The sequence below is a fragment of the Choloepus didactylus genome, chromosome 8 (assembly GCF_015220235.1).
Source record: "Choloepus didactylus isolate mChoDid1 chromosome 8, mChoDid1.pri, whole genome shotgun sequence".
Taxonomy (NCBI): domain Eukaryota; kingdom Metazoa; phylum Chordata; class Mammalia; order Pilosa; family Megalonychidae; genus Choloepus; species Choloepus didactylus.
Window position 1 is genome coordinate 60,048,006 of NC_051314.1, and position 72,089 is coordinate 60,120,094.

Sequence of the window (72,089 nt, forward strand, 5' to 3'; positions counted from 1 at the left end):
GCTTAGTCACATGCATACACCTAACTGGAACAGGGAGCTGGGAAATGCAGTTCTTAGCTGTGCTGCCATAATGCCACAGTAGAAGGAAAGAATAGATTTTGATGAACAGCTATCATTCCCCAACACAAGGGGGAATTTACTTAATCAGGGAGGCCTCAGAAGGCTTTGCAGAGGAAGTGATGATTGAGGTGAAGTCTGAAGAAAGAGTAGGCCAACCAGAAGAAGAAAGGTAGTGATTTGTGTGTATGTGTCAGCTTTGAGCTGAAGAGGCAGTGATCCAAAGAGAAGGATGGCATGTTTAAAGTTCCTACTGCAGGATGAAACATGGCAATTTCTAGTAACTGCAAGACCAGAGAGATTCTGCCTCTGTCTTTATCATGCCCTTTCATCTAAAGGAAAGCCTTGCAAAGACTGGAATCTGTTATGGGCTTACATCTTTTTGTTTCTTTAAGAACAAAGATAAAGGATACCCAATGTTTGTTTGTTATTTGATTAATTCATAACCTTCTTCTCCAAGTGAGTTTTATGAGAATGCTGATGAGAGTGTAAGGAGACTGGCACTCTCATAGATTGCTCTTGGGCATTTGAATTGCTTCAAAATGTTGGAAATAAATCTTGCAGTGCCCATTAAAATTTTCTCTTTGACTCAGAAATCTGCATTTTGTCATTCCAGTCTAAATAATAAAAGTAATAATCCACATATTTGGATATACATACACATGTGTTTATTGCTTCATTGTTTATTAGGCTTCCCATCATTTAGGGAATGGTTGAATACTTGATGGTATTTTCATACAATTCAATTTTATGCCCTTATTCAAAGAATAGGAGAGAGCTATGTATATTGATCACCCTGAGAGAATATCCTTGAGATAGTTAGTGAAAAGTGAAAATTTATCATAATAAAAGTATTGTATGACTTCATTCTTTACTAAAAGTAGGAAAAAAATCCTTTAGATGTATACACAAAAGCACAATTGTCTACATGTGCTTGTTTATGTCATCTGGACATGCAGGCAGGTATGGAAGGATTTACACTGAAGTGGTAACACTGTCACCTCAGGGGTTAGGACATGAAGGAGGGGAGGGAGATGACTAATTTTTCTTCATGTATCATTTAACTTGTCACAATGAACTTGCATTGCTTTTATGATATTTTAATCCCATCAAATAAGTTGAGAGACTTGCAGAAAGTGGTATTGGATACAATAGAGTTTTAGTTTTGGAAGAGAACTTAGACATCATGCTTAGAACCTGAAAGGGATAAAGTAACTTTCTTAAATCTCATGGCTAAATAAATAAATGTGTTGAGATTTGAATCCCGGTTACTTGGTGAAAAAAGTATGAGACTTTCTATTTGCCACCAACAATCACTTATATTTTTGCCGGCTTTTCTTTGTGTGAATAATGACTATTTGTTGAGCATGTACTGAATGCCTGGCACTGTGTTAGACCCTGGAGATACAGTGGTGAATATGGCAGCTGTGGGCTCTGAGCTGGTGGAGCTTCAGTCTAGCATTTATGTTCATCAATATCTGTGAACTATTAAAGGGAATGTGAACAATCCATAAACCATCTATGTCTTCAGGCACATGATTAATAGAAAATGTTTAATTTGAAACCATGCAACAATTTCCCCAATATTCAGTTTCTGGGTAATAACTGTTGTTGTTTCATTCACTTTGATGTAATGTGATATGTAAATATTATTTCTACTTGAGCTAGTTGCACCATCTCATTTGGCAAAAACTACCTTGCCGGATGTTATCCATTTTACAGTCACTTTATATGTATGACTTACTGGATCTGGAATGGTATTAGCCCTAAATTAGAAAGAAAAAAAAAAAAAAAGGAAGAAGTAGTTTGAGATTCTCAAATTAAGTCCCTGTGGAGATGTCCTCTCCGAAAGACAGATGTCCATAGTAATCTTTCATTGGGGTGTTTAACTATTTATTACTATGAAACAAACACTGCAGGAGAGATATAACCTCCAATTTTATAATGACTTTATGTGATATGTTCACTTTATACAATATTTTCAAGTTTCCCCAGAACTTTATTTGAAATTCCAAGAAATAAAAGCCTTATTCAGCTAAAAGATGAGAGAAGTGAAGCAGAATTATGGGAGAATTTATTCAAACATTCCTACCTGAAATAGGTTAATAATTGAGTTGGATGGAGAAAGTTAGTTTTTCCTGGAGCCATTCCTAATCTGACGTCAAGTAAAAGATAGATTTGAGAACAGATTTTTAAAGAGCCAATTCAACTTTAAAATGCCTTAATTCTCCAGCTGAACACTTCTCTCTCCCAGTGTGAGCTAAGACAAAGTAGTAAATTACACGTTACTTGATAGGCTTTTGAACTTTCTAGCTATAATTTACTGTGATGGAGTAGAAAAACAAATCTATCGTTCAGTGGTCAGAAGGCTTTTGTATCACTACTTGCCCAATTTCATAATTTACTTTTATGTTGCAAAAGACACACCATGATAATCTGACTCTGATTATTTCTTGGCACCAAAGGAAACTTCTTTTCTCAAACACAATCCTACTAGTCATTTAAAAGAATTTGGACCAACTTGTAATTCTGGGCCTAAAAGCAATCCTGCACATCTGGTTTCTTTTCTCTATTCCCAGTGAGTTACATCTTTGTAAGTATTATGTATATTGGAGAGCAACTTTCAGGTGGGTTGGCAGTAAGCACATGTGTCTTCATATGTTAGAGAAATAAGGAAGGGCAATGAAGAAGTAGGTCTGTCTGGAACCTATTCGTTCATTCAAAAAACATTTATTGCATTATTGTTATATAACAGACACTGCAGTAGGTTCTGGTAATTGAAAAGTAAATAAGATAGATATTCCTGCTGTAATGGAGTCGATAGCCTGGACAAACAAATATTAATCTTACAAGTACTTACTTACCTGCAATTGTGATCCATAGTATGACAAAAAATTACAATGTGCTACGAAATCATAATAACAAAGAGGCCTAACCTGGACTGGGGAATCCAGGAAAACTTTGAGGGAAAAGTGACAGAGCATTTAAGCAAAAATACTGAAAAATTAATGGAAGCAAGTGAAAAGAAAGACAAGGGAGAAGTCCAGACAGAAGGAATAGCGTGTGCGAAGTAGTGGAGCTTGTTGCATTTAAGAGGTTAAAAGATAGCAGCTAACTCCCAGATTTAAGATTCTGGTTCCCCGTCTTCCCCTGAAATCCAGTCTCATCTCTCCCATTGTGAATTTGACAGTCGTCTTCTAGATGTCTATCAGATAGCTCAAACTCACCAAGTACAAAACAGAGTGCTTGGTTTTTCTCCTCAGACCTGCTCCTCCCCCGGTGTTTGCCATCTCAGCATCATCTTTTACTTACTCAGAGCAAAAAACCTTGGAGTGTTGACTTTTCTTTTGTTCTCACATCCACATTCAGTCCCTTAGCAAATCCTGTTGGATCTGCATTTAAAATATCCCTGCATATACTGTTTCTAAAACATCTCTGCCATAGCTGCCTTAATCTAATAGCTTTCTGACCTGTCTCTCCATCTCCACTTTTGTGCCTCCCCAGTCTATTCTGCAAAGAGGAGCCAGAGTAGAATTTTTAAGCCTTAATTATATCCTGTGACCACTCCCAGCCCCTTGCTCAAAACCTTCCAAGAGCTTCCTATGACACTTGCAATTAATTCTAACCTCTCAATCTGTCCTACCTTATCTGGCCCTGCATTTCCTTTGGTTACCATCTTGTGCCACTTTCGCTTCTTCCATCTGCTCCAGAATAGTCATCTTGTTCCTCAAAAGGTATAGTTCAGAACAACTGGCTTGGGGTCATCGCCCCCAACTCTGTTTCTTTAGTGCTCTTCCCCTGGGGATTTTCACACCTTGCTTCTTTACTTCACTTAGGTCGCTGCTCAAAACTACTTTGCAGAGAGGCTTGGGGCAGAGAGGCTGCGCCGAGGAACCTAACTAACACAGCCTTGCCTGTTTTATTTTTCTTTGTAGTTCAGTCTCCATCTGACATTATGCTCTTTATATTTTATATTCCGAATTCATTTGTTTTGTTGAAGGCATAGTCTTTATCTCCTTTCTTTATTTTCTAATATCTCGAAAACCTTGTGACCCATTACAGGTGCTCAATAAATATTTGTTGAATGAGTGAATGAAAGTCAGTATGGCTGAGATATAGTAAATGAAGGGAGACGTGCTACAAAGGGAGCTTGGGAAGGTAGCTGGTTTTAAAATACGCAGTGTTAAGGATTTGAGAGATTCTCTAAGGAAAAATGAGAAGCCATTGAAGATTTTAAGCACAGGCTATGGTACAATCTGATTTGTATTTGTAAAAGTCCTCAATGAAATTATCTGCAAGCTTGAATGTCTTGACCTCAGGAATCGGTTCAATGGGCTTGCTAATTGCAAAAGTATTTTTATTGTTTTAAATTATTTTTATGACTGTGAGTAAAGAATTCATACTATAGAAAAGAGTATCATTTTTAGTCTAGAGAGGCAATAGCTGCATTATGACTTTTAGGATGTTTAAGATAAAACACATTTATTTCAAATAATTAAAATTTTATTGCCAACAAAATATCTTTTCTTATGTCCTTATGTATTATGTTAAAGCCTTGATATACTTAGTTTATTTATATCTTAATGAAGACCGTAATTAAATTGAATGCCTATTCTGAGTTAGTTAAAAAAACAAGGCTTGGGAGTTTTTTTAATTGAGCCCAGACAATAGCCTGGCACAACGTTTTAAAAATTTTATTCTATGGACTACTAATGTTCTTCAAGATATTCAGAGGTGTTTTATGTAGATAGGTGTGCCAGTTTGAATGTATTATGTCCCCCAAACACCATTATCTTTGATGTGATCTTTGTGGGCAGACCTATCAGTGTTAATTAGATTGTAATTCTTCGAGTGCTTCCATGGAGATGCACCCCACCCAACTGTGGGTGATGACTCTGATTGGATAATTTCCACGGAGGTGTTGGCCCGCCCATTCAGGGTGGGTCTGAATTAAATTACTGGAGCACTATGTAAGATCAGACAGAAGGAGCAAGCAGTTACAGCCAAGAGGGACACTCTGAAGAATGCCCAGAAGCTGAGAGAGGAACTGCAGTTTGAAGACAGCTGTTGAAAGCAGACCCTTGCTCTGGAGAAGCTGACAGAGGACAAATATCCTAGGTGCAACTAAGAGTGACATTTTTGAGGAACTGCAACCTAGAGAGGAGCGTTCTGGGAGAAAGCCATTTCGAAACCAGAACTTTGGAGCAGACGCCAGCCACGTGCCTTCCCAGCCAACAGAGGTTTTCCGGACACCATTGGCCATCCTCCAGTGAAGGTACCTGATTGCTGATGTGTTACCTTGGACACTTTATGGCCTTAAGACTGTAACTGTGCAACCAAATAAACCCCCTTTATAAAAGCCTATCCATCTCTGGTGTTTTGCATTCCAGCAGCATTAGCAAACTGGAACAACAGGATTCAGGTGTCAGACAAGTTTCAGAAAGAATGGATTAAACGAAATTAGCTGTCTGTAATTCAAGATCTCCCCCAGCCTCAATTTGCCAGTGTAATTAAAATACTACTGCATTTAATAGTATTTTATTTTACATTAAAATACTATTGTTTAAATTTAAATTTACAATTAAATTCAAACTTACACAAAACTGATTTGTATGAAGAATTAAATCTTTCTGGAAAATTATTCTACAAGAATTATTAATTCTAATGTACTAATATTTATATTTTGAAATAATTTATTAGAATATTTTCCCAATGTTTCCACAACCTGTAAAGTAGCCATATTTGCTCCAGAAGCAATTGCATCAGCAGAAAGATGTTTCTCAAAATTACAAATTACAAATTATTTGAAATATTGCATTTGTCAAGAGTGAATGGCACCACTTTCAATGATATCAACTGAAAATGAATTTTCAGAAAACCATCCCAGAAAAAGCTTGCCATCAATCAAGATATTAGATTAATGAAATATCATTTACTGTATTATATACAATTATGATGCCTAAATAATATATTTTTTGCAGTTTGTAAGTTTATGTTTTTGCTCATCTAATGTTATTAACCTCATTATGTTTATAAGTATTAGCATGCTTTAAAAGAGAAAAGCTACATACTTTTGTATCTTTAACTGTACTTTTATCCTGCTTTTTGAACAGAGGGACTCACATTTTCATTTTACACTGGGGCCTACAAATTATGTAGCCAACACTGGATACTAGACATGAAATGATAAAAATGATTCAAGCTACTGTTGCCCATGGGGTGTTTTGGAATGTTTCCAGGGTCGGGACGTGTCAGGGTGATGGACAAAGGCATGATTTGGATTATTCCTGAAAAGATACACTTTCCACCAAACAAGCCTTAAACTCCTTCCTATTTTCACAGCAGTATAAGATCCTAGGAGCTAATGTAGACCATGAACAAAGTAGAAGAGACAAAGAAAAGTTTGCCGATCCAGCATTGTGGATGGATTTATCAGCAATTGCCTCTCTTTAAGGATTGGAAAAGTTAAAGTCAGTTGCTGATAGTGGGGTTCCTCTAACACTTCAGAAGAATTTCCCTACATGAGCAGAGATATCTTTATTATTGAGGGTACATCCAAAATGTTAAAAGGATAATTTTTAATGATGCTGGAGAACAAGTGAAATAGGTTTTTCTGGTGTGTTTTTGTGAAAGGTGCTCATTGTTGTGCATGTGATCATGGCTGTGTGGCGGTGCCGAGGAGGAGGGGGGCATTTTTGGAGAGGGAGACTTACATGGGGAGACAAGCAAGCACCACAATATAAAGAACCTAATAGGCCATGTTAGGGATTTTTGACTTTATTTCAGAGAATTGGATAGTCTTATAAATCTGGAAGCTAAACTTCTCCACTATTTCTTCAATAACCTTTATACCAATAGCATGGGAAAGAATGGTTTCCCACAGCCTATTTCAACCACAGTTCACTAAAGAGAAGTTTTGATCAATGATGTCTTTTTGTGAATTGGGATGTTTGATGAAAATTATAGCTTCCTTACTTTGTGAAGAATTTTCACAGGTCATTTCCCATAGGAAGAATTGGGCCATGACTTTGTTCTAAGAAGGCTCCCTGGCTGCACAGAATGCTTTGTGACTTATTTCACTCCCTTTGATGAATTGATAAGGTGCTTTGACCAGGCAACCAAAGCAAGATCACAGTGTAACAATAGGCCTGGGCAGGTAAGAGCCATAATTTTAATATCATGATCACACATTGATGAATGTTTTTTCTCAACAATGACATAATATAATAGGTCATACAACCTCAATGCCTACTGAAAAACTTTGTTTTTAATGTGCCCAAACATTGAATTTTTCAAAATCCATGTATAAGGAAAAGGACCTGTAAACCCTAGGTGTTTAAACATTTAGGGGTAGGTTCTAAGAACTTAAAGAATCCTCAAATTTTCAAAACTATTAGATTTTTTAATTTCTCAGTAAAGTATAACTTAAAACTGTAAAATGACATCTTCAGAGCTTAATTAAACATTCTGTTCAAAAACTTCTATATAATTTTTGGCCAAGAATCTTCCCTTCCTTATTCTTCTTCTCCTTATTACTCCTTATTATCACTACCAGCTCTAGCAATTGGCTTTCTTTTCAGGGCTATATCCCACCAAGAAACAAAACATTTATTACTTCTCAAAAGTTGCTGAATAAGATGCAATGAAAAAAAAAAGCTGGTTCATATGATTATTTTTTTACTATGGGAAACATAATGATTCAAGTATGGTAATAAATGGCAACTAATCCTAGACCTCATTTGGGAAACAATAGGGAGTGATAAGGACTATGGCAATCTGTAGAGAACATGACCAGCTAATTCTTGCTACATAAGATTTTTTTTTAAAGAGAAGCTATATGTTATTTTTTCTTTTTCAGTATATAAGTTTTCTCAGTTTTTAAACCTTGACTTCATTTTTAAATGCCATCTGTCAACTCTTGAGTACAAAATAATCAAGCTGCATTGAGTGCTGGAAATTTGGCTGGATCAGTGCTTTCCAAAGAGAATTTGTTTCAGTTTGCTAAAGCTGCCGAAATGCAATATACCAGAAATGGATTGACTTTATAAAGGGGATGTATTAGGTTAAAAATTTACAGTTCTAAGGCCATAAAAGTGTCCAAACTAAGGCATCAACAAGAGGATACCTTCACGGAAGAAAGGCAGATGGCATCCAGAACACATCTGTCAGCTGGGAAGGAGCATAACTGGCATCTGCTGGTCCTTTGCTCCTGGGTTGCAGTGCTTTCAGCTTCTGATTCCAGTGGCTTTCTCTTTAAGCATCAGTGGGTTCTCACTTAGCTTCTCTGGGGCAAACTCTGGGCTTCATCTCTTAGCTTAGTTAGTATCTCTAAACGTCTGTCTGCATCTCCAAGCATCTGGGTCTGTGTCGGCTCTGAGCTGTCTCTCTCCCTGAGCTCTCTTGAATGGGCAGGGTCACAACTCCATGGAAACAACCTAATCAAAAGATCTCACCCACAATAAATGTATGGTATGTGAATATAACTCTATAAAATTATAGGAAAAAATATATATAGGAGTAAAAGTGTTGGAGAAAACATGGAGAGAGGGATGTACCTACCTACTGTTGATGAGCAGGCAGAATGGTGTAGCCTTTCTGAAGGGCAGTGTGGTGGTTCCACAAAAAGCTATGTATGTGGGTGCCATAAGGTCCTGCAACCTCATTATGGGGTATGTCATTGGAAGATCTGAGACCAGAGACATGAATGGACATTTGCACACTGGTGTTCTTGGAGGCAGTATTCATGATTTGCAATGGGTGGAGGTGGCCTAAGGGTACATAGACTGAGGAACAGAATGGTGAACTGTGGCGTATGCATACAATGGAATATTGAGCAACTACAAGAAGGAGTGAAGCTGTGAGACACACAAAGAGGTGAATGGATCCTGCACACAGCATTCTGAGTGAAGTACACCAGAAATAAAGGCAAACACTATAATGCCTCACCAATATGTACTAACTACAATATGTAAACTCAGAATTGAATCTTAGAACACAGTCTAAGAGGGGATCGATTATTGTAATGGTCCCTAGATTGTAAGTTCTTACAGCAGTCAAATCTATTCCTGAATTGTAGTGGCTATCTCCAAACTTTGAGATGCTGATCCCTTAGTGTATAACTTGATTGGTCTCTGGAACAATGGGTATCTCTGTGACACCTGAAACTCAGAGCTAGAGCTCAGCAGATATGAATGGCAGTATTAGAGCATACAGCAACTGTTAAAAAAAAAAAAAAAAAAAAAAAAGCTGAAAAAGAGCCCAGACTTCAATTAGTGATATAAACGAAGCAGATCTGGTTAAGACTAGGGCAAACCAGGCCAAAGGGTAAAGGTCGAAACTGACTATGTTTTAAAACTTCAACTTCCATGTGAGACCAAGGGAAGAGATGTCTATTTGGTGCAGGATCTATATTTTCTAAACAGTATAACTCTATAGTCGGTTTGTTCAAACACCACAATTACATGGTACTTTGAATAGGAAGTGAGATATGGTAGGTTAGTATAGGTTAGATTAAAATAGTGACACATCCCAAAGTAATTTAGGCAGAAAACAAAAATATATTTACAGGGCCCCACTGAGGAGCTGAGGGAAAGTGCGGAAGTACTGGACTTCCTCACCAGGGCTGATGCTGATGTTGTCACAAACATTAGTACTGGTGGTTTGATGTGCTGAGCCCTCTATCGTGGGACTTGCCCTTATGAAGCTCTTTACTGCGAAGGAGAGGCTAAACTTGCATATAATTGTGCCTAAGATTCTCCCCCTGAGCACCTTTTTGTTGCTCAGATGTGGCCCCCTCTCTCTCTCTAACTGACCCACCTCGGCAGGTAAACTCACTGCCCTCCCCCCTACATGGGACCTGACTCCCAGGGGTGTAAATCCCCCGGCAATGCAGGATATAACTTCCAGGGACAAATCCGGACCTGGCATTGTGGGATTGAGAATATCTTCTTGACCAAAAGGGGGATGAAAATGAAACAAAATAAAGTTTCAGTGGCTGAGAGATTTCAGATGGAGTCGAGAGGTCATTCTGGTGGACATTCTTATGCACTATATGGATAACACTTTTTAGGTTTTAATGTGTTGGAATAGCTAGAAGTAAATAACTGAAACTATCAAACTCCAACCCAGTAGTCTGGACTCCTGAAGATGATTGTATAACAATGTAAATTATAAGAGGTAACAGTGTGATTGTGAAAACCTTGTGGATCACGCTTCCTTTATCTAGTGTATGGATGGATGAGTTAAAAAATGGGGACAAAAACTAAATGAAAAATAGGGTGGGACGGGGGGATGATTTGGGTGTTCTTTTTTACTTTTATTTTTTATTCTTATTCTGATTCTTTCTGTTGTAAGGAAAATGTTCAGAAATAGATTGTGGTGATGAATGCATAACTATATGATGGTACTGTGAACAGTTGATTGTACACCATGGATGATTGTGTGGTATGTGAATATATTTCAATAAAACTGAATTTAATTAAAAAAAAAAAAGGTCCCACCCACAATAGGTCTGCTTAAAAGAACATAGTATTTTATGGTGTACGTAACTGATTCAAAACAGCACAAGAGTCAAGCAGGAGAATATGAGAGGGAGTGGGGTGAGGCTGAACTCAAAATGTTTTCTTCATAGGGATGAAAAATCAAAACTTAGCTACAGCACTCCAGCCTCACAGCTCCTGGTACTCATATTGTTTCCCAGTAAAATTCAAATCACCCAGACCTTCAGAATAGTTAAAGAATAGCGGCAACTTGGATCTAGAAAATACTACACGTCTAATATACTTAATGTTAATTAACAATTCCCTTAAAAAGAATGAGGACAAAATCTAAGGTTGTTTCTGAGTTTAAGGTTAGGGAGATTTAGCCCTTACTATGCTCCTACTACTGTTCCTAGAAACATGTGTATGTGTACGTGTGTGTGTGTGTGTGTGTGTGTGTTTGTGTGTGTGTGTGTCTTGTTGAATCAGCATAAAAGCACCAAAAGATTGATGTTATAGTCCCCATTTTCTACTTGAGGAAAATAAATTTCAGAGTGGAAATTTACACAAGTGACAGAGCTCGTTAGTGGCTGAGTCATGATTAGAACCCAGGCTTTCCTGACATCAAAATCTGGTTATTTCTATTATACAGCATGGCTCTATGTTTGCTGAATACTTTTACAGAGCAAGTGGTCTGGAGGATTTCCAGTAGACACAAATTTAATCACAGTCTGCTTTTTTGTTTGTTTGTTTTTAAGTTTGGTGGAACCTTAGAACATTGATCTCTTTTCTTTTCTCTTTTTTTCACTAAGAAAGAATCTGAGGCCCAGAAGTATTTTGTAAATTGGCTATCATCACTGGAAAAAGTATACTGTGAAACTTCCCAAGGAGATTCTGCTCATCTATTTGTATGAGTTTTCTGAAAAAGTCCCATGGCTTAAGTAACATCTACATCTATATGTTGATTACTTCTGATTTTATCTCCAGCTCTCAAAGTCTCCATTGAGCTGCAGAGTCTAAAAGCCAAATGCTTATTTGACATATTCACTTGGATGCCTAATAAGGCATTTCAAACCTTTCAAATCCTGAGCAGAACTCTTCATTTTCTTTCCCAAATTTGCTCCTCTCTTACTTTCCTGCCGCAGGGAACAGTACAACAAACCAGCAAAAGCTAATTACTCATCTTTGAGTCAGTCTCCTTTTCCTCTCACCTTTTCCTTCTTTTTACTTTGACTCCAAACTACACCCTTGAATCTGTTCACCTCTTTCCATCTCCATCATATCACCGTAGTCAAAGCCATTGTGCTCTCTTGCCTAGACTCTCATCTTAACCTACTAACTAGCCTCTCTACTTTCACTTTCATTTCCCTATCACCCATTCTCCATAAAGGAGCCAGGGTTATTTTCTTAGAATGTAAATCAGATCTTTTGATATCCATATTTAAATCCTCCCAGTGACTCCCTATCACACACTGGCCTGTGAGGCACAGCTTGATCTGCCTTGTAGGAATCTTCTTGCCTCTCTGATTTCATCTCTTTCTCCTGTTCCCCTAGTTCATTTTGGTCCAGCCAAAATGCCAGGCATGTTCGTGCTTTATTGTTCTAGCATTAGCTTAGCTGTTATCTAGCTATTCAGTTAGAATAAAGGCTCACACATTCTTCTCTTGATTTGACTCATTTTGGTATGACTGTAAAGTTATGACAATGATTATCAAAATAATCATATCATGCATTCCATTACACAAAAAATATTTTTTGGAAGACACAGAGATGTGCCACTCAGAACCCCCTTTAAGAAAGGACTAGCTACCTAGCTTCAAGGAGTGAGGTTAGCTGACCTTCAGATGTCAGCTTTATCAGTGATTGCTTCAGCTTCCTAATCGAAGTTGTGCCATTCTTTGGGTGCCTCAGCCAATGAATGGTCAAGGTGATGGCCCATGAGGTCATGCTCTTCTGGGGATGACCCCCAACCCATGACTGAGTAAGGCAGTGGGACTAGGACCTGGCAACGAATGTCCAATGTGATCTGATGGTTCCTCCTACCCAATCCTGCTTTTTCCCTTTTCTTTCCACACATTACTCCTTAATTGTGATGCCTTTTGTACTCCTAATTCCGTCTCAACATCTGCTGCCCAGAGAATTTATCCTGCACCCCTACTCTGTACTAGGCACATTCTGGACACTGAGGATTAATCAGGGAGCAAAGGAACAAAGCATAAATGCAACAATCCTACATTCTGTTTGGGGAGACAGACAGTATATAAGCAAATATGTAGCAAAAAATATCACAGAGAAAGAATTTTTATGAAAAAAAAATGAAAGGCAATAAGACAGGGAAAGACTGAGGGATTAATTTAGGTTAGTAAATTAAGTGATTAGCATAGCATTCTCTGTGCAATGACATTTGAGCTGGGCTCTAAATAATAAGATACTGCCAACTTTATAAAGATCTGAGATAAGAAAAGTGAAGAAGGAGTGAACAGCAAGTGCAAAGGCCCTAAGAGGGCCATGAGCTTAACATGTTTGAGAAACAGAGAGAAAACTGGAGTGGCTTGAGCGATTCTGACATGCCAGGCACTGGCTGAGGTCACCGCATTCATTATTTTATTTAATGCTAACAGCAACCAGTGAAGTTGGTGCTTATGTCAGTCAGGGTTCCAGCAGGAAACAGATAACACTGATAATAAAAGTCTACTTGTAAACGTATGGAGAAGGTTAAGGTAAACAATAAGAGAGTGAAATGCCCTGACGACACCAGAAGTCATTACACTCCCCTTCCCACCCTCTCCATGTCTGAACCTGGGGAGAGCCCAAGACATGGGAGAGAAGCCACCAGATGGACGTACGGCCTTGGCAAGAGGACCACAACTACAGCATCACAATGTCATGGCAGGTGATCTAGTATGCTAAAGCTGCCGGAATGCAAAACACCAGAGATGGAGAGGCTTTTATAAAAGGGGGTTTATTTGGTTACACAGTTACAGTCTTAAGGCCATAAAGTGTCCAAGGTAATGCATCAGCAATTGGGTACCTTCACTAGAGGATGGCCAATGGTGTCTGGAAAACCTCTGCTACCTGAGAAGGCATGTGGCTGGCGTCTGCTCCAAAGTTCTGGTTTCAAAATGGTTTTCTCCCAGGACATTCCTCTCTAGTCTGCAGTTCTTCAAAAATATCATTCTTAGTTGCACTTGGGGTATTTGTCCTCTCTTAGCTTCTCCGGAGCAAGAGTCTGCTTTCAACGGCTGTCTTCAAACTGTCTCTCATCTGCAGCTCCTGTGCTTTTTTCAAAGTGTCCCTCTTGGCTGTAGTAGCTTCCTCCTTCTGTCTGTTCTTATATAGTGCTCCCGTAATTTAATTCAGACCCGCCCTGAATGGGTGGGCCAGCACCTCCATGGAAATTATCCAATCAGAGTCATCACCCACAGTTGGGTGGGGCTCATCTCCATGGAAACACTCAAAGAATTACAATCTAATTAACACTGACAGGTCTGCCCACACAAGATTACATCAAAGATAATGGCATTTGGGGGGACATAACACATTCAAACTGGCACAGCAGTGATGGAGAGAAACAAATATCCCAAACTCTGTTCCCTCCTGTCCATCAATTTTTTTGCCACTGCCCCATTCACTAAATACAACCAGAAATTCAGCTGAAATATTGCATAGAGGCCAACTTCCCAGGGCACCTATCTTGGTGGACAGGGTAGGAAAATGCACATGGAGTGGAAAGAAAATAATTTGGTAAAGCACCATTGTCCCCTCCATTTTACAGGAGAGAAAACTAAGGTTGTATGTGGATTCTAAGGTGCCTATATTTTCACATTTTAACATCTCTGAAATAGGGATATGTTTTACAAGCAATGTGGTATTGTAGTTGAATTGGAAGCATTTTCTATTCTTTCATGGTGTCATATAAAATAATAGTGTGTTTTACAATTAATGGAGCCTTTTATTTTATGAAATATGGTAACCAGCCCAAGGTCAGGCAGCTAGAAAATGGTGGAACATGATTCAAGCCTGGAGAGGTGCTGGAGACAAGTTTGGGAAGAAAGAGAAGCCCTCTAATACCTAACTTTCCTTCTTTCCTCCCTCCCCTCCTTCCCTCCTTCCTTCCTCTCTCATTCTCTCTCTCTTTCTCCCTTCTTCTCCCCTTCTCCTCCAGCTCCACCTTTCCTTTTTTTAAAGGAGGACCTTGTTTCTCTACAATCTTGCTTATCCAACTTGGATGGTTGACCCTGGCTTCTTAAAGCTGTTACACAGATCTCTATCTTCATTTTCATCTATAGGCATTGGTGCTGTGAGTAGAAAGGCTGAGGTGGGTTGTTTAACAGGACATGGTCTTCTTTACACCTGCTTCTCATTTGAAGCCTAATTTAAGTCACTTTTACTGTGTTAACGATTGGAAAACTGGATTTGAGAGACATTGTGGCTCTATTCTCAATTTTCTTTCATCAGATTTAAGTCTCTGGCTCCCTCTGGCCTAGGTGCATGATGAGTTCTTAGCTTACCTACAAAACAAAATAGGAAGAGTAAGTATATATTCAATCCTTAGTACAGTTTCATAGGAAGAGTAAATATATATTCAATCCTTAGTACAGTTTCCATTTTAACACTTTATCTTCTGGGATGATAAAAGAGATATTCTCTATGCCAGTGGTTGTAATAATTTAGCAAACATAATTTAAAAATTGCTCTAAAACCTCAGATGACTCTCAATTCCACATAGAATGAAAGTACAACTCCTTGGCCTTTCATCCAAAATAATCCTCAATTTGGCTCTTCCCTGCCTCATTATCTATATGCCACTGCCCTGTACCTTCCGTGCCACCCTGCCTCTCCCAAGTACACAGGAGCTGTCATGCAGTCACATTGATGTATTTGCTCTCCTATCCCCTGAACCACACTTCACACTGTACCATCTTTCTGTCTTTGCTCAAACCAGTGGTAAAAGTTTTATTTTTATTTGCTTTCAGTTGCTTGTGACCAGAAGGTAGATTGCCCTGGAAAAGAATGACAGGACATTCCTTTTCTAATCACATAAAGTAGTGCATTCCCAGGTGACTCTTTCCTTTGAAGGGATAGAAAATGGAATTGTAATCTAAGAAGCTCTCTTTAATCTCATTATTTATAAATTTGTGATTCTCTGAATTTCAGTTCCTTTGTGCATCTTTCAGTCAAAATGAAATCATTGGCAGGTGTATTTGAGTTTTCCATGTGTCCACAGAAATCAGAAATCTTTATTCTATACTCAAACACTTGTCCAGTGATTCTTCCTACCTCATGACAACAGCATTTACCGATCAGGATTCCAAGCTTCGATGGATTTTAACCACATGTTGCTCTTCTCAGCTTTCCATAGTCACACTTCCCAGGCTTTCATTTAAAGATCTGTCCATATTGCTTAGCAGCACATATTTAATGGGTCAAGTGTTTAATATAACTGCCAAGGAAACTTCTTTATTACATGAGTAGGGGAGGGAGAGGGGGGACAAGGGACAAGAGCACATTCATCCATAAATGTAAAACTGAGGGCTTTTTTGTATGTGAGTTTGTTTCCTCTTACCCTTTGGCAAACAAAGCAAAAAAGCTGAATTACAGAAAGCAATGTTGAATCTGGAAATTGAATAATCCTTTACTGAATGATTAAGCTGTGGTTTAGAAGCATATTCATAGAATCTGGATACTGAAAAACTTTAAATGATGAACATTTGAAATTAAGAATTCATGTTATACACACAGCTAATTTTTCATATGGCCAACAGTTCTCATCAGTGATAGGGCATCAAGAGCTATTAAAATCATTGTTCTGAAAATCAGTCTGCTGATTCACCAGCACTTTGGTATTTTAGGAAACTATTCACTTCATAAATGATAGAACTGTCACTGATATTACATATAAATGGAAAGAGGGATGATATTTTGAAAATTGGTTCTAAAGCACTGTATTAGCTATCTATTGCCATGTAACTAATAACCCCAAAATTCAGTGACTTAAAACAATAATGAACAGTATCTCACATAATTTTTGTGCTTCAGAACTTTGAGAGCAGCTTATCTGGGTAGTTCTGTCTCAGGGTGCCTCCTGAGATTGTAGTCAAGATGTTGACCTGGGCTATGGCCAAATGAAGGCTTGACTGGGATGAAGAATCCACTTCCAAGATGGTTCACTCACATGGCTGGCAAGTTGATGCTAACTGTAGGCAGGTGGCTTCAGGTCCTTACTACATGGACCTTTCCCTAGGGCTGCTTGAGTGTCCTTAATATAGAGCAACTGGTCTCCCCCAGAAGCCAGAGCAAATAATCCAAGAAAACAAGGCTGAAGCTGCAGTGTCTTTTACGACCTAGCTTCAGAAGTCACCACACTCCCACAGTTTTCCATTGGTTGCTCATGTTAGCCTTATTTAACATGGGAGGAGTCCACATAAGGGTGTACATTAGGAGTCCTCTGGGAGACTGACAAACACAATCACTCATCAATTAATTCATCAATTCATTAACGAAATTTAACTAAGGGTCTATAGCTAGAAGTTTCTGGGCTAGGCTTTGGCAGAAGTTGCAACATTTTATTTATTTATTTAACAAGTATTTATTGAGTGCCTACTATATCCTGGACACTCATCTATGTATTGAGAATATTGCAAAGAGCAAAACAGATCAAGTTCTGTATTTTCAACTTACATTTTAGTTGGGGTTGGGAAAAACAGAAAATAAACAAATATATACTATGGCAGGAGGTGACAAATCTGAAAACTAAAAGAAAAGTATGAGGGATAAAGATTGACAGGAGAGGTCCTACTTTATATGGGTGGTCTGGGGAGGTTTCTGTGAATTGATGACACTTGTGCAACAACTTAGATTAAAAAGTGTTGGGGGAGGGGAGCAGGTGGTCCTAGGGAGTAGTAGAATATTTCAGGCAGAGGAAACTGTCAGTGCAGATGCTTGGCAGAAAGATGCACAGAAAAGCAAAACAGACTACATGGAGTAGTATATAACTATTTCTTTAACTATAAGTAAGGATCACTATTAGACTTGGAGTCAACTTTGATTCTTTTCTACTTTAATATTTTTTAATCTAAGTTCAAAATTTGGAGTCTGCCTAATACACAAGACTTTTCTCACTATAAAACTCAAACACATTTTGTCAATATTATTTTTTATTCATTTCATATTGGCTCTTGTGGCTCCTCAGAGCATTTTGCCCAGTGGCTGTTTCAAACTTCTCCACAGTTTTCAAGCTCCAGAATCCAACCCCACCATTATTTTTCAGGGTATGTTGGAACATCATTTACTTTCCTCAGAAGATCAAGACCATCTACTAATTCCTTTTTTCTTTACCTCAAATGTGATGGGATCTTTACTCATCAATTTACTCATCAAATTGATGAATTTACTCACCAATTCCGGATTTTATGTCTTCAAAGGAATAAATATCCACCATCCTTTCCATATGTAAACTCTCCAAACTGTACTTTAGATGTCATCCTTCACATATTCTCTAGGACTTTTGCTTTAGATCACTATCTGATACCTATTACTTCCAGTTTTATGTTCTTCCTCATTATTTACTACTGGAAACATTCTGCTGACTTTACTACCCTTAGCAAATAACTCTTCCTTCACCCCTGTCACTCCTAGGGCATAGCTTTTTTTGGAGAGGTGTTTGTGTACATCCTGAACAGAATCATCTGGAGTGTTGAGTAAAAATTCAGATTCCTGTTTTCTTCCCAAGATGTACTTAATTACATTTTCAAGGGGTTGGGGCCCAGGGATTACATTTGAAAAAAGTTCTCCAGGTCATTTTAAAGAATCAGTTTGCTAGAACTGCAGGTTTATATCATTTTTTTTCTCCTTACTTGATGTTAATTCTTTTCCCTACTTTTTCTGATTCTTAATATCTCTCTTCCATTAAAACTAACTTCTCAAACTGGCAACATAAACAGCTACTAAAAGCTTGTTTCCAGAGACTCAATGAAAAAAAAAGGGGGGGCAATTCTGAATTGTTTGAAACTCTGGAGGAGGATATAGACTCGTGAAGGACCTGCAAATGCCAAATTGAAGAAATAGAAGAAATATCATGTAGGAATCTTCTGTCCTGGACCAGCTTGTCCTCTCCCCTCCCCCTCACTTGGTCTCAGTGTGGGAAAGGCAGAGAAGCAGCAGATGGGACCCCTCCCACCAGGGACATAGAATATAAACTCTCTCACATCAGTGAGACATACCCCCACCATTTGAAGACCTGGGGGACAGGGAACTCATTTCAAGGCCCAGGTGAGTGAGGGACAAAGAGACTGAGAAAACATAGAAGCTGTGTTTCCACCCCTGGATCTTTAAGCCCTTCCCCCACCCTTGAGAGAAGCAGCAGCCAGTGGCTATTTCCTTGTCTTGGGGACAGTTGGATGGCTGGAGTACTGGATCAGCTGAGGGAGTACTTTACCACAGGTGGAGCCTCACATCAAGTCAGATTTTGGCTGGCAAACTGAGAGCACAGGAATCCCACAGTTTCAGCTCACCTGTGTAGATACAGCCTATGCTTGGAGGTGAAGCAATTTCTGAAGATGAGTAAGTTACCAAACAGTGCCATCTGTGGGACAGTCTGGAAGGTGCAGAGAATTAAAATACTTTTTAAAAGATGCTCCAGACCCTTTCCTTAGGAGCACAGGAGCTGGTCTACATGCCCTATGTGGAAACTCGGCCCTGTTTTGGTTGAGATATATGGAAGACCCAACTGCTACAGCAGAACTCTAAAACAAACCCAAGTCTTTCTACCCAGCAGAAAGCAGAGTGCCACTGAAGTCAGAAGATCTATATTACCACACACAGTGAACTTGCTGGGGTTCCCAGTGCCTACCTCCCATCCCTGTGGCAGGTCACAGTGGGTGCTTGATTGGGGGGGTGGAATTGGGGGGGAGACAAGGCAGAGCCAATCTGACAACTGGCCAGGGAGAGAAACAAAGAAAACATAGAAATCAAAGACAGTCAACAAGAAAACCTTAGGCAAAAGAGAGAAAAAAAACCTCCAGAATAACCCTATCAAGAAAATCAGATGCCTAGACAGCAAAAAACCATGAGCTACATCAAGAATCAGGAAAATATGGTCCAGTCAAAGGAAGAAACTAGCTGAGATTCAGGAGTTGAAACAACTAATTAAAGATGTTCAAACAAATCTTCTGAATCAAATCAACAAGTTGACAGATAATGTGACAAAAGAGATGAAGGATATAAAGAAGACACTGGGTGACCATAAGAAAGAATTTGTAAGCTTGAAAAAACAAATGGAAGAATTTGTGGGAATCAAAGGCACAAGAAAAGAGATGAAAAACACAGTGGAGACATGTAACAGCAGTTGGAGAGGCAGAAGAAGGGGTCACTGAACTAGAGGACAGGACATCTGAAATCCTACACAAAAAAGAACAGATAGGGAAAATATTGGAAAAAATATAAGCAGGGTCTGAGGGAACTGAATGACAACATGAAGCACAGGAATATTGGTGTTATAACTGTTCCAGAAGGAGAAGAGAAGGGTAAAGGGGCAGAAAGAATAATAGAGGAAATAATCAATGAAAATTTCCCAACTCTTATGAAATACATAAAATTACAGGTCCAAGAAGCACAGTGTACCCCAAAGAGAATTGATCCAAAAAGACTTACTCCAAGACACTTACTAATCAGATTTTCAAATGTCAAAGACAAAGAGAGAATTCTGATGGCAGCAAAAGAAAAGCAATCCATTACATATAAGGGAAGTTCGATAAGACTAAGGGCAGATATCTCAGCAGAAACTATGCATGCGAGAAGGCAGTGGTATGATATATTCAAGATACTGAAAGAGAAAAACTGCCAATCAAGAATCTTATATCTGGCAAAACTGTCCTTCAAAGATGAGGGAGAGTTTAAAATATTTACAGATAAACAAACACTGAGAAAGTTTATGAACAGGAGACCTCTACAAGAAATACTAAAGGGAGTGTTACCTTTAGTGACAGATAGGAAAAGACAGGAGAGAGAGGTTTGGAGAAGAGTGTAGAAATGAGGATATTAGGAGATAGAAACACAGTAGATATCAGGTGTTTGATGTAGAAGTAATATAGAATGTTCAAGAGGATTGATTGTATAGATCCAGAAATGGATCTAAACAGCACAATACTGTGTGATGGTAGCACAATATTTTAAGTACACTGAAAAAAGATGACTGTGAATAGTGTTGAAAGAGGAAGGTTAGGAGTATGTATGACACCAGAAGCAAAGATATAAGATAAAGACTGGGACGGTATGATGTGGTGAAGCCTAGAGTGGTCAACAATGGTTCTTAAATGTACAAATAGAAGAATGTTTTTACATGAGGGAGTGGCAAGAAGGAATGAAGTTGTGAGGTATGCAACTAGGTGAATGGACCTTGAGGACAGTATGCTGAGTAAAATAATCCAGAAATGAAAAGGTGAACATTATAACACCTCATTAATATGGACTAACAATAATGTGCAAACTCTAGGAATTGAATCTGGGTAATCAGGATAAGGCTTATTTGTAAAGGTTCCTAGATTATAAGCTCTTACAGCAGTCACATCTATTCATGAGTTGCAACAGCTGTCTCTAAATTCTGAGATACTGAGATGTTTGTGTGTGACCTGGTCGGTCCCTGGAGCATTGGGTGTCTGTGTGGCACCTGAAACTTGAAGCCAGAGTTCGGCAGCTATGAGTGTCAGCATTGCCCCATGCAGCAACTGTTAAAGAAGCTGAAAAGGAGATCAGACTTTGATTGGAGATATGAATGAAATGGACTTGGTTGAGATTGGGGTAGATCAGACTAAAGGGTAAAGGATGATATTAACTGTGTTTTAAACCTTTAGCTTATGTTTAGAATGAAGGAAGAGATATTTATTTGGTGCAAAATCTATATTTTCTGTAGCATGCTATATAATTTAACTTCCACAGTCAGTTTATTCAAACACCATAATTACATGGAACCTTGAATAGGGAGTGAGATCTGGTTGGTTTGTACAGGTTAGCGTGAAATAGTGACACATCCCAGAGTAATTTGGGCAGAGAATAAAAAGTATTTGAAAAGCCCCCTTGAGGGACTGGGGAAAAAGTTGGAAATATTAAACTTCCCCAGCTGGGGAATTCCTGGTATTCTTGCAAGCGTCAGTTTAGTAGGCCAAGTCCTCCATCTTGGGGCTTGTCTTTATGAAGCTTATGACTGCAAAGAAAAGGCTAAGCCTTCTTATAATTGTGCCTGAGAGTCATCCCCAGAGAAACTCTTTTGTTGCCCAGATGTGGCCTCTCTCTCCAAGCCAACTCAGCAGGTAAACTCACTGCTCTCCCACCTAAGTGAGACATGACTCCCAGGTCTATAAATCTCCATGGCAATGTGAGATGTGACTCCTGGGGATGGGCCTGGACATGGTGTTGTGGGATTGGGAAAGCCTTCTGAATCAAAAGAGGGAAGAAAATTGAAACAAAATAAAGATTCAGTGGCTGAGTGGTTTCAAATGGAGTCAAGAGGTCATTCTGGAGGTAAGTCTTATGCATTATATAGATATCCCTTTTTATAGTTATTAGTTTATTAGAATAGCTAGAGGGAAATATCTCAAACTGTTGAACTGCAATCCAGTATCCTTGATTCTTGAAGATGATCTTATAATTATATAGTTTATATGGTGTGACAGTGTGATTGGGAAAACCTTTAGGCTCACACTTCCTTTACCCAGTGTATGGACAAATAAGTAGAAAAATGGGGACAAAAAATTAAATGAAAATAGGGGTTAGAGGGGTATGGGATGTTTTTGGTAAAAATTTCAAAAATTGATTGTGGTGATGAATGCACAACTATATGATGATACTGTGAACAATTGTACACTTTGGATGATTATATGGTATGTGAATATATTTCAATAAAATTGCATTTAAAAAAATAATTTCTCAGAGGATTCCAGTGACAACTCAATAGTCAAAGCCAATGCCTTTTCTCAATCCATATCATACTTGACTGTATCATTTGATTTTATTGACCATAATCATCTTCTTGAAGATTTCTCTTCTCTTTCAGGTTCTGTAGCACTGACATCACAAGTTTAAGACATTACAAAGGTCTGCTGTAAGTGGTGATTACTATTACCATTTCACATCTATATAACTCAGGGATGAGAAATTTTAAAAAATCACTGGGAGAACCAAAACTAAATGTTCTTGATCCCTATTGTTCTAAATGTCCTCAAAAACATTTAGGATACTACAATTACCTTCATTTTATTTCATTGTTCTTGAGTCCATTTGCTTTCTATAACCTACCTGAAAACTTAATATATGCAGCTCAACTCTTAACAAGAGTAGTATTCCCTTTAGCTTCTGTATTAGGAGACTACTGGAGCAAAGGCAGGGATACATCTTCTACAAGCCAGGCCTTAAAATAATTAATCGGTTCTTTGTATGATTCTGTAAATGAAAGGTTTAGAACTCTAAGGGATAGTCACTAATTAGAAGGTTTTCTTAAGTCCCTTTACTTTCTACTTGCTACTCAAGTTGATGCTTAGTAATTGTGGCAGAGGTGGCTAGTTATCTACCAAGCATACATTCTCCCCATTCCTTTGTGTGGAGTCACTGCTGGGAGGGGCTGCCCTGTCATTGACAACATCTCCCAGCCTCCCTTGCATCCAGGTGTGGCCTTGTGACTAGTTCTCACTAATGGAATGTGAGCAAAAGTGATGAGCATATGGGATGGAGATTTTAGAAAGTAGGTGGTTTTTTCCTACACCCTCCCTCTTTCCATCTTCCTGTTGAATGCAGAGGGCTCAACGTTTATGGCGATGACTGACCAAAAGATGGAAGGAAGCTGGGTTCCAAAACACTGTCCAAAACCAGGGACATTATCACTGGACTGTCACATGAGCAAGAAACAAACTATTTTGTGGTAAGCCAATAATTATGAAGGTTTGTTTACTTCAGCAACTAGCAATCTCACTCAGCCATAAAGCATTATGGCCTGCACTAGTTTCTCAGCCATTTGCTGGTGATTCTGAAATGTTTTTTTATTTTAATATTTTATTTGGTTGAAAGTAAATTTTACCGATAATCATCTTCTGTCCCTATATGCAGAAATCACTTGTAAAGTGACATATTTTCTTTGGGGTGTCCTTTCTCATATTCACATGATAAAACATTGATTACCAAATGTCTTTTCACAGTTCCCTTAAACAGTAGCCAGTTTGCAACTTGAAACACACATGCTTTCCCTCTCTTAATTTTGATATATTTTTAAAGGTTTTCAAATGTCTCAGCAGAACTAGTGATGCCCTCCCTCACTTCCATTTTAGAAGGCACAGACAAAAAGGAAAAATGATAAGATGTCCAAAGATTTAGGTCACCTGTAGTCAAATTCCCCAATACCTCTTTATTCCTTTTTTTTAAAATGATATAATGAGGGTTGATATTGACTGGTTCTAGGGAAGCACACAAGACTCTGGAATTGACTCAGTTGTACCACTAATTGTGCTGTGCTAACTTATACAGATTTCCTAAACTCTCTGGTCCCCAGTTTCTACCATGTGAGGTAAGGAGGTTACATTGAAAACCTCCAAATTCCTCCACAGTTGAAAATTAAAATGAAGGCAATTGCAATGCTTTTAATAGACTAAAGATATGTAATATACTTTTTTCCATTCTGGAAGGGTAACAGCTAACTCTAATAACATACTTTATTAAAGCACTGCATTTGAGAATGTGAGAAGAAAATAACAGACATTATTTTGCTCTGGAAAACCATACATGAAAAATGGAGAACTGAAACAATACATAAAGTAGCATGACTATTTTATAAATGGGAAAATGTCATGGCAAGAAGAGTAGCTTATACCCTGAGAGGTCAGTTTGTTCTGAAGCAGAACTTGAAACATCTGAATCAGGTGTTAATTCCAAATGGTGTAAGGGTGGAAAGTCTGGGCTGAGGCAATTAGTTGCAGAGAAAATACTTTTTCATCACATCTCTTGGAGTGTTGCTTAGCCCAGGACCATCCATGGAAGATAGATTCCATGCAAAGTGGTTCAGGTTTTGGAACAAATCAAATTCTCGGAGTGGCTTAAAACCACACTGGTTTATGTGAATTCTCCAGAACAAATCAAAATTATGGTGTTATCCAGTGCCTATCATTCCCAACATGGGATGCTGTGGATGAAAATGTGAATCAAGTCTTGCAACTTTGTTTTCAAGTAGACCTAGGCAGAAGAGACAGGGTGCTGTTCTGTTCCTCCTTGAAGTAGTCAAAGGGATATCTCCACCCAGAGTTAATGCCACCCAAACTTTCTAGACTGTACTCTAAATATGCAAACTCCAGAATTCCCTGTGCAAATTGGCCTGAGCCAGCTTCTAGGCCTGTGGGCTTTTTGCCTGGTCCGCTCAGCCCAAGGTGCTTCCCTGGGCTGAAATTTGATCGAGGGGTGGGCATTTGTGGAACTGTGGATGGAGCTCACACATACCTGCTGGGTGTCCACACACATGCAGGTGTGGCTGCTCATGGTGCAAGACAGACGTGGGGTAAGTTACCTCCAGCTGGAGGCTGTGAGCCAACTGTCCCTTCACAGCCAGGTTCTAGCATGGAACTCTGAGGAATCTGAGAAGTCTAAATTTGAACCTCACCTTCCAGGGCTGTTTTAGTTTGCTAAAACTGCTGAAATGCAATTATACCACAAAATGGGTTGGCTTTTAACAATGGGGATTAGTTTACCAGCTTACAGCTGTGAGGCTGTGAAAATGCCCAAGTCAAGGCATCATCACGGTGATACCTTCTTCCTGAAGAAAAGCTGCCAGAGATCCAGGACTCCTTTGTCACATGGTAAAGCACATGGTGGTGTCTGCAGGTCTCTCCCTTCTCTTCCAGGTTTCATTGCTTTCAGCTCCTGGCTTCTGTGGCTTTTGTTTTCAGCTTCTGTGGCATGCCTCAACCAAAATAACCTAATCAAAAGGTCCCTCCTACAATAGGTCTAAACCCACAGAAATGGATTAGTTTTAAGAATGTGATCTTCTGGAGTATAAACAGCTTCAAAACCTCACACAGGTCATGATGAAGGTTGATTTGTCAGAGTAGGAAAAGGAACATATTTTATGTTATAGATTGATAGCTTTATTTCTGTTAAATATTTGATGTACAATACCTGGGCCTCCATTTGTACCCTTGCTCTGGGCTCCACAGATGTTATAGGTAGGCCTGAGTGACCAACTTTGCCATGAAAATACAAGAGAAAATTGGATGATACATTTGCCCCAAAATATTTACCTTGCTCTCTTCACTTGCCCTAAAGCCCCTTAACTTCCCTTGGATAAACTCAGATGAACATAAGCTATGTGGTGTACATATCCCACTTTCACTAAATAACAGACCTCATTGGAGTCTGATGCTTTGCAGAGTCAAACACTTTGCCAATGTGCTCAATAAATAACAGTGGTTGCATATATGACAGCTGATACCCTGCAGAGTTAATTTCCTCTGTTGGTTACTTTGACCTGTTGTCTCTCAAAACAGTAATTCCATCTAGTGTCAGAGATTCACTTGGCTTGGGAAATGTTCACATCTTTGTCTTACTCCTCAAATGCCTGCCTATTAATTCAATCTTACCTTAGTTAATTCTGAGATAGCCATTCAAGCAAATACTGTGGAATCCATTCAAGGAATTATTTTTACACAGCTGTTTGTAGCCAGGGTAGGTTTTAATGGAGATGAAAATCATTTGGGTTATCTCATAAGCATAAATCTGCTACTATAGTTTTCACTGTCTGTGAGTCTCTAAATATTGTTACCTTATAAATCAAATCAGTGCTATGTAACACGTCTAAGTATTTGAGAAAGTTTTTGGGTGGGCTGTAACTCATGGCTAAGGTCCAAAAGAGTTTTTTCCCCCTTGGCAGTAAATTCTCAGTCTTTCTATTGTAAGTACAGAATTGAATGAAGGAAACATCAGATGGCAGTCAATACTTTTGGCTCATCTGAGCAACTGAAACTTCTCCCAAAGTTCTAGAAAGCTTATCTGTGGGGGTGGTAAACTCATATACCTATTATAGAGGCCAAGCTGGAGGGATTGAGTTTATAAAAGAACATTTGAGCCCTTAATTTACCTCTGGTTATTTATATTTTTCTTCTTCTTCTTCTTCTTCTTCTTCTTCTTCTTTTTTTAAAGTATTGTGTGGCAAACAATACTGGCTGGGCCGTTTTGCACCCTCTGTGTGGGGGTGACCTACATGGCATGATTTGTGATTTCAGGGACACTCAGCAAGTTCCTTTGGCCTTAAATTGCCCACTTAAGTGTATAAAACAGTGGCTGAAATTCCACTGTTACAGAGGCATTCTTTTAGATTAACCAGTCTTTCTCTTCAAACACTTCAGAGAGGAGTAATTCAATATATCAGTAAAAGCATAGTATATTTCTATCAAGAATGTCTTCCTTCATGAGTACTTTGGGGCCCTGGTTTGGAAGGAGATGGAGTGCAGTTTCTATAGAGAAGAGCAAAAGGAGACGAGGAACCAGAAAGAATTTTCTCCTAAAAAAATAAAATCCTCTATTTATTCAGCTTATGACTTACCAGGCATTTTCTAAGAGGGTATATCATTTGTTTTTCAAAAACATTGTGATAAGTATTCTTGTTTTGCCTGTGAGGAAACAATTTAGGAGCCAATAAATGGTGTGCCAAATATCACACAGTAAGATACAAACTAGAATTCAAATCCAAATTCTATAGTTCTGAGTTTTATGCTCCTTCTATACTCTCAGCATTGCCTTACTTAAATTATGTTGTCAGTCAGTAAATTCATGATATTCTCTGTGGGTGATCATAGCTTCAAACCAATGAGCCCCTGATATATGTGGAGCCAGGTGGCCTGGGTTTCAGTCTCAGTTCCAGAAATCACTGGTTGTATAATGTTGGGAAATTACTTATACTCTCTGGACTTTTTCTATAAATGGGGATAAAAATCCTAGTTACCTTATAGGGTTATTGTGAGGATTAACTGACTAAATACATATAAAGTGCTTAGAACAATTCCTGGCACACAATAACTGCTCAATAATTCTTACCTATTTACTTTTTATCTCATTAAATCCTTCCAACCAGACTCTTCAGAAATTTATTATCCTGATTTATCGATTTGTAAACTGGATTCAGGAAGGTTCTTTTTATTGCCTAAGATCACCCAGATTGTAAATTCAAAGCAAAGATTTGGATCTAGCTCATTTTATACCAAGGTCCATGTTATACCCTGCTGCAAGGTTAAGATGGTAACCACAATGTTGATAGAACAAATGTTTATTATCCAGGGTTGGCCTGCACGTGGGTGAAGAGAATGGCAGCTGGTTTAAGTCCCTACTCCTGCAAAATTATTTCAAGGCTTTGAAAGATGCCACGAGTCCAAAAGAGATTCTGTGGAAAATGGTCATGGCTGTAAGCACCCACCTTGGAAGTGTTTCCAAAAGAAAGCATAGCTTGGCGCAAAGCCTCAAATCAGCAGATTGAGTGAAGCAGAAAGGAGGAACAGATGGGTGAGGGCTGGGCAAGCACTGGCATTAGGAGACGGTTGGCCAAAGAAACCAGGGAAAGGGACCATATTTCACCCACATTTTAATTTTTGTCTTTGGCTCATTATAAATTGCTGAGTCAATTGCTAAAACCACCTAGACTTCTGGTTGTAAAAGATACTTTTACAAAGTGTTTCCACACAGATTATCATAATTAATCTTCACAGCCTTATGCAGTAGACATACTTATTGCTATTTTCCAGATGATGAAACAGAAATTTATTAAATTAGCAATGCAAGGCCACACGAGTAAGTTGCAGAGACAGTGTTTGAACCTGAAATCTTCTGATGGAAAAGCCCTTGCCTCCTTTCATTAAACCAGTCTGTCTTTGAAAGACCAATTGCTGAGTATTATGTACTGGGAGGAAATGGACATGTAGGATTGGATATTCATATGATTAATGGATTCAACCCTTTCTCTTGGTTTTGCTAGTTTATAAATCCATTATAGAGGTGGCCTCTCCAACACTACAGTATAAGCTTTGTTTGTGAGTAAATACTAAACCTCAAAAATATGCTCCTAGATAACACCTCTTAGGCTTTAATGTATTGGAATAGCTAGAAGTAAATACCTGAAACTACCAAACTCCAACCCAGCAGTCTGGACTCCTGAAGACAATTATATAATAATGCAGATTACAAGGGGTGACAGTGTGATTGTGAAGACCTTGTGGATCACACCCCCTTTATCTAGTGTATGGATGAGTGGAGGAATGGGGATAAAAACTAAAGGACAAATGGGGTGGGATGGGGGATGATTTGGGTGTTCTTTTTTCACTTTTATTTTTTATTCTTGTTCTGGTTCTTTCTGATGTAAGGAAAATGTTCAGAGATAGATTGTGGTGATGAACGCATAACTATGTTATCATACTGTGGACAGTGGATTGTATATCATGGATGATTGTATGGTGTGTGAATGTATTTCAATAAAACTGAATTTAATAAAAAAATATGCTCCTAATAATCAGTTCATACCGATTTTAATATGATAAGTTACTTGTGGAAGTTACATAGATCTCGGGAGCCTGAAATTTGACTAGGGTTTCCCAGTATTTTTTTATTGCATGTTCATAAAATTTTACGAGCCTGCAATTTGTGACTTCTGACAAAGTCTCTCTGCAAAGGATAATGAATTAATTAGAGACATTGAGAAGCCTATTGCTCACAAATCTTTGCAATCTTTACTGTCTTTCAAAGGACTTGCAATCCCAGAAAAGTCCAAAATTCAAATGAGTCATGTGTAACTACATATTTGACTGCAGCACTAGTCAAAGTAATGGCAAGTCCAAAGTGAGGATGAAGTATTTTGGTCTGTATGGAAACAATCAGATTCCTTTCTTCTCTTGAGAGTGAATGTTTAATTAAAAATAGTACATAATTACTGTTCTTTTGTATTTGAAAGAAAATTCAGCAAGCAAATGGCAGCTGGAAGAACTAAACTGCAGGTGAAGGCAACTTGCAACTTAGGAGGTAACTGCCATATGATTTATACTGCACAATGAATTAGGCGCCAAATGAGAAGCATATTGGTACACATAACATGTAGCAGCTCATTCATATAACAAGCAGCAGTAGGATATTTTAATCCTTCAAACTGTCATTGAGTTAGTGAGAGGCAAGGATGAATTTAGCAAAAACATTAACTGAATTGTCAACCCCAAACTGAAATGAAGCGTATTAATTTGCTGATCTCCCACAATGGAAAACCATTTTATTTGAGCATATGAATATTGTTTTAAAATAAATTACAGTCTGCATTGTTCCAAAAAGGATTTGACGCAACTTAACTCTACTCTAAAGAGATATAGAACTAGAATACAAGGCAGACTAAAGTTTGGTGTGTGTGTGTGTGTTTGAATAACCTACCTAATAAAGCCATCCAGAAGAATTCCAAATCTTTGCATATTCTTAAGTGAAAGAATAAGAGAGCTAAATAAAACACCAAAATATTCTCTGACTTTAACTCAACAAGACTAATATTTTTCTCAATCTGTTCATAGTTAAGTGATCAAGTCACTTTTTTGCTCATAGCTTTTTGCTCAATTATGCTCTGTGACATTAATCGTTAATGTTCACAAAAATTGTGTTCCTCTGTTTTCTCTGGCATGTTGCTACACCACATTTCCCAGTCTTCCCATATTTAGGGTGGGTGACTAGCTTTTGACAATAGAATATGAGCAGAAATGATGTTGTTACCTCTGAGCTAAGGTAGTTAAGAGAAGGAGTGCCCTCTAAATTCTGTCTTCTTCCCCATCCACTACTGAACGCAGAAGGCAGTCCCTGGAGGCCCTAGAGGAGTAGTTCTCAAAATGTGGTCCCCAGACCAGTAGTACCAGCATCACCTGTGAACTTGTTTGAAATTCATATTCTTGGGACCCATCACAAACCTACCAAACCCCCTCTGGAGGTGGGGCCCAGCAATCTATGTATTAGCAAGCCTCCCAGGTAATTCTGATGCATGTTAGAGCTTGAAAGACACTTTTCTAGACAATGGAAAGGCCATAGCCTAGAAAAATACTGGTTCCCTGGATGATTGCATGGAGCAGAGACCTCTCTCCTGTCCCTCATTCACCTCATTGAATTGTAATGCAAGACAAGTTTTGTTACTCATTGAGCCACTATCTTCAGGTTGCTTTATGCAGCAGTTAGTCTATCCTAATACTGCTTCCTGATTCCTTCTGTGATTATTGTTCTTGATGAATGTAAAAACTTTCTGCTTTTGCTCTAGCCACTACCAATCTCTTTGGAATGATGAGGAAGGAATACATCAACCAACGGATAAATACTGCTTTTCCTCAGGCTCTGCCATTTTATGCCTCCTTGAATTTTCATTTCTATTTACTCTGCTAGATTGTTACCTACTGCTCTCTGCCCTCACCTAGCAAATTGTGAATGATCCTTTGAGCATCCCCTTGTCTATAAAAATCTCCAAAGATCATCTTATATGATATGGGAACCACCTCTCTGCATAGTCTTACAGAATTCCTTATCTTCTAGGGTTCCCTAATATGAATCAAGCGTCTCAAATATGCAGAATTTGGCATAAAATTATATGACACTCTTTATTCTATATAGTTGATATTTCTTAACTTTAATTCATGTTTTTCTAGCATGTTTGCCTTCTTGGTAGAAAATGCTTTTTGCTCATTCCAAACATGCATTTCTACTGAATGTATTACCTAGTTTTCCCTAATCAGGGTTTTAAATTTTTCTAAGTGGATTTATTGAAAAGATTTATTTGGTCTCAATATCATAAAGTTGTGCTCCTAGGGCTGTCTGCTGCCTTACTGACTGCCATGTGAGAATAGTCTGTCTGTGGAGAGAAAGAATAAGGCCAACCTTCAGAGACAGCAAAGGGTCAGTTCTGACAATATCCCAGCTCCTGGATCCAGACATACCTGAAGTTGGATCCATTTCTTTGTGGTTTGGGATTCTTAAGCCCATAAATTCTGTTCTTTTGCTTCCGATAGGTTGAGTTGGGTTTCCATTACTGGCTCTCGAAAGCTGCCAGCTTTCATGAACTTAGCAATGAATCAGTTCATTCCTGAAAAGAGGGATTATAATAGACCTTGGATGGAGATGAGGGGAAAGAAACTGTGCTTGTTTGAATCTATTATGTCCCTAAAAAAGCCATGTTCTTTGATGTAGTCTTCTGGGGGCAGACTTATTAGTCTTTTGATTAGGGTGGGACATTTGATTGGCTTGTTTCCTTGGGAATGTGACCCGCCCAAAAATGCGTGATATTTTTTGGTTGGATCATTTCCATGGAGGTGTGACTCTGCCCATCCAATGATTTTGGGTGGTTTGCTGGAGTAATTTAAGAGAGTTCACAGAGAGGAAAATCTCAAAGAAGCTGAGAGAGACATTTGGAGAGAGAAGCTAAAATATGTAATCCAGAGTTTGCCCCCGAAGAAGCCATGAGCCGACACAGACAGAAGGATGTTTGGAGATGCTAAATTAAGAGATGAAGCCCAGAGTTTGTCCCAGAGAAGCTAAGAGAGGACTCCCAGATGCTTAGAGAGAAATGCCCCAGGAGAACCAAGCTGAGAGCTGAGAGTAGCTAAGAGACACAAGAGCTCAGAGACATTTTGGAGAAAGCCAGTTTGAAATGAAACCCAAGATCAAAGGCCAGCCACATGCCTTCCCAGGTAACAGAGGTGTTTTGGATGCCATCGGCCTTTCTTCTGTGAAGATATCCTCTTGTTGATGCCTGATGCATTAGTTTGGACATTTTTATGGCCTTGGAACTGTGGATTTGTGGCCTAGTAAATCCCCTTTATGCGGGCCAATTTATCTAGGTGTTTTGCATGGCAGCAGCTCTAGCAAACTGGAACAGAAACCTAGACAAGTAGAAAGAGATAAAAAAAAAAGTCTCTTAAGAGAAGTAGGGGAGAGATAGTAATAGACAAATGTAAGATGAATGAAGAAAGGCATCTCAGGTAAGATAGGGCAATGGTCCCCAAATCTAGTCCTTCATTGAATAGCTTCATGATATTTATCTTTTTACTTAGCGTATTGTTTATCTGAACTTAAAAAAACCCCAATCATGGAGTTTATATGCTAGTTTTATACACATAGCTATTAACATGTTAAAAAGTTCATTGTGGACCTCCTAACATCATTTTGTGTACTACATGTGGTATGGTTATCACACTTTGGGAAATACCAAGATAGAGTAACACATCTGCTGCTGGCTGGAGGTGAGGATCAGGGGAGAAGAATCATGGGGGGAAATAAACTTCCTGATTCCATCTCTTGAATTGAGCTGGCTTGAGAGCAGCTTTGCTGCCTTCAGTTGACAACCCAGCTGGTGGATAGGCTACAATGAATGCAATAGACAGAAACCCCAGTCATATATCCAGACTTGGTATGACTGCTGCATGGCCATATCAGTAGTTACAACACTTAATACTTCTATGCCACTGCTCTGAGCCCCCAGAGTGCCCCAACACCCTGGTAACCTTAGTACCACCCCAGGACCCTCTGGTCCCACCACGCAATCCAGCAACTAAAGGGGCAATATCAATCCAGCATGGAACCCTGGGGACCTTGCTCCAGCCCTTTGGCCAGCTTCCATTCTGATTGGTTGATACTCTTGCCAACCAGTTGTGAAACCATTTAGAATTATCTCTCCTGGATATGTCTCTATTACTATATGAATCACATTGGGTTGCATTTGGTCGTTTACTTGTCTGTTTTCATTTCTTGATTATCACTAGCGTAAGGGCAAGAACTATGTTATATTTGTCATCTTCTTCAATGTCTAATGTGAGTGAAATCTTCAAGTTAGAAAGAGATTGGGAGATGGCCAAGACCTAGGACCTACATTTCTGATTGTTTGACTGCCTACTAACTGAATATCATAACTAAGTGGGAGGCAGTAGAGTGCTGTGATTAGAGGCCAGATCTAGAGTTAGTCTGCTTTAGTTTAAATCCTAGTTCTGTCCCTTACATACTGGGTGATCTTGGATAGGTTATTTAATCTTTCTGTGCCTTAGTTTATTCATCTGTTAAATAGGGACAATATTCAGACTTAACACATTGTGATGATAGGAGGATTGAATGATTTAATACATGTAAAGCATTTAGAAAAGTATTTGGCATATAAAAAGTTATCATACGTTACTCTATTATGCTAAGGCAATGTTATATAAACAATTTTACTATTTCTTGCATGTTAATAGGCATTCAGCTTAAAGCAGTTCTGTGGTCAGTTTCAGTTTGGCAATGGTGCTGAACACATTAGTATGCTAGTATAGTCTATAAACCTCCAAAAAGGGTATGAAATGCTCTCAAACTGATTTTTACTACCTTTTTTTTTTTTTTTTTGAGAATGCCTTTTTGGAAATGCCACACAAGATTTTGACTTCAATCCTTATGTAACAATCCTGGTCCTCTTAACTGGACTGTACCATGAGAAACCATAATATATGCATGTATAAAGTAAACATACAGTCCTAAGTGGCCTAGATGCAATACAGGCAAGTGGCTCTGTAATCTTATCCCTCTGGTGATGAGAGAAGGCAAGGGAAAAAACAATTCCAGTTTGAGCAAATAATCTTTCTCTCTCAAGCTTAGATGAGCTCACCAAAGCCTTCTATCTCATGCCCTCTAACTCTACCCTTGTCTTGCTGTCTTCCCTATGTCAGGGGGTCCCTTCAACATTGTAGACAATCCCAGTCCCATCTTACCTATCAATAAATATGAATAGTCTCCCATTTTTCTTGAAATTTAAGAATTTTACTGGATTTTGTTTACTTTACTATTATTGATTTTGCTTAGGACACAGTAAATCTTTTTAATATCTAATTCTGGTGTTTAAAAAAAAATTATGGAATGTTTTCATCAATTATACCTTTGGTTATTGTTCTAGTTTGCTAATGCTGCAGAATACAAAACACCAGAGATGGACTGGCTTTTATAAAAAGGGGGTTTATTTGGTTACACAGTTACAGTCTTAAGGCCATAAAGTGTCCAAGGTAACACATCAGCAATCAGGTACCTTCACTGGAGGATGGCCAATGGTGTCCAGAAAACCTCTGTTAGCTGGGAAGGCACGTGGCTGGCGTCTGCTCCAAAGTTCTGGTTTCAAAATGGCTTTCTCCCAGGACGTTCCTCTCTAGCAAGCTTGCTCCTCTTCAAAACGTCACTCACAGCAGCACTGAGTTCCTTCTCTTTGAGTCAGCTCATTTATATGGCTCCACTGATCAAGACCCACCCTGAATGGGTGGGGCCATGCCTCCATGGGAATATCTCATCAGAGTCATCACCCACAGCTGGGTGGGGCACATTCCAAGCAAATCTAATCAGCACCAAAACATCTGCCCCACAAGACTACATCAAAGATAACGGCGTTTGGGGGACACAATACATTCAAACTGGCACAGTTATCCATCCTGCTAGATTTGTTCTAACTTCTCCTTTAGAACTGGATATTACATTTTTAGTTAGATTGCATGTTCTGTCATCTTCTTTTACATTTACTGTCTCTTGTTATACATTTTGCATTTGCTCCTGGGATGTCTCTATTGTCTCACTAACATGATTCTCTGCAGCAATGCCTACACTTTTTACTATTATCGGTATCAACTGAATAGTTCTCGAATTCAACCTAGTCTATATAAGTCATTTCTCCTCTTCTCTTGTTGAGAAATTCCTCAAGAATTTCCCTTAAGAGTTCATTTTCTGCACTTTTCTTTATATTTTGTCATGAGGTATCTTCTCAGTGTGGTTGCATTACTCATCATTTCATGTATCCAGGATGTTTTGCTTGGGCTGAGGTCCCAGGAACATCACAGAGTTGAGTCAAGGTTGACCTATAGGTTAAAGATTGGGAAGAAAAGTAAGATCTGAAGGGCAGTATTGAGTGGTAAAGCCAGAGTCAAGAAACAAGGACAAAGTCCAAATGAAGCATTGTCTAAAGATAAAGAGGCAGAGTCCTGGTTATAAACAAAACAAAGTTAAACACTGGGACAGGAAGCAAGGTACATAAATGGGTTTGGAATGGAGACAAGAAGATTGAGTATTGAATCTCTGTGACACTACAGGGAGCTGCTAAATGTGCTAGGCAATTTAGACAAAAGGAGATACAATGGCATCCTGTCTCATGCCTGTTGTTGAAGCTTATGCTGCAGAAGATTGGGGTGGGGCTCTATGGCTTCTGGAAAAGTCCTTCCTGACACAATGTTTGTAGCACAGATTGGCTCCTATTATTGCATCAGTTCCATTGGTCATAAATAGGAATGTGCTCACATCCATTTGTTTTGGCAACTGCTGAGGGTATTTTTATGAAAAGTGGAAGAGTTTTCAGCCTCTTTGATTTTCTGGCAATTCCCAAAATTTACTGAAAGTCACAGAAGAAATATGAATAGAAAACAGAAGTTCCAATTTTTGCTTATAATATTCTACAATTGTACTCCTTCCATACCTGCTCCCAGGAAGACTAGAATTAACTTTGGACATCTAGCATACATAGATCTAGAATGGCTAACAGAAGTATCAGTTGCTCAAGCTTATGTGACATGGAAGTGTGCCCAGAAGGAAGTAGAATTAAATTATTAGATCACTTTGGGCTTTCCAAAGCCTTAAGATGATAATCTCTTTGAGAGATTACTCAAAGGTTTTGGTATTAAATTTCTAGCATGTGTGCCAAAGACTGGCCATTTAAATGAAGCATATATTTTCAGGGAACTTTTGAAAAGCTGATGTTGAGGTAGAAGAGTTAAGACAGGGATCAAGGAAGACTTAAACAGAATGCTTTACTGGTTCAAAAGTTGCTGTTTAGTCCTGCTATGAATCAGTGAAAGAAACGACGACAGAAACCTATAACAAGCATAAACAGAACACTAAATAACAGCATCCCTTGGACTTCTGAAACAAGCCTTTCAAAGTCAGTGCATAATTTCCTCCCAGAGTATAAAAATACATGACCAGGGTTGGGATGCAACATAAAATTGGTAATGTATTGACTAATGAAAGGTTAGATTAGGATTTTTATAGTTGGAATACATCAACTGGTCTTTCAAACAAGAAGTGCTTCTCTTATGTTATTTAAAAATCTTGCCATCATAACTTGCTCCAGCTTGCAGGTTATTTTCTGCAACATTCATTTAATGTTTTATTTACTGATCCATTCACTCATCCACTCATCCACTCATTCATCCATCCATCCATCCATCCACCCATCCATCCAGCCATTCACCCATCCATCCATCCATCCATTATCTTTTGAGCCCTTAATATGTAGCAGGCCTCATGCGAGTGACTGAAAATACATGAAGAATAAGGATAAGACAAATTCTTTACTTGACTTTGTCTTGTGGACTCTAGTTGCCTTGTCTCCCTGTGCACTCAACTCCTTATCTCAGGGGGTTTGCCAGGCTTTGCCTGGATTCCATTCCTTGCACTACAACCAGGAAACTCTCTCAAGGCAGTGATCTGGGAAATCATAGGGGTCACTTAATTTGTTTCCCTTCATTCAAGGATTACTGTCCTGAAACCCCGAGGTGACCAAAGCCACATAATGTCAATGACTCGATCATCCGTCCATGCCAATTGGATTGTGGGGAAGGTGATTGGGACAGCAATGCAAAAAACTGCTAAAGTGAGAGTGACCACGCTCATTCTGGATAACTATTTATTAAAGTATTTTAGTAAGAGGAAAACCTTCTTTGCTCATGATGCTCTCCAGCAGTGCACAGTTGGGGATATTGTGCTTCTCAAAGCATTACCTATTCCATGAATGAAGCATATGAAGCATGAACTAGCTGAGATTGTTTTCAAAGTGGGAAAAGTCATAGATCCAGTGACAGGAAAACCCTGTGCAGGAACCACATACCTGGAAAGTCCAGTCAGATTGGAAACCAGCCACCAAAGCAAAGATCTGAAAGAACTCAGCAGGTCTTCAACACAACAGAGGAGGCTCAAAAGGGAAAGTTTCACAAGATTTGCTTTATGGAAAAAGAAACTTTTGCTAACTCTCATTTGAAATTATGTCCAATTGCTCTTTGGTATTTATGAAATTACTAAAAGTAAATTAGGTAAAGGGCTTGTTATAAATTCTCATAAAGGTTTATGGTCCTAGTTCCAATTTCCTTTTTCAGTGAACATTAAGTTCCTTTTACATTGTGTGTCTAGCAGTCTGCTGCGTCATTTTGCAAGCTCATTGCTTTAGAGGGCATATTGTTTTTACATTCTAAGGAATCTTGAATTTCTCTCAGGACCTTTATTTGGGAAGAAGAAAAATTTTGATATCATAGACAGATAAGACCATATTAAGTGAATATTTGTTTTTTGATGGTATATATCCCAAATTAATTTTTTTCTGATTTCACCAATTCCAAAGGGAAATAATCAACATGTCTGTAGTCAGACTTTGACAGATTAAGCTGTGTTAATAAAGATGTCAGCATGCAGAAAATAAAATAAAAAAAAAGGATTACTGTCCTTTATTGCCTGATGCCCAGTTTCTTGAAAACTGTTGTTTCATTTATTTTACCTGTTTTATTTTGGTTGTTTCAGCCAGGAGGGTAAATCCAGTCTCTCTTACTTCATCTTGGGTGGAAGTGTTTGCCTACTGTTGAATTTTTGAGAATTTTTCATACATTCTATGCATGAGTCAATATCCCATATGTGATTTGCAAATATTTTCTCCCAATCTATGACTTATCTCTTCATTCTCTTAATGGTGTCTTTTGCAGTGAAAACTTTTAATTTTCATGTTCAATTTGGTGTCATGTCTGAGAACTCTTTGCCTAATCCCAGGTCATGAAGCTTTTCTCCTATGCATTTGCTACTTTTAAAGCTATTGTTCCTTTTATTCTGGTTGAATTGTGTTCATGAGGATATTTAATTTTTATTGCCAAATTTTGTGATATTCATCTCAAATCAGACATCCATTTTGGATTATAGTCCTTGGGGATTTTGACACACCTGTAATTATTCAGACTCTCCACTGGATGTCAATACTGCTCAAGGAAAAGCAGTTCAAATAGCATATTGGATGCACAAAAACAAAACATGCTGTTAAGAAAAATGTTTATGATAGAATAGTTAGGAAGGGAACTAGAAGAAGTGGGAGTGAGAAAGAGGAATTCCTCTTTGGCTCTGTAATAAATGTCATGGCGAGTGGTAGCATACGGTATGTACTGGAATTTGTAACAGTATTGAATCCCCAAACTTGAAACACTGAATTCTATTTTCCACTCTGGCTCTTTGGTTGCTGACTTATGCAAAAAATGAAACCACATTTTTGCTTGAAATATTTAGCTAATTCTCACAAGGTATTTTACTGAACTAGAATTAGAGATCCAATCCTTATTTCATTTCTTCTGTTCACTTCCTGTTTCTGCAGTGATCAGGTGGAAAGGAATGACTTTGGTAAGAAAATTACCTCAGTCTTGTAGCCAATTTGATTCATGTCCCAAAATATCACAAGCTCTAGACTGTGAAACAGAATCCAAGGAATCAAGTGGCCTTTGATCATTCTTAGCAGATTTTCCTTCTAGGAAGAGCCTAGTCTGTTCTAGTACTGAAACAAGATAAAATAGTTTGATTTATGTTGCTTTTGACCTCCTAGTAATTTGCCACAAAATTGCAATTTGAGGCTTGGAAGTTTTAAGAATAGAATTCTAGATCTCTTCAGTTTCTTCCTTTTGAAGTAGATAATTATATTCTATCATTGGGTTATTTTTAATAAAAGCTTGTATTGCATAAGGTGACTAATTTTGAAAATTGGAGAGAGTGGAACACACAATTTTATTTTACTATGGTAACATATATATATAACACAGAGTTTCCATGATAATCATTTTTAAGTGTTTTAACATTTTCACACTCAGTGGAATTAATCATAAACACAGTGTCATGCTACCAGCAGCACCATACATTACCGAAACTTTTTTATGACCTCAAACAGAAACTCTGTGTCTATTAAGCAATAATTCCCTATTCCTTCCTTCCCCCACCCCTGGTAACCTCTAGTCTATTTTCTGTCTCTATTAATTTGCTTATTTTAGTTGTTTTCTATAAGTGGGAACCTGTAATATTTATCATTTTGCATCTGGCTAATTTCACTCAACATGATGCTTTCACGGTTCATACATGCCATAGAATGTTTCAGAATTTCATTCCTTATGTGGCTGGATAATGTTTCACTGTATGCATACACCACATTTTGTTTATCCATTCATCTGTCCACCTTTGGACTACAATGAATTTGTTTCCACCTTTTGACTATAATGAATAATGCTTCTAAGAACATTGGTATACAAGTATCTGTTTGGGTTCCTTGTTTCAATTATTTTTGGGATACCTAGAAGTGGAATTTCCAGGTCATAAGGTAATTCTATGTTTAGTTTTTTAAGGAAACACCAAACTGTTTTCCACAGTGGCTACACCATTTTCCAATCCTAAAACAGACAATATTTTGACTATATATCCTGCAAATGGGACACAGGGATATGAGCTTCATCAGATCCACTTAGCAAGGAAGTTTTTCAATGTATCTTTTATAAAATATTTTAAATATATTATATGAACATATTCAACAAAGCTGTCCAGAAAAGTAACATAAAAGTGAATTTATGTTCATCGTTGTATGACTAGCATGCATTAGCATGATTAGCAGTATTAAAACTATTGAATCAGTTGCTATATCTAAAGCAGATGGAATTTTTGATTGAACAATTAAAAGATGTTCTAACGTTTGGAAAAAAATATCCAACATACAGCTTGAAACGTGGATAATATGATTCAAATAGAATTCTCTCATAAAAGTAAGATGCTGTTTTAATAACTATTAAGTATTCAGATGCTGGTGATAGAGCAAACCTACACTTTTTAGCTCTTCCTAGTGGGTTTTCCGTTATGGCTGATTACCTGTGGAAGTTTAACTCCCCTTTATAGCTAAATGTACAATGAACCTAATATTTATATTGTAGTAAATATGCTGCCCTACAAATGTGTTTCACTGACATCCTCTGATTCTTGTTTTCAAAGAGTTTAATTGCATTTTGTTTTAACATTGGTTAAATGTTAATTGGTTGGTGGAGTTTAATTGCATTTTGTTTTAACATTGCATATGGTGACAAGCTTCTGTCCTAGCATGCATAATTTTTGGCCTCTTTCTCTACAGTGAATAATATGTCAGATTGTTTTAATCATATACATGCTTTGACAACTGGCCCAAAGTTTGCACTGTTTTCATTTCCTGGTCAATGTGATTTGTGACAAATGTAAAAAATAACACTTTTATTTATCAAATTTGCTCATGTCAAGTGGAAGACTTAGATTGTCTGTTTGTATCTCATGGGTTGGATTTTCCTATAGGCTGCTGGCATAAGATACAGAAAATATGAAGGTACAAATCATACACCAACATGGCTGAAAGCTTTGGAGAGACATGATATTGGCACAAAACTGAAAATATTGGATTGATTTTCCATAAGTTCAGAGCCATCATTTTTATACTCTTTATTTTAATGCCAAATTATATAACTAGTATTTTTTTTTAATTTTGACATTATTTTGTATTATGGTCCCATCTTTCACTTTTCCTATTTAAGTTTTTCTCTGGCTGGTCTTTGTCAAACCAGAGTAATTCCAAATCTGGAAGTCTGCTTAAAATCCTTTAATACTTAAAGTGCTACAAAATGGAATATTGGGTGCATTTCATTGGAATAAAAATGAAAAATTAGAACAGATTCTTAAATAGGAATTATTTGTTTCTGTGTGTCAGCTTAAATCTGTGCCTCATATGAAAGCAATTTTTCCATTTTCTATTAATTAAACCAAATTTGACGCTGTGTGGTATAAGTCTTCTGTTTCTCATTTGTTCTGACTATGAATAAACTTTGGATTATTTGGATAAATGCTTTGGTGTTTTATACTGAAATTTGCTCTTAAACAGGAAACAACTGGGGGCAGGGAGAGAACCTATCTCTTTAAGAACAGACATTATCTGAAGTATTACTTGCTGCTCAAGATTAACTTCACGTAAAAGGTTTCAGCAGTGGCATTTTGTTAGACAACTCAACAATGCTAATTTAGGAATCAATTTCACCATCAAAAGTCTTTTGAGTAGAAGGAGTAAAGACAATTATTTCTTTTTTTTTTTTTTTTTTTTTTTTTTTTAGTTTCAATAGCCTTGGTAACTAAGAGGTCTAGAGTTTAGGAATCCATAGCCTTATACTCTGGATGATCACTTAATATAATAGCTGAGTCTCTATACTGTTCAGATTGTAAAGCATGTCCATAATAGGTGTTCAATAAATCATGTTTAATAGCAACACATTCATGGGTAGCACAACCAGGGGCTCTCTTATGGTGGCAATGTAGGTTCAGGAGCTAATTGTAAAAATGATTCAACAAGAAAAGTGCTGGAGGAAGAGCTTGTAGCATCTATATCCCCAGACTAGTAATTTATACTGGAGGGAAGAATACAGATCCTCAATACTTTATGTACATTTTCAAGATCCAAAGAGTTTGAAAAACTGAAAGTTTTTCCCCAATTCCTTTGGTATCAAATCCAGACCTGAGCTGAACTCGTTTGAATGCAAAACCAGACCTAATCTGACAGGAAGTTATTTATTTTCTTTAGTTATCCTACTTGGTGTAAATATTTGCATATTGTGCTTCAGAAACACTATGTTTGAATATGGGATCCTCCTTTAGATTCTGTTGGAGGCTTATATAATATACTATATGCAATAACTACACTTCAATACATTATATACTTTAGTATATAAGGCAGTATTCATGATTTGCAATGGGTGGAGGTAGCCTAAGGGTAATCCGCTGAGAAACAGAATGGTGAACTGTGGTGTATGCAGACAATGGAATATTAAGCAACTGCGAGAGGTAATGAAGTTGTGAAACACACAACGAGGTGAATGAATCCTGTAGATAGCATTTTGAGTGAAGTACACCAGAAACAAAGGCAAACACTATAATGCCTCACCAATATGGACTAACTACAGTGTGTAAACTCAGAATTGAACCTTAGAGCACATGGGAATTCTTACTGTAACGGTCCCTGGATTGTAAGCTCTTACAGCAGTCACATATATTCCTGAAATGTAATGGCTATCTCCCAATTCTGAGACGCTGATCCCTTTGTGTATAACCTGATTGGTCTCTGGAATTTTGGGTATCTGTGTGACACCTGGAACTCAGAGCTAGAGCTCAGCAGATATGAATGTCAGTATTAGCACACACAGCAACTGTTTAAAAAGCTGAAAAAGAGATCAGATCTCAATTGGAGATATGAATGAAGCAGATCTGGTTTTAGGGCAAATCAGGCCAAAGTGTAAAGGACAATAGTGACTGTGCTTTAAAACTTCAACTTCCATATGAGACCAAGGGAAGAGATGTTTATTTGGCACAGGATCTATATTTTTTTAAACAATTTAATTTGTACAGTCAGTTTGTTCAAACACCATAATTACATGGAACCTCAATGGGGAAGTGAGATCTGGTAGGTTTGTATAGGTTAGTGTGAAATAGCGACACATCCCAAAGTAATTGGGGCAGAGAATAAAAATATATATACAGGGTGCCCCTGAGGAGCTGGGGGAAAATGCAGAAGTGTTGGACTTCCTCACCTGGATTGTTGCTGATGTTCTCACAAACATTGAGGTCTGATGGTTTGATATGCCGAGCCCTCTATCTTGGGGCTTACCCTTATGAAGCTCATTGCAGCAAAGGAGAGGCTGAATCTGCTTATAATTATGCCTAAGAGTCTACCCCGAGTACCTCTTTGTTGCTCAGATGTGGATCTCTCTATCTCTCTCTCTAGCTAAACCAACTCGGCAGACAAACTCACTGCCCTCCCTACTACGTGGGACCTGACTCCCTGGGGTGTCATTATTTTCCTGTTTGCTACTTGTCCTCTTTTTTTCTGAGGCTCAACTCACAAAAAGTTACACAGGAGCTTTTCTTCTGGAGGGAAAATGCTACCCTCTCCATTCCTTGCCCACAGGATGGTGCTGAGTCACTCCCCGTCATCAGTGATTAATCCCCACTGTCACTGGGTTCTCTGGAAGTAGTGTTATCTGTATTTAGCCAACATGGGAAAGCCCTATTGACACACCTGGACTAGATAAGCACTCAGTATGCCAGTTGGTTCATGGTGATAAGTCTGGGACCAGGTGATCAGTATGTAGACTGAAAAGTTTTTTCTATGGAAATGTTTAAGAATAGGACCTATCATTTGAACTTTACAGGTTTCATTCATTAGCCATCTGGAGATCTGAGGAAGAGAATCCAGTTGCTTATTCACACATTCTTAATCTAAGAATGAAGGAACCACAATGCCATATGGGAAAAGAATGGGAAGCAATTAATTCTGTCTTTATCAGAGAAAGAGGGGAAAGATGTCAGTTATCTACCTCTCAGAGTGTGACATTTGAGCAGGCTCTTACAAGGTAAATAAAAATTGGAGTGTGGGGAGGGTTTGGCTGGTGTATGGTTAGAGGAATAAGCAGGACATCCCATTCAGCAAAATAAAGACATTAAAGTTGGGTAGTAGTTGGCTGAGGGCAGAATAGATTTCTCTATACAGTTTTTATTTTATTCTCGGGACCAAGGTCAGCAAATGATGGCCCATGGGCCACCAAATCCAAACTGCTGCATGTTTCTGTAAATAAAGTTTGACTGGAACACAGCCATGCCTATTCATTTACATATTGCCTATGACTTTTTTTCACTCTACAAAGGCAGAGTTGAGTAGTTGTGACAGCCTATGGCTTGCAAGCCTAAAATGTTTGCCATCTACCCCTTTACAGAAAAAGACCAATAGTTTTCAGTTCCGATGTCTACATATCCTTGGGTCACAATCTTCTGTGTGGTGTGTCCCTAGTAATATTTTTACTAACAATGTTTAAGTTATCAGTTTTGAAGTGAATTTTTAAAAATTAATTAGGCTGGAACAGGAGCTAAGATGGTGGCATAGAGAGGAGTAGAAGACTGTTAGTTCCCCCCTGGAACAATTCATAAATGACCAAAAAACTAGTAAATAACCTGGAATAACTGTGGGGAGACAAACGTGACTGTCCACTCATCATCCACCAACCTGAATTGGGAGGAATGCTCAAGATTGCAGCATAAAATCTGTAAGTAAAAACTGTGGACCCACGCTGAGAGCCGAGAGCCGAGAACCCCTCCTTCACGGAAGCCTCGCCCTGCTAGAGAGCAGCACTCCCTCAGCCCAGCTCCAACTGGGGTTTTAATGTTAACTGCTCAATACAGACAGCAAATCCCCAATAAGCACACAGAGGCTTTTGGTGACAACTGACCTTGGGAGAGTCAGGGCACATATGTGTCTCAGGATGGGGAGCTCAGAGGATCGGGTGCTATGTCTGGCTGACAGGTCAACCTGGGAGCTTTTCTCTCCCTTTCTCTCTCTCTGTGGAGAAACCTCAGCCATTTTCAGCCCCCAGCGCTTTGCAGTAAAGACAGTCTCAGCCATTTTAAAATCAAAACACTTTGATCAGCAGAGTCAGAGAAACAAAGAACTTATTGATATGCAGATGAACTCTCTGGAGGGGGCATAGCTTCCCAAGAGGAAAGGGAAGGGCCCAGCTCTACTGCCTGCCTTTCCTGAATCAGACCCCAAAGCCTGGGGGAGGAGAGCCACAGGCCACACCCTCTTTCACCAGCCGGTGACAGGCTGACAGGTGCACATGCCAGGCAGAAAAGCACAGGTGTCTCAGTCCTCTAAGAAAAACCATCAGGGAAACCAGATACTGAATATTTCCTCCTTCTGTGACCTGAGCCTGTTCTCATCTGGGAAAACCTGATTACAGTGGCCTAGGAGGTCAGATGCCTAGACAACAGAAAACTACAACCTACACTAAGAAAAACGAAGTTATCACCCAAAAGAACAAATGTACACTTCAACTGAGATACAGGAATTTAAGCAACTAATGCTAAATCAATTCAAAAAGTTTAGAGAAGATTTTGCAAAAGAGGTAGAGACTGTAAAGAAAACACTGGGCAAACATAAGGCAGAAATCGAAAGCTCAAAAAAACAACTAGTAGAATCTATGGAAATGAAAGGCACAACACAAGAGACAAAAGACACAATGGAAACATACAACAGCAGATCTCAAGAGGCAGAAGAAAACACTCAGGAACTGGAGAACGAAACACCTTAAAGCCTACAAGCAAAGGAGCAGATGGAGAAAAGAAAGAAAAAATATGAGCAACATCTCTGGGAACTTAAGGAAGAAACAAAGTACAAGAATGTATGTATCATTGGTGTCCCAGAAGGATAAGAGAAGGGACAAGGGGCAGAAGCAATAATAGAGGAAATAATTAATGCAAATTTCCCATCTCTTATGAAAGACATAAAATTACACATCCAAGAAGCGCAGCGTACTCCAAACAGAATAGATTTGAATAGGCCTATGCCAAGACACTTAATAATCAGATTATCAAATGTCAAAGACAAAGTGAGAATCTTGAAAGCAGCAAGAGAAAAGCAATCCATGACATACAAAGGAAGCTTAATAAGACTATGTGCGGATTTCTCAACAGAAACCATGGAGGCAAGAAGTGGTGTGATATATTTAAGATACTGAAAGAGAAAAACCACCAACCAAGAATCCTATATCCAGCAAAGCTGTCTTTCAAATATGAGGGAGAGCTCAAAATATTTTCTGACAGACAATGAGACAAGATACCTGCCCTACAGGAAATACTAAAGGGAGCACTACGGAGTGATAGGAGAAGACAGGAGTGTGTGGTTTGGAACACAATTTTGGGAGATGGTAGCACAGCAATGCAAGTACACTGAACAAAGATAACTATGAATATGGTTGACAGAGGAAGGTTGGGAGCATGTGAGACACCAGAAGAAAGGAGGAAAGATAAAGACTGGGACTGTGGAACTTGGTGAAATCTAGAGTGTTCAACAATTGTGATAAAATGTACAAATATGTTCTTTTATGAGGGAGAACAAGCAAATGTCAACCTTGCAAGGTGTTAAAAATGGGGAGGCATTGGGAGAGGGATGCAATCAATGTAGAGACTGTAACTAACAGAATCATTGTATTATGCTTCCTTTAATGTAACAAATGTGATATACCAAGGTAAAAGCAGATAAGAGGGGGGATAGGGGAGACATGTTAGACATTTGACATTGGTGGTGCTGTCTGACTCTTTACTCTACTTTGATTTAAGGTTATTTTTCCTTTTGCTGCTTCCTAGCTGTCATTTTTTTTTTCCTCTTTCTTTTGCCTCTCTAACTTCTTTGATGCTCCCTCCTGCCTTGTGGAAGAAATGTAGATGCCTTTATGTAGATAGTGGTGAAGGTGGTGAACACATAACTATGTGACCATACAGAGAACCATTGATTGTTTACTTAGGATGGAATGTATGGTGAGTAAACAAAACCATCTTAAAAAAAAAAGGGTTGATGACAAAACCTCAAGGACAATATACTGAGTAAAATAAGCCAGACACATAAGAACAAATATTGCAGGGTCTCACTGATAGGAACTAATTATAATATGTAAACTCATAGACATGAAATATAAGGTACCAAGATAGAGGACGAGGCTTAAGAATGGGGAGCGGTTGCTTAGTATGAGCAGAATGTTCAATAAGGATGAACTTAAATGTTTGGAAATGAACAGAGGTGTCGGTAGCAAGATGTGAGAATAACTAACAGTGCTGAATGGTGTGTGAATGATGTGGAAAGGGGAAGCTCAGAGTCATATATGTCACCAGAAGCAAAATTGGAGGTCAAAAGATGGGAATGTATAAAACTGAATCCTATGGTGGGCAATGTCCTTGATTAACTGTACAAAAATTAAAAATCTCTTCCATGAACCAGAACAAATGTATGACAATACAATTAGAAGTGAATAATAGAGGGGCATATGGAGAAGAAATATATACCTATTGCAAACTATATACTACAGTTAGTAGTATTTTAATGTTCTTTCATGAACAGTAACAAATGTACTATACCAACACTACAAGTCAACAATTGAGGGGGGTTGGTTAGGGATATGGGAGAATTTGAGTTTCCTTTTGTTTTCTTTTTTTTTTTTCTTTTTTCATCTTTCACTTTATTTCTTGTCTGGAGTAATGAAAAGTTTCTAAAAAGTGAACAAAATTTAAGTGTGGTGATGGATGCAAAGCTGTGTGAGGGTACCCGGGGCAACTGATTGTGCACTCTGGATCTTTGGATGATTGTATGGTATCTGAACAATCCCAATAAAAATTAAAAAGGAGGAAAAAAACAAGACAAAACAAAACAAAACAAAAAAATTAATTAGGCTTTTTCAATGAGTGAACATTCATTTCCATTCCAGTGTGCTTCCTTGGATCAGAATGATAAGATAACATTTTGGCTAGTTTAAAGGAATAACACATAACCCTGAAACTAGACTCTCTCTACTGCAGCCTGTGTAAGCTTTGATTACTAATGTGCAATTAGTAGTTACAAAGATATTAAATTGTGACTCTGAAATTATTCTTTAAAAAATGTATCTAAAGATACATTTTTAATAAGGAAGAATGCAAGAATAAAGAGCATATGATTCTTGTCCATCTATATCACAAGTAAGTTATGTAAACATTTCTGTAAATTACAAAATGCTTACAATTAACAAACTAAATGTAGACAGTGATGATTCATATGAAAATTTGCCAAAATTTTATTTATATTAGTATGTTAAAAATCAAGAAATGTTATGAATGGGATTTTATAGTCATTATCCTGGAAGATTGTTTATTCTTCAGAGTATTTTTGCCCACCTTATTAATTTAATAGGTACTTGAGGTTGGTGGGAGGAAGGAGAGACAGAGTTGAGGCTGTGGAGTTACACAATCTCACCCCAACCCCCCAGGGGTCACCTGTGTACGTGAATCAACCAGCTTTTGGTCAAGTGGTGTGCTAGAAGCTTCTTTCTATCTTAGATTGTTTGATGGCATGGAAAGGGATATTCAGTTATGTTTCTTACTATGCATGGAGCCCATGAGGCCAGTGGTAAAAGGTTTGATCCCACTTTGAAGTTCAGTTATGTACACACTTGTCTGATAGACTAGGGGGAGGCATCTCTTAAGAAAGCGGTCCTAGAGGAAGAGAGATGCTGGGGTCCTTTAGGGACAAGGACCAGCAGGGAGGAAGAAGTCTGTCAGAGGAGGCCTGACTAAGGCCTGGGGATTCCAGGTGCACAATGAGGCAGGGGACTCAATCTCCCCTGGGCTACCACCCTCATGCCTGGGGCTTCCATGTGTTCTAGGAGGGAGAGGCTGTGGCAAGAAGAATTAACTCGTCCCTCTGAGCTCAGCTGCTCTGCTGAGGGAACCCACTCTGAAAGAGTAAGTCACGAGAAGTGGCAACCTTCCCGCTGTCAGGAGAGGAGGAAGAACGTCTGGGGGCTTTTGTCCAGAGGAGGTTGGCAGCAGCTGGCACAGTGACCTGTGGAGAGAAGAACTGAAGTCAACCAAGCAAGAAGATGGTGGGAGCCATAACCCTGCAGCAGACAAACCTAGAGCTATAGGCAAAGCCAGTGATTATATGTCAGATAACATGCAGTGCCCACTGCCTGAAATTTTCAGAGAAAGGCATTCACAAGTGGGTTACATATGCAGCATCCTTAGGAATTTGGTGGAAGTTTTAATAAGGGAGATCCTGAGGTGAGACTTAGAAAAGCAAGAGGAAACTCAAATCATGAAAATATGGTGTGTTGTGGTAAATGTAGTTTATTTTTACTTCCCAAAAGTAAATTACTATTACCTAAAGAGGTTCAGTGTGGGGAAAAATCAAGAATAAGTTTTAGAAATAATGTCCAAATTTTAAAATTAAATTAGCTACATTTAGTTATTTTTCCTTATAGAATGGGAGATGTCACATTCATTATCATCCTCAGTTCATAAGAAAATACCTTGAGTGGGCCCTCAATATTTCCCAGCATTTCAAACACACCTAAATGCTCCCATCTGAAACCAAACCAAACCAATACAACCAACAAACAAAAATCCCAAAATGTTCCCTTTATTTCAGCATTTCATTATGGTTATGGCTCCATCATTCTGTTTCCTTCATAGGCAAACTTTTACACTGTCTACAAGCACTTTTTCAACATCCTTATTTCTTTTCACTTTCTCATCCTCTCCCATGTGCCCTCCTCTTATGTGCAGTTTAAAGAATAAATAGAATTATCAGGTAATTACTACCCAAGTCACAAAATAGAGATAGATTGCCAGCAAACCAGAAGCCTGGCCAATTACCCATCCCTCTCTCAGAATCACTAGCTTGCCTTGTATAATAATTTTCTTCCTTTTCCTTTTTTTTTATGTATGTATTTTACCATCTGTGGTAGGTTGAATTATACACCCAAATTTAGACAAATTCTTAATTGTTGTTGTAAATAGGATCTCTTGAAGATATATTGTTTAGTTAAGGTATGTCCCAGCTGAATGAGGTTGGGTCTTAATCTGAGTGACTGGAGTCGTTATATGTGGAAGAAATTCAGAAATAGGCAGAGAAAACCACAGGAGGAGCCAGGAGCTAGAAGTCAACGGAACCAGAAGAGAAGGGAGGGGACATTGCCACGTGAGGAGAGGCAGGGATACGAGCCAAGGAACCCAGCATTGGAATGTTACAGACTTTGGGGAGAAAGCATCGCCTTGTAGATTCCTAATCCATATTGTTAAGTTTTGCTTGTTCCTGAATTTATATAAATGGAATCATATTTTTACCCAGCATTATGTTTGTGGTATTCATCAATGATGTATGAAGTTATTGATGTTTTATTAAATACTAGGCACATTTATCAGTTTTATTAACATTTGTTTGGCTATTACAAAAATATGTTGTTATGAATGTATTCATGTGCAAGCATAGAATTTCTTTCTGTTGCTGTATCTCCAAATTTCCAAGTTCAGTGATTCTTTCCTCAGCTATGTCCAGTCTGCTGGTAAGTCCCTTTAAGGAATTCTTCATCTCCTTTATCATGTGTTTTTTTTTTTTTTTTTCAGCATTTTCATTTGATTCTTTTTAGAATTTCTATCCCTTTGCAGAAATTCCCCATGTTCACACATATTGTTATCTTTCCCTCTAGATTGTTTAGCATATTAATCATAATTTTATTTTAAAGTCCATAATGAATAGCACCTTTATCTGGGTCATCTCTGAGTTTGGTCCTATTGTTTGCATTATCTTTTGACAGCTGGTTATTTCTCATTGCCTTTTCTTGGGTGTCATAATTTTCTAGACTGATGCTGTGTAGAAGAAGAGTAGAGACTGAGATGAATACTTTTTACACCAAAAAATGGGCACACTTCTTCTGTCAGTTCACCGGAATAAGGGGTGAGTCAATTAGGTGTTGATTCGAGTTTGGGTTTTTGTTGCTGTCATGACATTCAGTACAAGACGACCTTCAGTTTCCCCCAGTAGTTTGCTTAGAACAAGGCTTGTGGTGCTGGGTGGGTTTCTCCAACATCCTGCTCCAACTCCAATTTCAGCAATATCTGAACGCTGGAGTCATAGATGAGATCTCTCTCTGGCGCTTCCTCTATCTCTGTCTCCCACCCACTCCCCAGAAGTAGACTGGTTTGGCTTGTTCCTTGGCTCTCGGCTCAGGGGAAGGGCAGAAGAGGCTCTGTGTTCTCTGGCCAGCCTTAATCTGAGACAGGCTCAGTGTACCTGGGCCACGAGGATGGAACATTTCTGCCCATCCTCCCTGTGAAATTCTTCGGTATCTGTGGTACTCCTAGGTGGATGTGTTTCCTGCCCTTCTCAGAGAGGTTGCCAACATCTTCTTGGTATTGGTGCAGGATTCTGGACCAGGGACAGAGGGATTTTGCTTAGGCCGCTCCTCCAGAACCAATGGATCTTTCCCTGTGTCCTGGGGGTGGGAATGTTTCCCACCTTCCCCCAGAAGGAGACAAGGTTTGCTTGACTTTTCCTTCAGAAACTATACATTATTTCCCTGGTCCTTGTGGTAAAAGGGTCTAACTAGCATCTTAGAGCTTTTGTTTCCTAAATATGAAAAGTCTGGGGAAGTGGGTGGGTCATTGTTCCTGTTCCACAGCTGGACCCAATCATTTCTGCCTGCCTCCTCTGGGCTACCTGGTAGAGGCCATTGGAAAACACTTTGTGAGTGAATGTGAACTGCTCTTTGTGTCTGGGGCTCCTAGCCATTCCAAAGTTATATGCTGGCCCACATGGCCCTTTAAGAGTCATTACAATTTTAGCTCATTTCTTATTATCAGCTGTACAGAGGTCAGCTCTTTCTCTAATGCTCTGCCAAAGGTGAAAATTGTGTGTGTCCCATCTTTCCTTGTAGGAATTGTCACTCTTTGGGATTTTGTGACTTGCTTGCCTCAAGACCTCAAACTTCTGATAAGCTGAAGAAAAGTTATTATTTTGTAGATTATCCCAGTTTTTCTCACTGTTAGGATGGGAGGAAAATTTTTTTAAGTTTTCTTCATCCTAAGTGCAAGTGAAACATACACATTTCTTCTTGATTCAGTTTTGGTAAGTTACATATTTTCAGGAAACGTTCATTTTTTCTAAGTTTTAAAATTTATTGCCATAAAATTTTTCATACTATACTGTTGTTATCTGTGAAAAAATGGTAACATCTATAGTTATAAAACACCTTTTAAAATTCCTGATACTGGTTATTTTTCCTGTGGCTTTGCTTGCCCAATCTCAACTGGATGTTTATAAATTTTATTATTCTCTCCAAAGCACCACCTTTGGCTTTGTGCGTGTGTTTTAAATTTTGTGTTTATTTTCTCTTTAATTAATTTCTGCTCTGATTTTTGTTGCTCACATCCATTTACTGACTTTGCTGTTCTTTTTTCCTCCATTTATTGAGTTAATTGCTCAGTTCATTAATTTTCGGTTTTCTTTCATTTTTACTTATATCTAATTAAGGCTATAAAGTTTTGGGTTGTGAGGTTTTATATCAAATATATGGATATTTTCTACTAACAATTTTGTAATTGATTTCTAACTTCACATTGCTGTGGTACAAGAAATGTTCTAAATAACTTATATCTTTTTAAATTTGTAGAAACTTGCTTTTGAAAATGGTCCATGTGCTTGAAGAGAATGTATAATCTGCAATTTAGGGGTGTACTATATATGTACATTAATTTGTTAGCTGCATTCTTAGAATTTTCCATTTCTTATTGATGTGGGTTCTGTGCTTGCTCTATCAAGTACTGAAAGAAGTGTGTTAAACTTCCCCTATCCCAATTATCTATTGCTATGTAGCAAGCAACCTCAGAACTTGTTGGCTAAACTCACTCATGTTATTTAGCTCACATTTTTGTAGGTCAGGAATACAGAAAGGGCTTAGCTGGGCAATTTATCTTTTGCCATGTGACTTCAGCTGGGGTGGCTGAGTCTGGAGGATCCCCTTCTGAGATGGCTTCTTCACTACGCCTGTCACCTCAGTGCTCCTTTGCCTTGTTCTGTCTTCAGGTGTCTTCTCATTCTTCAGAGCCTCACCAAATGGCTCAGGCTTTTCGTGGCATGGTGGTCTCACTTCCTACACGATGGAAGACTCAGAAGGGAGGAGGTAGAAGACACTAAGTCAGTTAAGGGCTATGCTGGGACCTGGCACAGCTACACTTGCACCATATTTTATTGAACAAAGTAGTCACAGGGTCCACCCAAACTCAAGGGGGTGGAGAAACGGACTCCATCTCTTGATGTGAGGTACTTAAATTGTTGCAGCTATCTCTAGAAAATACTTTTGCCATATGTCCCTACTCATGAAATTTTAAATTTCTTAGTGATTTTGTTGATTTTGTTATATATTTTGATGCCGTGGTGTTAGTTGTATACAAACTTAAAATTGTTTTATTCCCTGATGACTTGAGCCTCATTATTTTGAAAGGATCCTGTGTATTTATTGTGATGCCTTTTGCTTTAAAGCCTCTTTTCTCTGATAAATATCAACGTAAAAATATTTCCCTGGTATATTTCCTCATTCTTCCACTTTGATATTATTCAACTGCACTCTGCCTTCCATTTTTGCTGTGCAAAACTTAGCTTTTGTGAAAGTGTCTATTTTTTTAATGTAATCTGGGAGCTTTTAAGACCTTCTTTTTATCTTTAATTTTCTAAATGTTCATTATGTTGTTCCTTTTATTTATTCTGTTTGGCATCCATTGGGCATCTTGAATCTATAGACTGTTGCCTTTTAACTGTTCTAGAAACTAATCAAGCATTATATCTTGAAATATTACCTGTATTTTATTATCTTTCTTCTCTCCTTCTGGCATTCTTGCTGTACCTTTGTTAAACTTCTCACTCCATTCTTCTTTTTTCTTAACCTCTTTTTCATAATCTCTTTGTGTTTCTCTGTTGCATTCTGAAACAATTCACCAGGTCTCTCTTCACCTGTGTCTGATCTACAGTTAATCTCTTCCACTATTTTAAAAAATTTATTTCAAGTATTATAATTTTCATTTCTACAAATTTGCTATAGTTCTTTTCAGTTGTATAAGGGCATTTTATTTAGTTTATCTGTACTGTGAAGCTGCTTTTAATCTTGTTTTTATTTAATTAAGCCACATTTATGTATTCCGAGAAGTTAAAAAAAAATTTTTTTTTACTTTAAAATTGCATTACCCCAGGCCTTAGGCAGAAGCAAGTACAAGTCCTCGCTGGAGGAATTCGCCTTTACATTAGGCCAAAAGAAGCTCTATAAGTAATTTTTTATAACCAATTATATAAGGTAATGATGCCCTTCTGGAGGGCCCGCTTAGTACAATTTCCCATGGATGCACTTTTTCCCCATCTCTCCCCTTCCCAAACCCAAGGAATTTTCCTCCTGGAGGTAGGAGGGCTGTTGGGTTTTCTTTTGGTTCTCCTTTAACCTGAGATATGATTTTAAGTAACAGTTTTCAGAGGAAGATTTAACATTTGTCCCCCACAACCTATAAGGCCATGAAAGCCTTGTAAAGCATTCAATTTAACTCTCTAGGTTTCTCCTTTCAGTTGTTAACTCCAGCTAGATAAGTCAAAAATCAAATTTGGACAAATAACCTTCCCCCTCTTTTACCTTGTACAGTTTGTTGCCTCACCATCCTTTGTTTAGTGTTTCTTCTCATTCCTATTTGGAATTAGGGAATGTTTTAGTAAGGGGTAGTGGTGATTTAGCACCAACATTGTAGATATAATTAACAGCACTGAAATATATCTGAATGTGGATAAAAGGGGAAATATTAGGCTATATTTATAGTAATAGAACAAAATTTTGTAAAAAAAATCCATGAAACTGCAGTATACTGTGAATCCTAAGTTAAACCATGGACTATAGTTAAAAGTACAATTATTAAAATGTGCTTTCATCAATTGTAACAAATGTACCACACTAATGCCAGATGTTACTAATGGGAGGATATATGGGAATCTTGTGTTTTATGCATAATTGTCTGTAAACCGACAATTTCTCTTACAAAAGAAAATTAAACATAATTTTAAAAAAAGTGTAAATTTTATAACCTTCAAGGTCATGTTGCCTTATTGACATGAAATAACTTCTAAATATGAAAAGCCTGAAGTACCTGTAGGTTTCTCTGACTGATCCTGGCTGGCCAGTTAATTGCAAAGTCTCACTTCATTTGGCATAAGTCAGTCATAATTCCCATCTTGTACCCTTCTCATTACCCTGTGAGCATTTCTGGTCTCCAAGAGGACAGGGGATGTGTTTATCTCCCTTCATGCTGCTCACAATCACCCGCTTCTCTCCCTCAATGTGTGTGAAGGGTCTTTCCTGAAGGTACTTTTGTTTTCAACTATCAGTTCAAGGCTTTAGAGAAGTAAAAACAGTTTCCTCCACAGAAAGTTTATAGAGCCTTTAGAGTTTTGATTGGTTATACTACCATCAGACAGCCTAAACAAAATACGGAAAATTATCATTTGTAAAATGATGACTTCCAATATGAAACTGTAAACAAGTTAACTTCTCGTATTTCATCCAAATAGTCTTGGATTTCACCAATAATATGTATTAAATTTGTGGATATGTATGTATCCTATAGATTGTCTCCTGTAAACAATACAATGTATACTTATTATGGAAAACAATTTGGATTTTAATATACATATTAAACTATTTTAATATGAATTTTGCATATTGATCTTAGGTATAGAAAATAAAAATCTGTTCTGGAATGGTATCTCTCTGGAGGCGAGAAAAACAGTATTTTGCAAAAGAACAGATTGAATTATATGCCAGAAGTACTCAGAGCAACAAAATTCAAATGTTTCAAATATCAAAATGTAATTGTCAAGCTTAAAAAAATACTGTTAGTATTAGCTTCTCAATTTTTAGGTGGCTTGTTATTATGGTGCAGTACCAAATGACTCCTAAAATGACTCCTAAAACTAGCTTGTTCTTTTTCACTTAAATTGTGTCTCCCCAAATTTGTAATATTATTTCATTCCAATATTCTTAGATATATGTATATATAAAGTATAAAGTCAAGGGCAAGAGATCAAAAGTTATATTTAGCTATGGGGAAAAAAATCTATAGATATTTTACAGTATACAATATTCAAGGTGACAGGTATGATTAGGAAAAATGCTTTGATTTTTATCAAACAAAATTGATGGAAAAGTCATACTTTCAGATTGGAAATCTTGACTGGATACTGCCTAAAGTAAGCATGTTTCTGGCAACTTGGCAATTTCCAAAATGGTTATTTCCTGTTTACTATTCATAAAACATATGGGAGCCCGTTAAGTCATAAGTTCTGGAGTTGATAATGAGTCTTTTTCTTCTTTGACTCTGCTAGCTGCTGCCATTATTAGGTTTTAGAAGCTTAATCTGATGCATAGTTGCTTGAGAAATAAAAAGTCTTTACATTAGAAAAAGATGCACCATCAAATTCCTTTCAAATAGCCAGGTTTCTCCTGGCTCTGTCTACAGCTGGGCCTGGACCCGATCTGACTTTGAGAGAACTTTGTTGTCCCTTTGTTGTTCATCCTTTAGCTGCTACTGTCACAGATCAGAACAGAGAGCCCCAGTCTTCCTCAGATGTTCCCTCCATTCACAGGGCAATTTCGTTCAAAGAGCCAGAAGTCCTCAAAGACTTCTGCCTTTACATTGTGGCTGACCCACATGGTACTCTGCAACATGGGGCTAAGGTCAGTCTGTCCCTGTTCACACAAAAAAATACTGGAATCTCAGTCCCTTGCAACTCCCTGGATCCTTGCATCCAACCAGCAAATAAGTCCTCTTGATTCTATCTCCCCATCTCAGAATCTACCGACTTTTCTCCACCCCTATAACCACTTTTCTAGTCCAGTCTCTACCTTCTCCTGCTTAGATCACTGCCACATTTTTCTACTGTTACCCTGGCCTTCAGTCTCACCTCCCAGCAGTTTATCGTTTTGCTAAAATGCAGAGATACTTCAGATGCTTTCCCTTGCCACCAAACTCCTCAAAATGATGCAATTTTTACCCCTTTTTACCTTCAGTGGTCACTCTCATGTCCTCAATTTCTTTGCATTTCCTTGTATTCTTTCTCACTTCTAGGCTTTTGCATATGCTGTTCTCTGCCTCCTCCAGTGCCTTTCCTCCTGCCCCCTGCCAGCCCATCTGCCCACTCAATTGGATTCATCCTTTAAATATTACCTTAATCATCCTTGACTCCCTGACACCTGAAACTGAGTTAGGTACCCTACTTATATGTTACTGTAATACATGTCACTCTGTGCTGCAATGCTCTATTTATTTGTTACCTTCTCAACTATACCGTAATTTCCTTGAAAACAAGCACTATGTACGGCTCATCCTGCATCCTTAACACCTATGGTTTTGCCCGGTCCATAACAGGTATTCACTTAATATTTGTTAAATGAATATTGCTTTGTGCTCACTTACTCTTGACTTCATTTCTATGTTTCACTGGCATCTGGGCTTCTCTCTCACATGATACCACATGTGATTGTCCCCATTGGATCTGACATCCAGTTTGGATTTTATTTTGATCTTGGCAGCTGATCTCTCTTGGATGTGATTTATACAAGCCCTCTGATTCTCTCTGCTTTGGCTGCTTTGGAAAATTACTCTTACCCTGACTTTGCTTGCCAGCTCATGTCCCTTCTGAATCAGTATGAGTATGGGGATGAGAAGTTGGCAGTTGTGATCTTGGTCCTAAATATCAGTTTATTACAGTGTCATTATGCAGAGATAAGCAGCCTTGACTTTCCTTCTGACAGCTAGAGTGCTACTCTGGAGCCTGTAACTGTCACCTGAATTCAACACACTGCAGTCATGTTTTCCTTCCTGGGTAACTGTAAGTGGTGCCTCTTCTAAAATATTCTTGCCTCTGTTCTTTTCAGTCTGTTCCCTCTGAGCATCTAGCCTCTAATTAGCTGCTTACTCTTAAAATTAGGAAGCCCCTTGCTTTATCTGAGATTACTTTCTGCAAGTCTTAGCAAGACACAGGGAGAAACACCTTAATTGTTACATCCTTGATGGCTTCTATCTTCTTTTTCCTATTTCCAAATTCTAACACAAAAGATAGAGATAAAAACACCCAGCCCTCAAATCCTTTCAAAACCACAAAAATTTCTCTCCCAAGAAGAAAGAGTGACGGAATAACCCTCTTGGTTTTATTTTCTCCTCTTCTCTGTTTCCTGCTCTGGCAAGTTGTTTTGCCCTCCTCAAATGATATTAGCTCTGATTTTGGCTTCCTGTTGAGACAGGTTCTCCTAGCAATTTAAAGCAATTTATAAGCTGCTGTAAACCCCTGCTTAAGGGAATGATTAGAATGATGCTTCTTTTCTGAACAGCTGGGTAACTCAAACAGCAACAAACCCAGGGACCTCCAACCTTGCATTACCTCTGCACACTCCTCACGGAGCTCCCCAAATACTTTTTGAAATTCGTGGAAAGTTCTTATCGTTTATGACACAAATTGATCCTAGTGGTCAGGAACAGAGCATAGATTTTCAGTTCTGAATATTAAGAGAGTTAATTTGTTAGTGCCTGTCAGAGCCCCCTAGAGGAAAGCAATGTAGATTATCCTCAAATAAAAATGGTGATTTCCATTTTTAGAGAAAATGAAATGGATTTATTTCTACCTACTGGACTTTACATCTAAGAATACCTAGGCAACACTGTGTGATTTGAGCCAGAGTAAACTCACGTTCTTTTCCCTAACCATTAGTTGCAGTGATCTGCAAAATAATGGATGGAACATCAATGGCAATGACTTTGACAAAAACAGCTTTATGGTTGTGAGGAAGAAAACGGCCAAAGACCTAGAGCAATTCTGGCCAATGAAAATATAATGTAAGACACATGCGATATTTAAGTTTCTAGTTGCCATATTACACAAAAGTAAAAATAAACAGGTGAAATTAATATTAATAACGTATTTTATTTAACCAAATACGTAAAAAATATCATTTTTATATGTAGTCACTTAGATATTATTAATGAGTATTTTTGTACTGAGTCATTGAGATTCAGTGTGTATTTTTCACTTAATGGCCATTTCTATTTTGACTAGCCACATTTCAATTGCTCAATAGCCACATGTAGATAGTGCTACTGTATTGGGCAACACAGATCTAGAACCTGAAGAAAGTGACTATCTTGAGTACTATCAAGTTGGCTATAAGATGAAAACTGAGGATCATATTCCCCCACTACGCCCCTCACCATGGTATGCAGAAAATCCTCCAGTACTTAGAGGCCAACTTTGAGAAGAATTAAGGGTGACATCCTTAATAAAAGTGAGATTGGATTACCTTCATAGAATGGGACCCTAAAATACAAATTAAGTTTACTTATGAATAAATTAGAATTTTGGATGTCTTGCACTCCCAGGTTTGTGGCCCAAGTTCCTTATCTATTACATTTATTTCATGAGTGGTTTTAAATATTAAGTGGACAAGTTTATATAATGAATATGAAACAATATGGTACAGTGCATGGCCTATAAAAGGAGCTCAATACATGCTAATTCCTTCCCCCTTCCCTCAGTTGGCTCAAATTCAGAGACACCCAGGCCATAGGTTTTGTCTCCTTTGGGATCAACAATCTTTCACAGAGATGTCTCAGAATTTCAGGATGCAGTCACAGTGGTCATTAGGTAAGAAAGTATAAGTGAATAAGTGCAATTTATATTCACTAAAGGATGACTAAATTAAATCATACAACATCCTGAGAGATTATAACATCCACATCATCTATGTAGACCAGCACTCAGAGTTGGAAACATATGGACACTCAGAAGTGTGTAAAGTTCAGGTATATACATTGGTCTATTCATTCGTAAATAGACTAAACAAAAATGCTGTAAAAATCTATTTAGAGCAAAGTGTTTAAATTGTTTTAAAAATGAGGAAAAGCTTCCTTAGCAAAGGAAACATCTAGGATTATGTTTTTTACTATCTTTTGAGGCACACATTAATTTTTTTTGTTGTTTAGAGGAAGCTTCAGTGGAGTCCTGCCATTTCATCAGTAGTGATCAAGCATAAGCAATGGGAAAATGACATGCAAGCAGAGGCAAATAAGAACATTCATGTAGTGGAGTTAACTGTACATGTAAGTAACTGATAGAAGAGTACGATTTCCCATGATTATGACAGAAATACATCATGGAGTTATCTTACAAAGTAGAGGATGTAAGCTTTGGAGAAAATATTCCGCTCCTTCTTTGTATAAGATTGTATGGCTGTTTGCCTGTTTGTTTTTAATTTTTTGATAAACAAAGTTAAAAAATTGAAAAAAAAATCAGTAGAAAAATGGGAGTAAAAACTAAATGACAAATAGGGTGGGATGGGGGGATGGTTTGGGTATTCTCTTTTCACTTTTATTTTTTATTCTTATTCTGATTCTTTCTGATGTAAGGAAAATGTTCAGAAATAGATTGTGGTGATGAACACATAACTATATGATCATACTGTGAACAGTTGATTGTATACCATGGATGACTGTATGGTTTGTGAATATATTTCAAAAAAACTGAATTAAAAAAAAAAAAAAAAAAAAAAAAAGATTGTATGGCAAGGAAATCCAGGTAACAGTTGCCTGAAGACAGTTAGTGTAATGATTACAACAAAGACCTAAAATAGCAATGGAATGAACAACATAAAAATTTATTTCTCCCCCATGGAAATATTTAAAAGTAAGCAACCCAGGGAAGACATGATGGCTCTTCAGTATCAGAGATCTGGGTCTTGTCTTGTGGCCAATACCATCCTTAGATCTAGGTAGGAATGGCCCCTGCCCTTGGCCCTGCCTTTGAAGGCTCTGCTCTGGCCTTTCTCCAGGTGTGCACCCTCTCCACAGGGCAGGAAGTCCTCAGGTTGAGGATGTGTCCCTACGTGACTCCTGTGTGCCGTCCCGGGTCTGGTCCACATACTCGGTACTCAGGACCCAGAATACCCCACTCAGATGGCCCTGAGCCTGCTTCTAGGGCCTCAGGACCCCTCTCCACCCGAGTGGTATGTGCCACGGATCTGCACTCCCGTATGATCAAGGCAGGGGGCGGCTAAGAAGCAGCTGTTTGTGGGGAACTCAGACATGAGCTGGAGTGAATATGCATGCCACGGGGGCCCTTGCAATGCAGCACAGACCCACCACTGGGTGGGAAGAGCCATGGGCCAGGAGCCAGAGGTGGGTGGTTCTTTCTTCCTGATCTCATGATATTCTGGTACATAACTGCAAGAAGCCCAAGAATATTAAACTTGAATCTAGTCTACAAGGTCATTTTGATAGAGTATTTGTTAAGATAAGAGAATAGAACATAGTCTATATAATAGTTAGCCTGACATACAACTTCTAAATATTTATGCCTATAGTATTTTTCCTTCCATTTGAACTCTGCAAACTTTAGTGGCAGGCCTGCTTGTGGTTCTATAAGCCTCAGCATAGGGCTTACACTAAATGGACTGAAATAGTTCCTTCAGCTCTTCCCATCACACCTGCATTTCACTCAGCAGAAAGGGGTATAAGGAGAATGAGAGGAAATAGGTCTTCCTTAAAGGACACATTTTTGAAGGCATACACATTACTGCTGCTCATATCCCATTGGCCAGAACTGGTGGGCATATAGATTTTTTACTGGGTATCCCATGTTCTCAACCAAAAATACTGTAACTAAGAAAGGAGAGTATGGATATGGGAGACAACCAGCAGTCTACATTCTGCCCCTCCCCAAATGAGTTAATCCGAAAGTCTCCTTCAGTTACAGAGTCAACTTCAAAGTCCAGGTCCTTGGGTGATGTGCCATCCTCTCCTTTAGGTCCAGAGGTAGGCTGTGATGGTCTGGGGGTCTGAAAACCAAAACAAAAAACTGTTTGTCTCTTCCTCCCATGCCCAAACTCAATAACAATTGTAGAGGAGGAGCAGGATATTCAGGGTAAAATACTCAGTCAAAAGAGGGGAAAACAGGGTTCCAAATATCAGTCACTGTTTTTTTAACAGTCATCAAATCTTGCTGAAGAAGAATTGCAAAAACTCCTTTTCTGGATGCTGGGTTTGTTCTTTGCTAGTTCATTTGAAAATCTCTAGTTCTTCTCTCTGAGTAATGTCTTTGTTCGTTGTCTTCTGTGGTCCTTGGCTTTGCCCCTTGGAGGTTCTTCCTTGTCCAATGTTACATGGTAACTTTAGCTGAGAATTGAAGTTAATGTTGCTTTCGGGAGATGTACAGATTTGGGAGCTGAGGAGTATCTTCAGAAGCTGAACTGATACAGATATTTTCATGCTAGATGTGTGGTTTCCTTGACAACACATTTTCCTCAAAAATCTTAGTACATTTACAATCTACTGGCTTTCAGTGAGTTTCATAAGTAGCCTGGCCAAAGATATTCTCAGTCTGAAGACCTTGACTTCTATTAATTGGACTTGTACCTTTCCCTATTCCTGACTTTTTATTGGTGGCACACTTGAAGATATCCAAAATAATATTGTTGATTGGGAAGGAGGAAACATTAATCTGATCACTGCTTCTGGACTGCACTCACTGACTAGCAAAGAAGACTTATGGGAAGATGCTTGCGAGAGGCCTGGGGCACTGTCTTAAGTCCTGCGAAGGCTTCATCTTTAGAGACACTTTTTATCACTGTTTCAGTTCTGGATACAAAAGTAATTTTTTCAGTGCTACATATTTCTAAATTACTGAACTCTTCTGTCTATTTATATTGAAGATCATATGCAGAGACAAACCTCTTTAGATGTTGTATTCCCTTTTGTCTATGTTTGCAAATGGCCTAGTTTTAGCTTAAGTCCCTCTTTCTTCTAAGACTTTAGAAAAAGCCTCCAAAAGTAGCAAATACATAACATCATTGTGAATTTTTTCTACAAATTCCTAGAGTCATAGGCCCTGTCCATATGTGGTCTGCCTTCCAAGGTATCAGAGGTGACAGTTTTCGTAAATATATTTCCAAAAATAACAAGATTCACCAACTTTCCAACCTGTGATATCTGTGTCCCTTTTACCTGCTGCCCAATGTTACAATGATAAATATATCTTAGGTTCTATGGTAGCAACCCCAATTCTAGTATGAAATTCTAAAATAATTAGGCTATAGATACATTTTCTGTTATACAGTTTCAAAATAACAGTGGTTTAAACAAAATAGAAGATTATTTCTGGCTCACATAGCAGCTCAGCTGAGAATAGTCCATAGCATATAAGGCAGCTCTGTGAACAATTTCCCCTTTGTGGTTCAAGATAATGTCTTCAGCCCCAGCCATCAAATCCACATTATAACCACCGAGCAGGGGAAAATACAAAGGATGACATGGAAGTTATACATCACTAATGCTCACATATCATTAACCAGAATTTAATCATATGATCACACATTGCCACAAGGAAGGTGAAAAATGAAGTCTTTAGCTGGTAGGCCATAATCCCAGCTAAAAATTTTGACACAGTGGAAAAAGAAGAAAACAGATTTTGGGAGACCACTAGTAATACCTGCCAGAGTGAGTAATGGTAAGTGGCAGTAAAAAAAAAAAAAAAGTGACAGAATGAGCGCCCATTTCCAACTATCTGCTTTACAGACATCAGGTGACTTTCATGCTCATTTAATAGCTATTTTCTCCCTAGGAATTGAATAGCCAAGTCTGAACTTAAATGATGCTCATGAATTCCAAAGTGGCAGAACACTTTTTTTTTAAAATGCGATTTTATTTAGATATATTCATACACTATATAATCCATCCAAAGAACACAAATCAGTGGCTCTTGATATCATCATATGGTTGTTCATTCATCACCACAATCAATTTTAGAACATTTTCATTACTCAAAAAAAATAAAAATAAAAAAGAACACCCAAAACATCCCAAACCCCTTAGTCCCCCATTTATTTATTTATTCATTTATTTATTTTAGTCTTCATTTTATTATTCATCTAAGCTTATGTTGAATAATGGGAATGTCAGTCACAAGGTTTTCACAATCAAACAGTCACCCCATAAAAGCTATACAATCATCATCAAGAATCAAGGCTACTGGATTACAGTTCAACAGATTAAGGTATTTCCTTTTAGCAATTCTAAGATACTCAGAACTGAAAAGGATATCTATATAATGCATAAGAATAACCTCCAAAATGACCTCTCAATGGCAAGGGCATTTTAAAAGAACTGTTTAGTTTGGCAAAGATAATTGGCCTATTGGAAAGATCTACATGTATTCTTGGTCTTGAAGATTTTATAACATTTCACTAGACCATAAAACTAATAGGACAACTATGAGCAGAATATTGGAAACTACAGAAGCCAAAGAATATCTCCCAAATAAGCAGCTATTTTAAAAAATTATTTTCCTTTCTAGAAGTGCTTTCTAGAAATAGCCCTTTTCTCCTATCTGCATTTTGCAATGTTCTTTCACTGAATCTACACAGATAGAAAGAACAGAGCATCTGCATCTGGATTCAAACATCCTTGTCTGCAGTCAAAAGTACGGTGCTTATTTTCAGCCAGGCACATACTACTAGACCTCAGAAGGGCAGACACCAGGGGTCCCAACTATTCAGCAGACTATATTGGCCCCTTCAAATTGTGAATTAAATGGTAGTGTTTAAAACACTGAAGCTTATTAATTTCACTATGAATAAAACCAGCCCTGACTGCCAACTCAATTTTTAGTACAGAGTAATAGTATGTGTAGAATCTTGGGTCATAGAGACTTGGTTCAATGTGGGAGAGGGTGGTCAGTTTTCTCATTTCTTAAAATTTCATTCCCATGAGCTTATCTTTAGCTGTTAATTCTTAATATATATCTCCACTCTGACCTTTCTAAAATGCCTTTTTTTGTACATTTCTAATTGCATGGACAATTAGGGATAATCATCGAACTTATTAGAGCATTGGGTAGTGTGATGGTTAGGTTCATGTGTCAACTTGACCAGGTGATAGTACCCAGTTGTCTGGTTAAGCAAGCACTGGCCTAACCATTTCTGCAAGGACATTTTGTGTCTGGTTACATCTACGGTCAACTAAAGCTGGTTTATTAAATCATCAGTCAGTTGACTGAATCTGTGGCTGATTACATCTACGGTCAACTAAGGGAGAGTCTTCTGCAATGAGAGAATCCAATCAGTTGGCTTTAATCTAATCAGTTGAAGACTTTTAAGGGAGAAGAGAGAACTTTCTTCAGCCATCCAGCCTATCCTGGGGAGTTCATCAAAGACCCTCATCAGAGTTGCCAGCTCATAGCCTGCCCTACAGAATTTGGACTCGGGCATCCCCACAGTTGTGGGATACACTTTTATAAAAGCTCATATTTACAGATATCTCCTGTTGGTTCTGTTTTCCTAGAAAACCCTGTCTAATACATGTAGTTAAATGAGATGACATGCAAAATTGCATAGGATGATGCCTATAACTGTTATTATTGTGCTCATGTTGTGCAAAAAGATCAATAAATCTATCATCTTCAATATGCCTCATGAAAAATTGTACAGATTTATAATAAAAATAGTTCATATTAATATAGGTATACACCAGAACATGTTTTCTTTTTAAAAGGGCCTATCTCTGAGAAATACTGCTCTGTGTAGTCTAGAATTTTGCTCTCATCTTTCACAATATTTTGCATATTATAGGTAGGTAGTTATTAAATGTTTGGTATTTGTTTAAATTAATTTATTAATGTATAACTTTTTATGTACATCTACATTAAGAACTACCCCCATTAATATATTAACATATTACTATATTAATAATATTAATAACCATGTGCCAGTCACTATTAAATGCATTGTCTCACTTACTATTTCTTTGACTAACATATTCAGAGAAGCTCCCAGTCATCAGAATGAGCCTGTGAACAATAAAAAGGCAGCCGCAGCAGCTCGGCAGACCAATGCCAATATAAAGGAAATTTGCAGTTATTTCCAGCTTCAGTTTGGGGAGGCTATCATAAAAATGATGTTATATTCTTTGGAGAAAAACTTATTAGAATGTTATGGGACAGTTTTAAATATTCATAAATGGTAGCCTGTATGGAGTCACGATTTGGGCAGTGTATTAGTTCTCTACTGCTGCTTTAAAAATTAATACAAATTTAGAAACTTTAAAAAACACACATTTATTATCTCACAGCTTCCCTAGGTCAGAAGTCTCAGTTCAAGGTCTCATAAGCTGCAGTCAAGGTGTTGGCAGGGACTGTGATCTCATATGAGGCTTGGGGTCCTCTTCCAAGCTTGCATAAAAATTTATAGAATTTCACTCATGTGCATTAATAATGCATATAACTTCTATCAAAAATCATTGCCCAGTTAAACAATAATTAACATGAATAAGTCATTGGTAGAAATATTGCATATATTGGCATATATGTGTGTATACATGTTTATGTATGTGTGTGTATATATATGTATGTATGTGTTATGTGTATATATACAAAAGGAATTAAAAATTTCACTACTATGATACATAGTGCAAATCAGTATGAGATTCATAGTATCGCTAAAGAACCTACAATATGACTGAACTATATGTCCATGTTTTAACATGGTAGGTGTTAAAAAACAACCACTGGGAAACTGTACACTTTCTCCTTTCAATTCAGAAGCTATATATCTGGTTCCTATTTTCACTAGAAATGGGTTTTAATTGCATTACAATATTTATCCATTTTTAATGAACTTGCAGACTGAAAAAAAATGGATATTAGCAGGCTATATTTATGGAAGGTTTGGCTGAAGGACAATACCTTCAGTTAGTTGTTCTTATCTCTGACAAACATTTTAATGTATCCTGAACCAGTTAAGCAAACCAACTGTGGGAAGAGTATTTTGTTGGTGAGTTTGGGTATTTCTAATTAGATGCATTTGACTGAGCAGTATCTTTAAAAACTAACTTAAGCTAAAAATGAGGGAATCATTTATTTTCTCATAGAATTTAGCTGACACTCTCTAACAAGAAGTACTTAGGGAAACACAAAGCCAACAGGAAACAACAGCAAAATAAAGAACACTAGAGGAATCTGAAGTTGTACCTACAACTACAGCAAACGTGAGACATAGCTCAGCTCTTAGCCAGATTGACAGAAAACCTCTGACTAAAGGCACATTTACCTCAGTTGCTATTACCTGATACAACATGTACAGGCTTAAACAAGAAGTGATAAGGCATACCAAAAGGCAAGAAATACACAATTGGAAGTGATAAAGCAATCATCAGGACCAGACTAAGATATGAAACAATTATTGGAATTATCAGGGAGGGAATTTAAAATAATGATGATTAGTATGTTAAGGGATCTAATGGGAAAAGTAGATAACATGCAAGAACAGATGGATGGATATAATAAGAGAGTTGAAAACTTTAAGATTCAATATTGTGTGCTGCCTTGACATCTGAAACCAGGAGGAATTTGAATAAACTAACTTCAAGCTCCTCTCCCCAACTCTACTCTTGAACATAAGGTCGCATAGACAAATAATCCTCTTCATATACAAAAAAAAATGAACCTAGACACAGATCTTACACATTACACAAAATTAATTCAAAACAGATAATAGACATAATGCAAAATTCTAAATTATGAAACTTCTAGAAGAAAACAGAAAATCTATGTGACCTTGGGTTTGGCAATTAGTATTTAGAGTACAACACCAATAGCATGCTTCATGAAAGAAAAACTTATGGTAGAATCTGCTCTGGATAGCACCAGACTGAAAACAATCCAAATGTCTATCAACAAGGAAATGGATAAACAAATAGTGGTATATTCATACAATATAATACTACTGAGCAATAAAAATGAACACATATTTAGGGCGGGGCAAGATGGTGGGGAGGTGAGGTATGGAATTTAGTTAATCCTCTAGGGCAGCTGGTAAAATAGCCAGGAACTGTGTGGAACAGCAGTTTCAGGGACTTCTGTGACTGAACACATTGTACACTACTCTGGAATGGGTGGAACAGCTGAGGTTGCAGCAAAGAACTGCAAGTTTCCCCACAGGCATGGAAGACTATCTTGGAGCTGGTTCCCCGAGGGAAAGGGCAATGATATGTGTTGGGAGCAAGGAGGGGGGCTCAACCTGGCCCCAATTACAGAGTTAATCAACAAATTTGGACTGCTAATAAAATATCTAGGCACAGATAAACCAGGAGCAGGCATGAAAGGAACCAGGAGGATTTGGTCTGGCAGCGAGGAGGCAGGGCTAACAACTACAGCAAACTAAAACAGAGACTTTTGGAGTTGGAGGTGTTCAGAATACTGGAAAAGGACTGGGCTCCAAGGAAAAGGGGTACATAGAAATGGGTACCAACTCCAGCTCTTGCTTCCAAACCTGGGGATCTAGAGTCCAGCTCCGAAAAAGTTTTTTTTTTTCTTCTTCTTCTTCTTTTCTTTCTCACCAACTTTTTATTTTTTTTACTTTTCGATAGCCTATCAGAACTGCCAGAAGTTTCAGGCTTCAGCATTGCCCTGGGCAAGGGCAGAATTAAAGTTGTATGAGAGTAATTATTCAGGTGAAAGAGATAATAGCCTAAAGGGTATATCTTTAAATAGTCTATACTGGGACTGACAAAACTTGGGAGCTGGAGAAAGACCTTGAAGAGGGATTTATTTTTAAATAGCTATTCTAAGTGGTCATCATAGAAAGCCTCCAATATTTGCAATTGGCAGCTGGACCCAAGCAAGGGCAAAGTTAAGATAGGTCTGAGCATCAAAGCAAGAAGTCTAGTGGGGGAGAAAATACCCTACAGGACATAACTTTCCCTAGACAAGGGGTGGGGGGGGCAGCTCAAGTGGTGGCCCTTATTCAGAGAACTCAGACCTCAGGTGCTAGATAACAGAAACAACTTGAACCAGTCATGCCCCTGGGAGGGGCAGGGTCTGCAGAGAATTAAAGGTACCACATCTCTTTACACTGGTGGGGAGCTGTGGGCTAAGTGTCACCTGCTGGACAGGATAGGAAAAGTGCAGGGTCTAGAAGCTTCACAGGAGGGTCTGACAACCAGCAGAGTCTCATTCTCAGGGAACATGATGTGGAATACACCCTCCTCTGAGACCTGGGCCTGTCTGGACTTGGAAAATCTGATTGGGGTTGATCATATCTGGGGAGACCCTCTCACAAAAAGGTTACATAGAGGCAGGGCAAGAACCAATAAAACAAGAGCTGAAAAATTCTGATCAACTAAACAGAAGCTATGTTAAAGGTGTAGAATAAGTTGAACTGAACACCAAAGAACAGATAGAGAACAAAGCCAACCACCAAGAAAATACCAGGTAAAAGAGTGAAAACAAGCTCCAGAATAAACTAATCAAGAAAATCAGATGCTTAGACAGCTAAAAATAATGAGCCATACTAGGAAACAAAAATATGGACCAGCCAAAGGAGGAAACTAACACTTCAACTGAGATACAGGAATTGAAACAACTAATTAAAGATATTCAAACAAATCTCCTAAATCAAATTGAGAAGCTGAAGGAAAATGTGGCAAAAGAGATGAAGAATATAAAGAAGACACTGGATGACCATAAAGAAGAATTTGTAAGCTTGAATAAACAAATGGCAGAACTTATGGGAATGGAAGGCACAATAGAAGAGATGAAAAACACAATGTAGACATACAACAGTAGATCTGAAGAGGCAGAAGAAAATATCAGTGAACTGGAAGACAGGACATCTGAAATCATATACACAAAACAGAACACATATGGAAAAGAATGGAAAAATATAAGCAGGGACGTAGGAACTGAATGACAACATGAAGTGCATGAATATATGTGTTATGGGTGTCCCAGAAGGAGAAGGGGAAAGGGGTAGAAAGAATAGTAGAAGAAATCATCACTGAGAATATCCTAACTCATATGAAAAAACATAAATTACAGATTCATGAAGCAAGCATACCCCAAACAGGATAGATCCCAATAGACCTACTCCAAGACACTTACTAATCAGGTTGTCCAATGTCAAAGACAAAGAGAAAATTCTGAAAGCAGCAAGAGAAAAGCAATCCATCACATACAAGGCAAGCTTGATAACACTATGTATGGATTTCTCCACAGAAACCATGGAGGTGAGGAGGCAGTAGTATGATATATTTAAGATACTGAAAGAGAAAAACTGCCAACCAAGAATTCTATATCCAGAAAAACTGTCCTTCAAAAATGAAGGAGAGATTAAAATATTTTCAGACAAACAGACATTGAAAGAGTTTGTAAATAAGAGTCCTGCACTATAAGAAATACTTAAGGGAGTGCTACAACTGATAGGAAAAGACAGGAGAGACAGGTTTGGAGAGGAGTATAGAAATGAAGACTGTCATAAAGAGTAAAAGGAAAAGGAGAAAAAATAAGGTATGACATATAAAATCTAAAAGACAAAATGGTAGAAGAAAGTACTGCCCCTATAGTGATAACACAGTTGGTGGATTAAACTCCCCAATAACAAGACACAGACTGGCAGAATGGATTATAAAACAGGACCCATCTATATGCTGTGTACAAGAAAATCACTTTAGACACAAGGACAAAAATAGGTTGAAAGTGAAAGGTTGGAAAAAGATATCTCATGCAAACAACCAGGAAAAAGCAGAAGTAGCTATATTAATTTCAGACAAATTAGGCTTCAACTGTAAAACAATTAAAAGAGACTAAGAAGGTCACTATTTATTAATAAAAGGGACAATTCATCAAGAAGACATAACAAACATAAATATTTATGCACTGAACCACAGTGCCACAAAATACATGAGGCAAACACTGACAACACTGAAAAGAGTAGTAGATACCTCTACAATAATAGTTGAAGACTTCAGCACACTGCTCTCACCAAAGGATAGAACATCTAGACACATGATCAATAGGGAAACAGAGATGTTGAATTGTATGATAAATTAACTAGACTTGATAGACATTTATAGAATACTATACTCCACAACAGTAGGGTACACATTTTTCTCAAGTGCTCGTGGATCATTCTGTAGGATAGGTCACATGTTGGGTCATAAAGCAAGTCTCAACAAATCTAAAAATATTGATATTATACAAAACACTTTCTTGGATCATAATGGAATGAAGTTGGAAATCAGTAACTGGCAGAAGGTCAGAAAATTCACAAATATATGGAGGATAAACAATGCACTTTTAAAGAACCAGTAGGTAAAGGAAGAAATTACGAGAGAAATCGGTAAATACCTTGAGGCAAATGACAATGAAAACACAGCATACCAAAACTTACAGGATGCAGCAAAGGCAGTGCTGGGAAGGAAATTTATTGCCCTAAATGTCTGTATTAAAAAAGAAGAAAGAGCAAAAATTAAGGAATTAACTGTTCACCTGGAGGAACTAGAGAAAAAATAGCAAACTAACACCAAAGCAAACAGAAGGAAAGATATAACAAAGATTAGAGCAGAAATAAATGAAATTGAGAAGAGGAAAACAATAAAGAGAATCAACAAAACCGGAAGTTGGTTCTTTGAGAAAATCAATAAAATTAATGGATCCTTAACTAGGCTAACAAAAAAAAGAAGAGACCAGATGCAAATAAATATAATCAGAAATGGTAAAAGAGACAGAACTAGAGATCGCACAGAAATAAAGGAGATAATGAGAGGATATTACAAGCAACTATATACTAATAAACTAGACAACTTAGAGGAAATAGACAACTTCCTATAAAATCATGAACAACCAACACTGACTCAAGAAGAAATACACAATGTCAACAACCAAACACAGGTAAAGAGATTGAGTCAGTCATCAAAATCTCATCAAAAAAGAAAAGCCCAGGTCCAGATGGCCTCACATGTGAATTCTACTGAGCATTCAAGGAAGGATTAGTGCCTGTGCCAGTTTGGATACATTATATCCCTCCAAAAGCCTTGTTTTAATCAAATTTTGTGGGATATTTGGATTAGAGTGTTTCCATGGATAATACCTTTGATTAGATTATTTCCATGGGGGTGTTACCAGGCCCATTCAGTCCTATAAGAAGAGTTCACAGACAGAAGGACCTCTGAGCAGCTGAGAGGGACATTTTGAAGAAAAGCTAAGAGCTGACACTGACATTATGA

At 38.1% G+C, this 72,089-nt stretch overlaps 1 pseudogene; it reads left to right on the forward strand.

Moving 5' to 3' along the window:
• Positions 1-37,107: 37,107 nt before the first annotated feature.
• On the forward strand, positions 37,108-37,581 carry LOC119542648 (annotated as a pseudogene).
• The last annotated feature ends 34,508 nt before the right edge of the window (positions 37,582-72,089 follow it).